Source organism: Leuciscus leuciscus (assembly GCF_965113295.1).
Source record: "Leuciscus leuciscus genome assembly, chromosome: 5".
Lineage (NCBI taxonomy): Eukaryota > Metazoa > Chordata > Actinopteri > Cypriniformes > Leuciscidae > Leuciscus > Leuciscus leuciscus.
This window is the reverse complement of record NC_138729.1, coordinates 7,294,010-7,366,098: the sequence shown is the minus strand read 5'-3', so window position 1 is coordinate 7,366,098 and position 72,089 is coordinate 7,294,010. Positions and strand designations below refer to the sequence as shown.

Genomic DNA, 72,089 nt, shown 5'->3' with positions numbered 1-72,089 from the left:
GCATGCAAAGTGGAAAATCTTTCGCAGCGCAGAAAATAGCGTCTTCTCGACATGTCCACAACATGAACCAAACTCTTCCAGACGTCAGCTACAACTACAGTGTTTGACAACGAGGTGTCAGAAGTGCCAAACACTACAACTGTCCTTGATTTTACCTAGTTGCTTGGCATGAGTAAGAAAGTATGACAGAGTTAAAGAGAGAGCTCTGGCAGTATTAGACTATTTAAGTGATTAACCTACTTTATTGTTTACAACAGAAAACAACCTGGGTAACAAATCAGTAAGCAGTTGTAAAGTACACATGTAAAGTTCCATGCTCAAATTACAACCCATTAAACACAAGTACATGTTACTGTTATGTCTGTGAAAGAAAATATCATCTGAAAAATCCTGAATATGTCGGTATGAATAGTAGGCCTATGTTATTATTGTTGAAGATTGTCTTGTTTGCTAAAAAGACTTTTGTACAATGTAATGGATTATAAGATAATAAACAGATAAGATTTTAAAAACGGTTTCTTCTCAAATCGATAATTATGTCCCCTTAATTATTTATGTGGTGAAAAGTTGTGTAATAATTAAGCGTAGTTCTGGCAGGTCAGTTAGTCAAGCTCGCATCAGCTGACTCTCAGCTGATCCACATCTACCTATAGGAATACAACACCTATCACTGTATACATATATAAGCTCCTTCAGTATTATCAGCAGCTATTGCGTTTCTCTGGAGCTAATTACCCTCCTCCCTCCCCAGCTCCTCCTCTCGTCAGTCAGTATTTGGCATTCTGATTCCCCTTGAATCAGAATAAATTCTCGAATTATGTTGTACTTTAAAATCTTGAATTAATGAGATCTGCAATACATTCATATTGGTTCTATTCTGTTCTCCCTGCTCTTATCCATGCTAGGCTGCATGGATGCGCAGGGAGTTCTTGCTCAGAACAGAACCATACCGCCAATCCAAACTGTATGCTAATTGTGAATCGTATTTGACAATGGTGGTCCTGACAGAAACTGGTACGATTGTACATTAAATGTCTGTCTTATTTGACCGTGTTCATTTGTGCTAGAAACAGTTTTTCCCAGTGGAAGATTTGTAAAGTAAACTCAAATCAATATTTTGTGTTTAATTAATTACTTATGTGGCAAGTAGTTGTGTAATAAGCATAGACAGTATATAAACTGGATTGGATTGGATTCAACGGAGACAAGTGAAGTCAATTAGAAGCACTAACTTCCTGATGGTCGAGCGTACTGCGCAGACTCAAACTGAGCTTGACGACGTAGATGTGACGTGAGCAACCCGTCTATCTACTAGTAGCTGTACCAAGAGAAATCTGAATCATTCCCTTCCGAAACTTGCAGAGACGGAGATCGTGAGTAGGAGGTGTCCATGAGCTAGAAGCAGGAGAAACTTTTGCTAAGTATTCTGATTAATTACTTTGTCATTTTGCCTCCACGTCCCCCCGATTGGGCGCGAGCTTCTCCTCCTGTCCATACGGTAATCTCTCTACTGTGCGACAAAGAGTCGCGTGTTATGACGCAATCGTTAGCCTATTTTTACAAAAACTGCTTCTACGGGGCCATAACGTAAGGTACAAGGTAATGGAGCCTTTTATACATTTTCGTGTTTCTTTAGAAATAAATAATGGACAAATGGAGTCTTTAAACGCCTCAGATGTAAAGTTATTCGCTGTCAAAGTGACGCCAAAATGAATGGGAGTCAATGGGATGCTAACAGCAGGTGATGGTCCGCTAGCCAATGGCGGCGCCCGGGGAAACTTCAAAATAATATGAAACCCTGCCCCCCTGGTAATAAGCGGGATAATGTACATCCAGGTAGTTGTTATCGCGAAATAAATCCCTTCAGGGTAATACAAGACCCCCCCACTTTAACCAGCAGGATGTACATTATCCCTTACATAATAACCAGCATTAAATTACTGTTAACCAATGACAAGATTTTAGAAAGGCTGCATTACTACAACAGTACTCTAAAATAGTGCCAAGCTAATCACCATTAATCAGTTGTGTCCACTGACTAGGTGACATTAGCCAAAAAGCCTTTTTCAGTTTTACATTCCGATGAAAAATTACAAAACATTTGTTTCCCCTTTGTAATGACATATATGAATCATTCACAGGAATTTGTTTCAAGAAAGTCAATAGGGTCCATTTTGATTACATGTTGACTTCAGTGAGGGAAACACTACAAAATAAAAAAAATGCTCAGCGCCTGAGATGAGGCTTAGAAATCGATACTCATCCATAACGGTGTTGACACACAGCAAGCAGAGAGCATGCTTTATTAATCTAAGGCTTGATATGAAATTACAAATCCATTTCAGCATTTAAGAAGAGGCATTAACAGTTGACTAAAAATAATCTAAATATTAGAAGGCTTCTCTTTCAAATCTCAGGAAAATTCTCATGTTATGTTTCATTTAACTAGGATTGTTGTCCCAGGTATTTCTCCTAAAAATCCTTTAATAAAAAAAATACTTGCATTAAAATTAATGTGCATAACAAAGCTCCGATAATTATATTCCTGACATCTTGATAAATCTGAGCATTGTAGGCATTGCTGAGTTGGCTTTTGAAGCTTTAGAGGAGATAAGCGACATCACTGGGGTGGGTGGGGGGTTGAGGTGGTCTCAAATGATAAAAACTAAGGAGCAAGAGGCAAAAGCAAACATCTCCATTTAATCTTTATATGTAATCTCATTAGTATTTGGGGAAAATGATTCAGATATTTGTCATGTGTTATTATATTCATAGCACAGATTCACAGTACTTTCAGACCTCCACTGTATTCAAATCCTTTAGGACTTGTCAAATGCCTAAGGTGCTTCCATCTCTATTGACTTAGTTAGAGGAATCCTATAAACGCTTGTCAGTGCTACCTAGCTTGACGACACTTCAATTAGCTCCTTAATCAGCACCCACAGCCTGACCTCCACTATCTTTAGCCTGTAATGATGGGATTTCTGAGAGCTATAGGTTGCTACAAGTCAGCTTATTTGACTTCCTCACACCCAATCCAAAATCAAAACACGGCACTACAGAGAGAGAGAAGGAAAGAGTTCATCCTGCACATTCTCAAAAGGCCATCACATAGCAGACTACATTTTTACATTTTCTGAGGTTTTAACCACATAGGACCTTGATGGGGATCCATCCACTTTGATATCTAGATTAGTAGTCAATATGGGTTTTTCAGTGACCAATTCTTTAAACTTTACCTTAGGTATTCTGAGTGGTTGTTATGCTGTTGCTAGGTTCTGGGTGGCTGCTAAAGGGTGTTCTGAGTGGTCAACATAGCATTGTTAAGTGGTTCCTATGGTGTTCTAATAGGAAATTTCTTGAACAAGCTAAAAGGCATAATTAACCCCAAAATGGGTGAATTACTCATCCTCGTGTCATTACAAATGACATTCGTTCATCTTCGGAACACAAATGAAGATATATTTCTAAATCACGATTTACGATCGATTTTTTTTATCGTTTAAAAATCGTTAAATCGTTAAAGTGGTCGTTGCGTACTGTAGCTGTCAATGGAAGGACAGAAAGCTCTCAGATTTCATCAAAAATATCTTCATTTGTGTTCTGAAGATGAACGAAAGTCTTATAGGTTTGGAATGATTTGAGAGTGAGTAATGACAGAATTTTCATTTTTGGGTGAACTATCCCTTTAAGCCACACAATTTGAGGTATCAGATTTGAGGTATGCATGAGCAAGATTTCTGCAATTGGATTTAAAAATATCATTAACATTAGCAATTTCTAGTGGCTAACTGTTATTATGCATTTGTGGTAATTAGTTATCACAAATGGTATGGGGGGGGGTTTCTTGCCAATAGGGCGGTCTGTGGCATTTAGACATGGGCTTGTGTCCAGTGTGACTGCCAGAAGGGATTGCAGCAGCTTTTCCAATTAAAGCCTGGCTACTACCCCTCTCGCCTCACCTTGGATTACACACAAAATAATGCTGAGAAATCTGCAAACGAAAGACACACAGGACACAGTAAACGTAGAAAGCGAGAGAATTTGAAAACGACAAGCACACTCAGATGTGACATTGAAGAACAATCCAAGGTTTGATTACAAAAGCCTGTGTAAAATGTTGAGGCGACGCCCATGACTGAGGTGGCCCACAGATATTCCCCTCCCTGTTGTGCATTAGTGCTGATTTATGGGTCTGTGATTTATCTAATCCTGTGGACAGTGTCCCTCTGTACCAGTAAAAAAAAAAGAGGGATTACATCCTTATTGTGGTCACACAAACACACTACACACCTCGAGTGCTTTTATACGGCCATCACTGGTGCAGAGGGGAATTGGGCCTGGTCCACAGCTGACACAAGGGCTCCAACACATCCCCCAACCACCCATGATGGGCAGAGATGACTCAAATGCACAGTCATGACACGCTATAAAGGTGTACCAGAAGAGGATAGACTATGTGTTTTGTGTGATTTAAGGGTCGTTGAGGATGAATGGCATTTTTTGTTTTTCTGTCCTGTATATCATGATTTAAGAATGGGTATGTTTGAGAGAATTCAATATAAAAAGCCTGATTTGTTTTGGATGACGGATGGGGATATGTTGAGCTGGCTCTTTGAAAATGAAATTTATAGTTTGGCTAGATATGTGGAAAAGGCGTGGAAACTTAGGCAAAGGAATTTATATCCTGGCCTAAATTGACAGTGTTTCTTTTTGTTTGTTTATATTGTGAAAATGATGGTAATGTACTCTGTATGATGGTCATCTTCCTATGTACTTTGTGTGATGGTCATCTTTCTATGTTATGTCTGTTTTATGTTAATAGTGTCTTTTAAGCCTAATTGGGCTGGGCACGTAAGTGCAAGACACTTTAATAAAAATCAATTCATTCATTCATTCATTCATACACCAGAACCCAGCAACTGAGATGCACTGAATCAGCAAGATTCCTAGTGTCATCCAGACATTCCAGTTCATGACAGTATTAGAGACAGCTCCACCACTGCTTTTATTAAATGAAAATTCTGAAATCATTTACTCACACTCATCTCATTAACAATCAACCCAAGTTCTTCTATCCAAGGAAAACAAAATGAGATGTTTAGCAGAATGTCCAAACAAAAGCATATATTTCAGTCTGTTCTTCACACAAAGCTATCGTCTGGCTTCAGGAGATTCAGAATATAGCGTATTATGGTGATTTCTGCCTTTTTGGAGCCTGAAAGCCCCAGTCCCTAATCATGTTCATTTTCTGCTCGGGCATATTTCTGTCTAACATTTAATTTCTCAATTTATTTTTTAAAAGACTTTAGATAAACTATTACTTTATAAAGAAAGCATTTTTTGTCAACAAAACCATGGTGGTTGTACCATGTAAGACCATCACTGCACTATGGTACTGCCCTGGTACTTCTTTTGTAAGGTAAAGACCTCCAGTAAAGGTAGTCATATCCAAATGTCTCTTTGCCGTTTATGACATACTGCTTTTTCACAATGACAGGTTCAAACTTTTCCCATTGAGTTTTTTGTTGGTTAATAAATTCTGATGTCACACCGTGCTGCAGTGTATAGAGTCCAGTAACACATCACACACTCACACACAATGAGAAGGATAAAATTGGTCATAGTGAAAGCAAATGGTCTCCAGGGGCAAGTCCGTATACCCCACTCCCCCGCCCAGAGTGCTCTGCGAGCCTGTTTCATTGTGTCTCTTTGGCACATGCTGCACTACAGCAAATTCAGGATGGGTCTTATACTTCACACTCACACACACTGCAACCTCCTGAGTATTAGAGAAGAGTACCCTGCAGTTTGAATCTCCCAGAGACAATAAAGTTCCGCTCACATTTGCTACCAATTCGCATATGAATAATTTTAAAATAGACAATTTGGAACTAACCCAAAATTACCCTAATAGGAATTTTCTTGTAAGATTATACAATATTTTTCAGATCATTTAGAACACTTACTGTAGCTCCCAATAGCTCCCTACTTACTGTAGGATTCCCAATAGGACAAAATATCTCTTGTTAAATTATTATTTATTTTTTTTTTTTTTTTTGAGTTTGTGATTTCTCTTAACTGTCCAGTAACAAGACATTATTCCATTACAGTTGTAATAACAAATACACAACATCAACCAGGACATAATATCTTAATTGATTTTTAGAGGATTCTTATTTTGATCCCATTAGTATGGGTTTCAGATTAGAAATCCTGTAGGCGACACATTCCTTTAGCATTTTTTGACAAGGGCAAATTGTTCCTGGTAAGAGATAGCCTATTACTACATTTAGCTTTATTATCACTTATGTTGATGTATTACATGTAGATATATGCATATGGTTCATTATATACGCATGCTGCCTCGAACCTTGAACCACCTGACTGTTCACCCACTAACATTCCCCAAAATATGTCTTTATACTTCTGACATTAAAGTAACTCACTAGACATTAGCATAACTACACGAAATACGTTTCGATCAACACGTTTTTCACAAGTAAAAAGTGTACCGGCGTTTGACTTACCAGTGGTACAGTGCTCTGCTGCTGCTGTGTGAGTGTGTGTGGGTGGGCGTGGATGCTGCAGGATCGCGCTGCTCTCCGTGTCTTTGTCTGCCGCTTCAGCTGCTCTGCCTGCGATGCCTCTCTACCGGCACACCGCGCGGTCCTAGCGCCGCCTCGCACACGCCCACTGAGCACAGTCAACACCCACTGCAGGCTGCGTCCAGAAACATCTGCATTCATGTGTTAATACACCGTTAACGAGTCATTAACTCAACTTGAAGCTGAATGTGCTGCAGTTAAAGATGTTATTGACTGCTGACTACACAATTATTATCCATAGGCTACTTAATACTTCTTACTATTTTCAATCAATAGTTTGTGAAAAAAGTATATGAAAACCTTTCACAAGAATTCTACATTGTGTGTTTAAATAAAAAAAATCCAGTTATCATCCTAATTGCTATTTAGACTAATTCACCTAAATTGTTTGAAATGACATGAGGGTGAGTAAATAATTACCTCTTTTTTGTCTATCACTTTAATAAAACTGCTAATGAGTCAAAAGAACCTAACCTTATAGTGGAACGCACTGCAATCAATGTTCAGAATAGAATATCTTACCGTGTACTGAAAGTTAGCACATTGCGTGCCTATATGTTTGATTTTTCCTCTTGTGTTGTGTGTACAAGAAATCGCTAGCAAAGCGACTTCAGTGACAAAAGAACTGACATCTTTTATATGCCTATATATTTGAAAGACCGCTGGAGCATATATAAACATTTACATCATTACATAATTTCCTGTCTGCAACAATGGAAGAAAGTGGAAGAAAATAAGGGCAGTTGTGGCCTAATGGTTAGAGAGTCAGACCCTGTCTCAAATAGCACACTTCATATGCCCTTACAGACTTGTGGACTTACAATGTCTGCCGCGTGCGCATGTCCGTTAACTCCATGAGACCGTAGGGTGTCCCATTTGTCATTTTAAGTTTCGGAAGGGTGCTCGCAAGTGCCCTCTTTGCAGTTGAGATGTGCCCTTGATGCGCACTTTTGCCGAGCCCCTACTGAAGCTCCGCAGTAGACTTCTTCCCGACAGTCAAAGCGGCATTATGTCCAGAAAGTGGGGACTCGTAGGAAAACCGAAAGTGTTTAGGGTGCCATTTGGGACAGGGCCTCAGACTGGTAACCCGAATGTTGCGGGTTCGATTCTCAATACCGGCAGGAAATGATTGGGGTGCCTTTGAGCAAGGCTCCAAACCCCCAATCGTTCCACTGCTCCGGGTTTGTGTTCACTACTCACTACTCTCCTAATGTGAGAGCACTAACTTGGATGGGTAAAATGCAGAGGACGATTTCTGAGTATGGGTTACCATACTTGGCCTTCACGTCACTTTCACTTTAAGAAACAAAGGGAGATTGTGGGGAAAACAGATTTTTTAATTTTTTTATTCCTTGATCTACTTTAATCCCATGTTTGCATATCGGTGGCTATTTACATGAGCAATTCTGACCAAATTTGAATTCCTTGATCTAGTTTAGACCTATGTTTGCATATTGGCCACATGAATTTGAGCAATACAATGTTCCATGATTTTTTTACCAAGCAAATTTCCTAATTATTTTCAACACAGGTAGAATGTGCACAGATTTTAGTCCAGATGAAACTGTATTCATCATCATCCAGGACCAGAACTTGTATATTTGATGTTTGTCAGTGACACTAATGCCACTGCTTACTAGAGTGTTTTTTTTAAAAATAGATATACATTACTTTGAATTGATAAACTTACAAATAACAATTTTACAGAAAAAAATAAAACAAAACGAATCACTTTGTACATATTTTCAACCACATTAAACAGCATATAATGTAACATCTGGCACAGGAGAGTGGCATGAAAATAATAATGATTTCAGCTTTCTGAATGTTTTCATTATTATATCTAGTTTTAACAAAATTTCATTATGTAAAAATACAATAAACTGTTGGTTTGTAACTTTGGCATTACCTTGATATTAATGTCATTATAATTTTTTTTTTTATTTAATTTTAAAAAATCATTTAGTAACACACATGCACTTGCAAACATTTTTTGTTGTTGTTGTTGCTTTGAAGAGTCTGTAACTGTAAAACCTACTGCATATGGGTTAAGGGATACAGTCATTCATTGCTCATTGTACAGATCTTTGACCTCTTCGCTTCAAAGATTCAAAGATTTGGACCAAATCATTGAGCAAACACATGCCCTGTGATGTGTCATATCGATGATAAAAGAAGATTAACTGTGCGACATTATAACCTTTTACGTCTCACACACACTCACGCTCAACCCTTTTAGTGGCAACAACAGTCTGTGAGCACAATATTTGGATTCATGCCAAGGTTAGCGCAGTTGCCAATAGAAACCACAGTTGGATGACACACTCATTACTCATTATTTATGTCTACTGACAACACAGAAACTATATGTTACATCAATGAGTTTGAGTATGATGGGAATTTAGAATTTAGTGTGTGTGTTTGGAATGAGAAAGACCATTCGCATCACTTCCTGACCTACCTGTGGTAAGGTATTTTGTCATACTGAAACACACCTCAGTGAAAATAATAGCCATAAGAAGAGGCTTTGCCTATTCCAGCCATGTCATTCTGACACATGAAAGCTTGTTATCCCCGTCCCTTCTAATGAGGTTTAATTGGCCTTAACTTCTCTTGATTTGTCTGTAATGGCAGAATGAAACAATGAAGACAAACACACAATAGTGCACTCACACTCACTGGACATATTTAAACATTTAAGATTGCTAATTATTTTGTGGCATGTCTACCCCATGTCTTTTGTATCGGTGTTAAGATACAATTGTTTGAAATTGGTGGTTCACATAAAATCATTCTCTCTTTTTCTCTTAATTCCAGAGTAGTTCCTTTAGGCTTGAAATGGATTGCATTTAACACCACTTTTAGACATACACTCACAAACTTCCCCAAGCACTTCCCCTTGGTGGAATCCCTGCCACCATTTTGAAGGGGATTAAACTTCTTCAAGTAGACAAGGGAAGTTTTTTTGTACAGACCCTTGAACCATTGATTTTGACAGAGGGAGCAAGTCTACTCATACAGTATGTACACTTCAGGCAGCTCCATAGACCACAATACAACACGATTGTGACGTCCCAGCAGCAACTCTTACTTAATTTTCCCACAAGTGATCAAGGGCATACTGTAGGGCATTCCATTTAAGCCCATTGCATGAGTTCTGGCACTCATGCAACGTAAGCAATGACTTACATCCAAGTGAACGAGAAGGAGAGAAGTTAGCAAGGGAAGGGCATATTAAAGTGTATAAATTAGCTCAAATTAGCAGAAATCATTTACTCCACCCTCATGACATTCCAAACCTATATGGCTTTCTTGCATAACAAAAAAGAAAAAAGAAATAAAAGCAGTTTCCATACAATGAAAGTCAAAGAGGGTCCAAAACAACTATATGAGTCAGATTTATTTTTTACAAAAGTAACCTGTCTGATAACAGGAGCAGTGGAGTGGTGAGTAAGAATAGTGGATTTTGACGTGACTGATTGAGACTGATTTTGCAATCCCATTCTTCTCCATTTTCCCATCAGTTTCCCATGAGTCAACTGGATGGGCTGGCACATTGATATTACCACGCTTTAAACCATGGCTCCCTTCCTGGACCTTCAAGAACACCTGATTACCAATGTTTTACACCTGTCAATCTTTGTGTTCATCTTGTATTTAATGATACAAGATGATACCCGGATGGGTGGATGCTCCGGTCCTATCCGGAAATCTTCCTTCTCCGATGTTCTCACCCAATTTCCTCGCCCCATCTCCTCCGCTGGTTTCATCCAGTTCCCTGGATCTGTCGGTGCCACTGGTGTCGCTCAGCTCCTCGGCTATGCTCCCGCCGCTTGCTCCGAGTGGCTCTCCAGCTCCATCTCATGCTCCCCGTCCACCAGCTTGTCTTGAGGTTGAGCCCCCAGCTTCACATCACATGCCTTCAAGCCTAAGTCTGCACAACTTGGTCTGTCAGCCTTTCGACTTAGCCCCGGCTCTGCGCTCCCTCAACTCCACTGTGGTCTGCCAGCCCTAGGACTTCTCCCGGCTCCCTCGTCCCTCCGAATCAGCCTCAGTTCGCTCAGCATCCACCACGGACTTCTGGGTCTACAGCTGCGCAGTCAGCTCCACCATGGTGTCTGTCTTCAACTTCTCCTGGTCCCTGTCCTTTGCCAGCTCCACGCCCACCTCCAAAACCCCCTCCCTCCTTCCTCAGTTGGACATTTTATTATGGCACGAGGATGCACCTTTTCGGGCTGACACCTGCCAGTCATTGAGTTCATCTTGTTTTTGAGCTCTCTGTTTTGTTCAGTCCCCTGTCGGTTCTCTTCAATGTAGTACAATGTATTTCCCTTGTTTATTATTAAATTCTGCTTTAATCATCGTGTCGTCGTCATGCGCTTTAATACTGCCACAGACTGTTACACATGTTATATGTTGTAGGTGTTCATGCAATTAAATGAACACAGGCAACAACAAAATTGGATGATAATCTGTAAACCGAATGAACAAACTATTAACAGCATCAACCCTCTTAAAAGGCAAACGCCCTTAGAACAGGCTACTTAACATTCTTAAAAATATGGTTCCTCAGCTGGAAAAACATTGTTCTGAAAATAATTCCAATGATATCATTCCTCTGTGTTGTTATCGTTATATGTGTAGTGTGGACCTCCCTATTCTCAAAGAATTACAAAGATTATTAAAACTGTATAGTTACATGAATGAGCCTTAAGACTAAAAACAACAAAAGCGAGCCACCCAAAGGTGTTTCAATATAATATTATCTCTTTTCATAAACTACCACTCGTTTCTAGTTGCTCCAAAAGGTCTCTGTTGGTTCTTCCGGGTGGGGCGATACTTTTTTGGATGCCTCTCTCTGCCTCTTCAGTCTTCAGCTGTCTCTGCATTCTCAGCCTCTTGAACCCAGCTCATATCACACATTACTCTGATTCAAGCTGACCACAATCTCTATCACACTTCCACACAGCTGCTGCCCTCTCAAAAAAAGAGAGAGAAAATGCTGAAATTTCTTCCTGCAGCAAGGTACAAAATATTAAATGAATATTAAAATGTAGCTTTTTCTGAAGACAATGCGAGTGGTTCTTGGATTTTGTGGGTAGCTACCAGGTTGTTGTTATGCCGTTGCTAAGGTGTTCAGAGTAGGTGCTCACATGTGGCTATTTGATTGCTAGGGTGTTCTTGTGAACTTTTGATATCCAAGTTCCCGAGATGGGCGGGCCATAAACTTTAAACATGGCAGAGGCGAGAACGATTGCTGCTGTGACTGCAATTCTTTATGACTTTTTTTCCACAACAGCTACACTGCCTTGTCTTGTCTTTAAAGTACTGCATATTTACAAATCTGAATAATCATTTGAAGCATATTGTATGATTTATATACAGCGAAAATAGCCTGTATTTGACCCGAAATTCTTGAATCGTCAGCAAGCTGACTATCTAGATAGAGCAATGAATGTTTATAGAGTTGTCTATGATTGGAGCGCTAAATATTATTTGGGCTTTACTAAGATTTTCCCAATAAATAGGCAAGAAGAAATCTGGTGTCCTGCATGATTCCTGTTCTTTCTGACAACAAAGCACTTGAATGCAGCAAGCTCATAATCACGACTTCAGGAGTGGGAAGTAGGAAATTTCCATTAGCTCATTAAGGTAGCATTAGCATATTCCTATCAGTGCTATCATTGTTCTCGTTATGACACAAGGAATTTATCAAGACACGTTTCATTAAAGGGATACTCCACCGAAAAATGAAAATTCTGTCATCATATACTCACCCTCATGTTGTTTCAAACCTGTATGAATTTCTTTCTTTTGCTGAACAGAAAGGAAGATATCTAGAAGAATGTGAGTAACCAGACAGTTTTAGATACCATTGACTTCCATAGTATATTTTTTTCCTACTATGGAAGTCAATGGTATCTAAAACTGTCTGGTTACTCACATTCTTCTAGATATCTTCCTTTCTGTTCAGCAGAAGAAAGAAATTCATACAGGTTTGAAACAACATGAGGGTGAGTATATGATGACAGAATTTTCATTTTTCGGCGGAGTATCCCTTTAAATTAGACAAAATTAATCAAAAGCTATTAGCATTTTCAAAAATGTTTATTATACATTTTGACGAGAAGGTAGCGCTGTTCTGAAACTTTTTGGGTACCTTCAGTGCATAGTCCCAATAACACATACCGGGTTTCGTAAGGATACGTTGATGAGTTAGCAAAATACAGCATTTTACAACAAAATTTTAAATGTCCTACACCCAAAATGGCCAATTTTGTTTCTAGACCATACGGTTCAATAGTTCAAGAGCATAAACATGAGAGCAACTTGCAGACAGTTGGTACCACTTTGTTGAGAGTATAGGACATGATAGTACAATCCCTTAGAAAAATCTGCACTTTCTTGACATCTTGAGTGGGGGTAGGGGTAATTACTTCATTGGGGTCATCAGGTGGGCACCCTCCTTCCTTGGTGTTTCGTTGATAGGCCCACGACATCTCCAAAGAAATCTACAGTGGCACCTGGCATCCCAGATGCGCTCCCTTCCGCTTTTACCCCTCTTCGTCATTTTGCAGCCCATTTGGGAAATTAAGAGATAAATGGTCTGAATAAATGCATTAACCATAACATTTTGTGTGATTTATAGCTGCAAACAACTAACATTTAACAAACTCATTAAAAACATGGTGGACTGAGCAAATCTCACTTATGTTTGTTTTTTTAAACATAAATATGACCATGATAATAAAGATGCTTTCACCACACATGGACACGAGAGGAACGGTTGGGGGGTAAAGGATTTAACCAGAAGAAGAAGGACAGGGATTGTGGATTTAAATACTTTGTAAAATGAACAAAGGCGATGGGTTGGGGGGTTGAATAGAGGAAAAGAGGGGCAGATTTGGATCTAAGGGTCTCAGCAGGCAGTCAGGACATCTCACTGTTTGTCCTAAACGCAACACGTGCCACGCTTTCATAACCTCTGTTTCTAGACTACAGCCGTTACCCATCTCACTCCACAGTCTGTTGCCATTAGCATCAGTCTCACCGCTTAGCCCGATTCAACATGACAACTATGAGCTTTAAACACCATGCACTTCCTATGAACCATTGTGTTAAAACTAAAGCGAGATGTGTTGCATTTAAGTTGCCTGGATTTTTTGTAGTGTTTTTTTCCCCCCTTGTGATGAACCATAGGAAGGAATATAATGACAAATCAGGTATCTTTAAAAGCTCAATTGTTTCTCCTAGATAGAAATGAGATTAAAAAGAGATCACAAATTAGCACTTTAGTCTCAACAATGCCTCAAACTGTGCTAAGATGTGTTACCGCAGTCTGCAATCAAAAGTCAAGATCTCATGAGACATTTCTCATCAAACTCTTAAACAGTCTGAGCTAAATTATTCATTTTTATTTCTCCTAATGAATTTTGGGACAACCATTTGAGATAAATCTCTTGAGCTTTGAAAGAGCAACCAAACAATACAATTTTCCTTCTGGGGATTTCTCATAAGAACAGTCTTTAAAGGGGGAAAGAACTACATTTTCTTTTTTGATCATATAATGTTAGCAAGATTTTGAGATCATAATTCAGAATCTACCCTGATATTTACCCTCCTGATTTTAATGCTCCGTTTAAATGGGCGTGTCTCCTTTAAAACTTCAATGTAAACGCCCACTGCTGTGATTGGGTAACATCTTTGCATTTGATATATACATATGGAACTCTTTTGACAACTTTTAACTATTACAGCTGTCAAGATTATTTAATCGTGAAAAGTTTTGTTTAAAGCATTATATTTACTGTAGATCTACTCCCATTGCATTAAAGGTTGCGGCACTGAGCATTATAGCCGATCACAGTCTGCTGAGTGCACAAATGCAAAAAGTATATCTGGCTGTACAAGAGTCCCTACTTATGAAAAAGCACTGATCACAGATTAGGCATTAGAATTAACACGGCTATCTACATGTAACAGCATTACTGTCAGGTCCATATCTTTTTATGAAAAGTTTCTGCAAAGCCTGCATGGTTTACCAAAGAAACCACAGTGAAATTAACCAAATAAACACATAATCCTCCATGACACATTTAGATAGTTGAAAATAAACTGCAACTTTTTGAACATTAGGATCCTAAGGAAGGTAATGCTTTTTAAAGTTATGTCATTCTGTGCAGGCAGTCTTATGTATTCATCTCTATTACGTAAACTAGTCATTTTGCCAGCTTAGTTTCAATAAAAGCTGTTTTTGGACTGTCTTAAGTTCTGAAAATTACAATATATTATAATTATAGTACAATAACCTCTTATAAAAACCTCAATTCATGAGTTTAAATGGAAATGTTTTGCTTACATTTCCTGTTTCCCCACTTTTTTTCTGAGAAAAACACATTCTCACTTGTAATCTCGCATATCCAAATCAATTGTATAAGGTCACTGTGATTTTGCCAAGTAGGACATGTTCCTGGATCAAACATATTTTGTTGATCCTAGAACAACATTCCTGTCCAAAAATTTAGTACTAAACCTACCCCTAATCCTAAGACTATACCCAAAATTACCCCTGAAATCAGAGGGAAATGATAGGTGAATAAGAATGGTGCAGAAGCCCCTAACACTTGACATAAACTGTAAATGTGTCCCTCAAATCTGATCGGAATGTTGTTCCAGGATCATGTTGTACTTGGTGAAATCACATTCACCAATTAGGTCACACTACTCTCACCAAAGCTGATACTTAAATGAGCCTCACTCTTTAAAATAGCAACTCAAGTCAAGTCATTTGTCTTCATGGTTCAGAACAATATATAATATTAATTAAAGTTCTACCAAACCATGTGGAGGAAAGATGACTTTAAGGGACAGACATACAGCTGGTGTTTTTGTAAACATAGGGAACCAGTATGTTGACTGGTAGTGTATGTGCATGTGTGTTACTGTGGCGTCTGGTTAAGGAAGATATAAACAGATGATAGGAGGTGGCAGCAGATGTCTGGGCGGTGGGGTGTGGGCGACAGGAAAGAGAGAGAGAGAAAGAAAGAGAGAGAATAAGAGCTGAACCGGGAGGGGCAAACGAGAAACAGGAGGACATCCAGAGCGACAGAGCACCAGCGTGAAGCAGCTGACCCAGACGCAGTGGCGCTCAGTCAGGTGTGCACAGTGTCACTGCAGGAGCTGTGGAGCCCCCATATGGCAGACAGGACACGTAATGCCACTTAAAATCAATTTCATACTCCATCCGCATGTGACATTACAAAAATATCATACAAAATACATGGTACACTTTTCACTTGGTACAGATTTCCTTCATAATTAAATTGCAGATTCGAGAATACGGGTGGCAAGATCCTACTACAAAGTTACAAGGACATTTCACAGCCCACATGGTGCAAAGGGAAGTGATTTCTAATGTGAAGTGTCAGTTTGAACAAATGCAGACTGTCATTTTTGGCAAGCACAGAACTAAGTCAGACTATACTGCTATTATCAACTTGCACCGATTCAAAATGAGATTAGATAGATAGATAGATAGATAGATAGATAGATAGATAGATAGATAGATAGATAGATAGATAGATAGATAGATAGATAGATAGATAGATAGATAGATAGATAGATAGATAGATAGATAGATTTGACACATTTGTGCACATACAAATAAGCACACATTTGAGGATGCTGAGTCATATTTCCTGGAAAGGATGATCAGCTCATATAGATGGGATAAGGGGGAAAATACCAACCAGTCCGAGACTCTTACCGGAAAACAGCTGTGTCTACTCTGTTTATATGTGCTTGAGTTAGATCGAGTGTAATAAAGTCTCATCACATATTATTGTGTGAACTCTCTGCATGAACACACACCCTTTGCTGTTTTATATAAAGCCCTGTAGACTTTAAACAGAATATATATATTTTATCAGGTCACTATCAGATGGTAAAACCATGCTAGTATCCATATAGTAGATCCAATACTAGTATACTTCAAAACATACAATGGTTTTACCACGGTAAGCCAAGTCAAACAGTATTTTTTAATGCTTTCTGTTAGTGATTATAAATAATAATCTTTCTTATTATTGCATTTAGTCAGTACATTAATCAAATAATAATCATAAATCATATATATATATATATATATAATTTTTTTAATTTGTTCTATTAGTGATTATAAATAATAATCTTTATTATTTCATTTAGTCAGTAGATTAATCAAATAATAATCATAAATCATATACATTTATATATATATATATATATATAATTATAAATGTATATGATATATATATATATATATATATATATATATTTATATATATATATATATATATATATATATGATTTATGATTATTATTTGATTATATATAGTCAAATATATATATATATATATATATATATATATATATATATATATATATATATATATATATATATATATGTTTCAATTCCACAGGTATATTTATTTAGAGATTTATTTTAAGTAAACAATTTCGTATCTGTCTGGAGTTAATTGAATCGTGAATAGTGGTCTCATTTGTGGCAGTTGTTTGGTGATGAGACTAAGTGATGTCAAATGAAAAGGAAGGTAATTTCAGAGGCGAAACAAGTTAATATATTTTGGTCAAAGATTATGAAAGCTGATGAATATCCATGAACTATTAACTAATGAAAGGGTGTGGTGGGCAACTTCACTGGGAGACAGGCAGGGAATAATGACAAATGAGAACAGGAACGAGTTGAAGGCAGGGAGGGGGAGGTTAACTGAAAGACATGACCTGGATTTCTTTTATCTGCTGTTCCATTGTCATGGTTACGGGACGCAGAGCGTCTTTTGTGTGGATCGGAATGAAGGTTTGCAGGAGAGAGCAACCGTTTAATGAGAGATCTCTGGAAAACCATGACAAAACACAAAGCATAGGTTCAATGTGCATGTTATGAAATTATCAGCCGTTTTTCTCCTTTCCTCTTTTCCATTTACATGATACACTAATGTACTTAAATATCATGATATGTGTCCAAAAACATGCTATAACCATGGTATTATTTCCAAAAATCGTAGCATTAACTATAACCATGGTGCTTGTTTGTTACTTGATTTCTTTTTCCAGAGTCCTTGATATGTTATAATCAGTGATGGCATTGAAGGGAGGAGTACTCGACCCACCCTGTGCTGTGCCCATGCTGTGTGTCTGGCATTACCACAGGCTTAACTAGTGTGTGAGTGTGTGTGTGTGTGTCCTCCTTCTTGAAGCATGTCAGGTCTGTCTGAGAGACTCTAATTTAGCCAAGAATAAAAGCGTCTCTCTGAGATTAAAGGCAATTAACACAGCAAAGGAAACTGTCCCTCATTTAAACACTCATTGCCATTGTTAAAGCAGGTGTTTACCAGATTCACTAGTCATGCATGGCTTTTAGCTCTCCTTTTACTTGATGCTGAACATGCTTGGAAATTTTTTATAAAAGTATAAGAGGTTGTAAATGGATAAAAGTAGGTTGGTTGGAGAAGGACAATGACAGAAACCAGACCCCATGAAATTGGGTTTTGTGGCTTTTAGTCCATGTCTGTTTGTTCTAAGGCCTCTTATGCTAAAGTACTACGATGTGGAAATATGGGTCACACTTTATTTCGATGGTCAACTTTAGACATTTAACAAGTTACAGTTAACAACTTTGCAACATGTCAGCTAGCAGTCATTAGAGTATTAGTAGTCTATAGTAAACTATAGTAGGGTTCGGGTTAGTAGAGTAAGTTGACATGTTGTTGCAAAGTTACTTATAGTCAGTAGAATGTCTGTTGAGGAGCATCAAAATAAAGTGTTAGCAGATATTTAGCAGACAGTAAGAATATTATTTTAATACTCTAATTAGTTGACATGTAGTTGCAAAGTTAGGCTACTTATAGTTAGTAGAAGGTCTAAAGTAGACCATCAAAATAAAGTTTTACCAAAATATACAATTATGTTCAAATCAGTCATTGTAATTTAGCCTGTGAGTGATATCACCTCTAATTGACCAGTTACGTGCCTGGCTCGCCTTCATCATTGCCCTTTATGGCAATTACTGTTAATTGTTTTTATATAGTATTTATTTTTAAGTATTCATATGCTATAATATTAATAATAACATGTGCTCTGTTGTTGCCTAATCCCTCTCTTGTACAAGAACATGTGCCATAATACCATAAGCCTACCTCACTACTGTATTTGCTCATGTGCAACCTGCACTATATAATATACACTATACAGAGTAAGATGCCAGTCACGCTAATAGTTAATTGTATTAACTTATATTATACTTATATTATATTTCTCATTATTGTAAATGGTATGAATGTCATCTACTGTTTTCCTGTCTTTCATGTACAGTATGTCATTGATAACAATGGTGTTTTGGTTGAGACGTCACAAGGGGTTGGAAAGGGCGCTTGAGGCAAAGTTGCCACCTGAATAAAAAATGCCCTCAGAATTCAAGATATGGATGAGCTGTAATATTGCCAGTAAATTATTGGCATGATGCTGCGTGTGAGTGAACAAAGAATAGGATTATCGGTTTGAGCTTTGGACCAATCATCAGCTCTGTCAGAACTCTGAACTCAGAATACTGTTTATTTTGGTAAGCTCCACTGCTTCTAATAAACGTGTGCTAGACAGACGTCTGACGGTTGCGCCGCATCTCGCTCTCAGTAAACGTTTACTTTTTACTTTTACAGTAAAATACTGTTAAGTACCATTTTTGAAAGTAAAAAGAACAAATAAGCCTATAATTTGCAGTAAAAAGTCATGCTATTCCCAGAATTCCCTGTGTGACACTTAACATTTAATAGTTTTTCATTTAATAATAATGTTTCTTGTTGTCAGTTATGTACATTAGGGTTTTATGTTACATTTTATGTTGTTAAATTAATGTTAATTGCATTATTTTAGTGTCATGATTGGTTGCAGAGAGTCGCATGAATACAAGGAGAAACAAAACTTTCTTTAATGTGCAGAATCCTCAAGAGAACACGTAGGAGATAACTATGAAATAACTGACAACTAAATAAAACACTGATGACACGAAACAATGAACTGAATGAACTGAGATCTTAAATACAATCAGAGAGTAATCAACAGAAAACAGAACAGGTGTGTAAATGTATCAACAACCAACAAAACTAGCGATGACTGGGAACTAAGGCAAAACGAGCAAAGCAGTGAAAAAGAAACCAAAACAGACGGTTGTATTTGTGTGTATGACATTGCGTGCACCTTATATATTTAACCTTATGTGTAACATTGTACCAATATAATTTATTTAAGCTCGATCAGTGTGACTGGTCATCACGCATGTACACACACAGAGAGAACAAGAACAGATTGTGAAATATCTGTGAGATCAGCACATTTCAGAACATATTTTGGGGCTAATGCTAATGCACAGTTCAGCTACACACAGACATTATAAACACACGATCTTGGGGAATCTAGGGCAGTTCATCTCAACTTACATCCACAAATATTAGTGCAATAAGAGTTCAACCATCAGGGATTTAGCATGCAAAAATAAATGGCTCAGACAGAAGATGGGAAAACATAGTAGACCTATGCAGAATGTGAGTAGGGAAAAACATGGTGTGTGTTTAAAACTTCATGCTAGGTAGTTATTAGTGCTCTATAGTGTTTAAACCATTACTGTCATTTTCTCTAATAAAACCAAGATGTATTCCAAGCTCTAGTGCAGACAGTGGAGAAAGAAAGACAGAGAAAGAAAGAAAAACTAGATCTTTATATTTTCCGAAGTAAATGTGAGTTGGGTGTTTACCAGTGTAAAAGAGCTAAAGTATTGTGTGGTTGTTAACCCAGCTAACAGGGAACGTTCTCAGAGCTTTGACTAAAATTCTGGCAAGGTTCCCTCAAAGTTATTATGAGCAAACATTCTTCCAGTAATGTTACAGTAATAAAACGTTTGTTCAGAGTTGTCTGTTCTTCTCAAAAGGTTAGAACAAAAACATTATTTATACATCATTCATGGAATTATTTTCTGAAACATTTTAGTTGCAAATTCATCAATTCATCAAAAATTATAAAATGGAATTTTCCCATAACATTTGCATAATCCAATTTTTTTTGAAAACCTTTAAAAAAAAAAAGATATTTTGAACATTTAAAGAACGTTCAGAAATAATGTTTTCATAATTGAATGGGAATTTTAACAAAACATTCTTAGACCATATTTTTGTTTGCTGGGTAGGGTGTTACTGTAATGGGCAATTAGTTGCTCAAGTGAAACTCAAGTTTAATATTTAGGGAAAGGGGTTTGTTCAAATATCTAAGAATTACTAGTGCTGCTAGTCTAGATTTTTTATTTTATTTGGGAATAAAATATCTGGATCCCTCTACATTTGTGTGTGTGTGTGTGTGTGTGTGTGTGTGTGTGTGTGTGTGTGTGTGTGTGTGTGTGTGTGTGTGTGTGTGTGTGTGTGTGTGTGTGTGTGTGTGTGTGTGTGTGTGTGTGTGTGTGTGTGTGTGTGTGTGTGTGTGTGTGTGTGTGTGTGTGCGTACAGACTGTTGTTTTTTTTATTTAAAAGAAAGTCATTCAAAAAAATACTTCAAAGTGCTCTGAAAAAAAGAATGCTCTTTTCAGACAATTCCCATTTTCAGTGTAAAGTCAGGTAAATACACACAGACACAAATACATACGTCATACAGAATGCATGAGAGAGCACTTACAAAACCTTCAGAATCTGACTTGATCATACACAAACATGCGTTGTGCTATCTACAGTTACTTTGAACTCAAGAACAAAAGTTGGCATAGATGGCTTAAACAGAGTATAGCAAAGTGTCGTTGGTCCGTGGCATCGTTTAAGCATTCGAGATCAAAAAGACCACATGGTAATTGTACTAGACTTCTTGTGCTCATTCATTTATGTGTTCAAACATAACCTGTACACATTATGTTTGCCTTGTATCAAAGTCCTTTTGACTATCATATAATTTGGGACAATCAAGCATTTCCTGAGGTAGTGGGAAACTTGTGGTATCTGCCTCAGTGTCTCTATGGTGCAAATGTTTCCTGGTAGAATGAAGGCCCTAAAGGAATATTTTTAGTGGATTTTACATTTCTACTGGAATTTCTATTAATGCTGAAAGGATCCCTATTGAGATCAAATTGAATGCCCTAAAAATCAAATAAGATCTTACTGGATAAAACTTGGATATTGTTTAAGGTTTATCAGAATGCTGCCTGTATTGTATTGTATTGTATTGTATTGTATTGTATTGCATTAGAGATGCCAGAGTTTTAAAATTCAGAAATATATGCTTTCTTTTGATGTCCTACAAGAGCATTTATCCTATTGGGAATCACAGTAGTCCTATTGGAAACTTCTAAATAATATCTATTATATAGGATTTCTATTTTATGTGTCGTGTAGAAATCCTTAAAGAAAAACCCCATTATGATTCTTAAGGACTGTTACGTTGTAAATTGTTACGTTGTTAAATTAGTATGTTGTTAACATGAGACACAATGGAGAAGATGTCATCCTGTGGGAAACTCCCTATTTCACTCCACAACTGTGAATCACACATGACCCCCTGTGGACAGAATTGGTATGGACTTTTAGGGCTTGAATTTCTGCCACAATCAGAGCTCTAGTGCACTATAATATTCTTGATATTGCAATATCATGAAGAAAGGGCATTATAAAATGAACAACAACAGTTATAATTAAACTTATTGCAAGACCTTATTGCAGGATAAATGTGCATTGTGAACTTTCCTTTAGAACTTCAATTAAGCTAAAATCCTTTAAAACTGCAGGTTTGAATCCTTGTTTGGCAGATTCTTCCCTCTATTCTCTGAGTAAACGAAGGGCTAAAGCTGTGGTCGCAGAAGACTTTGAGCGTGCAAAATTTATTCGGATGCCACAGCCAACAGGATATGATGAAACACTCAATCAATTTTGTTTTGTAAAGATAATAGATATAGAATAGAAGATAAAGTGTTAGTATTAATGGATCGAGTGTTGCTGAAAAAGATGTGTCTTCAGCTGTTTCTTGAAAATGGCTACGGACTCAGCAGCTCTGGTTGAGTTTGGCAGATCATTCCACCTGCAGGGAAGTTTCTGCATGGCACCACACGTATGTCTGGAGTAACCAGTTAAGGTAACTGAGTTTAAAGGGTTAGTTCACCCAAAAATGAAAATTCTGTCAGTAATTACTCACCCTCATGTTGTTCCAACCGCGTAAGACCTTCGTTCATCTTCGGAACACAAATTAAGATATTTTTGATGAAATCTGAGTGCTGGGTCCCTCTCCATAGGCTGCTAGGTGGCCCAAACTTGCTGGCCCAGAAAAGTTATTAAAGAGATCGTTAATATAGTGGTCAATCTTAAGTATATCAAGCGACGAGAATACTTTTTGTGCGCAAAAACAAACAAAAATAACAACTTTATTCCACTATTCATTTCCTTCTCTCTGGGCCTTGTAGTGTTTTTGCGCAGCGCGTCTGTGTTACACGTCTGTGTTACACGCAAAAACACTACGCGAACCAACTAGAGGCCCAGAGAGAAGGAAATGAATAGTGGAATAAAGTTGTTATTTTTGTTTGTTTTTGCGCACAAAAAGTATTCTCGTCGCTTGATATACTTAAGATTGAGCCACTGCAGTCACTTGGACTATATTAACGATCTCTTTAATAACTTTTCTGGGCCAGCAAGTTTGGGCCACCTAGCGGCCTATGGAGAGTGACCCATGATCAAAAATATCTTAATTTGTGTTCCGAAGATGAACGAAGGTCTTACGCGGTTGGAACAACATGAGGGTGAGTAATTACTGACAGAATTTTCATTTTTGGGTGAACTAACCCTTTAAGTAAAAGGGAGCAGAGCCAGTGGTTGTTCTGTAGGCAAACATCAGTGCCTTGAATTTGATGCGAGCGGCAACTGGCAACCAGTGCAATTTTGTGAGTAGAGGAGTGACGTGTGCTCTCTTCGGCTCGTTAAAGACCACTTATCTTGGTCACACATCGTTTCATTATACGAATTTGCCATTTTGAATTCTCAAAACTTGAATTAACAGAAAATGTCTCAGGTTATGACTGTAACCCTAGTTCCCTGAGAAGGGAATGAGACGCTGCGTTGATGACGCCTTGGGAACGCCTCCGCATGATTACGTCTGAAGCACGTATGTCAACTAGTCCAATGGAAAGAGTGAACGTCACGGGCGGGTGACGTCATGACCAGGAAAGGATAAAAGCACATCTGGTGCAACCGGCGTTAGCTTTGAGAGCCGAAGCAAAGTTGACCACAGAGATGCAGGAAGTATGGCAGGGCGAAGCAGCATCTCATTCCCTTCTCATGGAACTAGAGTTACAGTCGTAACCTGAGACTTTCCCTTTCGAGGGAACTCGCACTGCGTCGATGACGCCTTGGGAACGAGAACACCCAATACACCATACTTACAATTGCCTCTATGTGAAACTGTCAGCAATCTAAGTAAAAAGCACCTAAGACCCTGGGGAAGCGTCCAGGTCCAGGCTATAAAACCTCACAAATGTAAGCGGAGAGGACCACCCTGCCACATCACAAACCTCTTGAAGGGAAAAACCTGATAATAAGGCTTTAGAGGCCGCCATACTCCTAGTAGAATGAGCTCTAACCACCAAAGGGCACGGCTGGCCAGAGGACTCATAGGCAAGAGAGATAGCCACAGCTATCCACTTGCTGATTGTCCAAAGCAGACAAACAACTGATCTGATTTTCTCCACGGGGCAGCCCTGTGGACATAAGTATCCAGTGTTTGCACTGGACACAAGAGATTCAGTTTTTCCTGGTCCGAAGAAGCAAACGAAGGAGGACAGACAGCCTGCAGCACAATAGGCCTCGGAATATTGGTCGGCACCTTAGGGACGCGTATCCCTGTTTAGGGTATAAGGATGCCTTGAAGGGCCTGAAGGTCTCCGACTCTTTTGAGGGACGAAATAGCTAGAAGAAAGATGGTCTTGAATGTCAGAAATTTTTCTGAGACCGACTTTAGGGGATCGAAAGGAGCCTCTGACAGGCCTTCCAAAACTATTGCCAGGTCCCAGGCCGGCACCCTAGTGCGAGTTGCAGGCCTCAGCTTCAAGGTGCCACAAAGGATATGTATGATCAGGGGGTCTCAAGCCAATGATGTACTACCCACTGGGGCGTGGAAAGCCGTAATGGCTGCCACGTAGACTTTTAAGGTAGATGGGCATAAACCTGATGCAAAGTGATCTTGTAGAAACTTGAGTAAACTTGGAACACTCTGAAATATTGTGCCCCCTGCCAGAGATAGAAGGTCTCTCCTGATCGGGATCTCCAAGGGAGGGCCGTCGAGGAGATGACTTAGGTCCGCAAACCAAATTATTCCGTCCTGGTGGACTCTCTCCAGAACTCCTGGGAGCAGAGCAACAGGGGGAAATGCATACAGACGTAGCCTTGGCCACGTCTGCACCATAGCGTCCAGCCCCATGGACCACAAGAGGATCTGATGCACCAGTTTGCAGAGTGGACGCAAACGCAGACCCCCCTGACGATTTATGTAAGAGACCACCGATGTGTTGTCTGTACGGATAAGCACATGATGGCCCCTCAGGTCTGGGAGGAAATGTCTCAACGCATTGAAGACTGCCATCATCTCCAGGCAGTTTATGTGCCAAGAAAGATGATGACTCCTCCACAGACCCTGAGCTGAGCGGCATTTCATTACCACTCCCCAGCTGGTGAGGGAAGCATCTGTCGAGATAGCAACTCGATGGCAAATAGCTCCCAACACCGGACCCTGGGAGAGAAACCAATGTTTCCTCCATATAACCAAGGCGCGGAGACACCGCCGCGTGACCTTGATCGTACGAAGTGGATTTCGCCTTGTGGAGAACCCTCTGGTCCTTAGCCACCACTGCAAGGGTCTCATGTACAGTAAGTCAAAGGGTATCACATTGGATGCTGCTGCCATGAGACCCAACAGTTTCTCAAACTGTTTCACGGTGCGTGACTGGCCTAGCTTCAACTCTTTTGTGGCTGTGAGGATAGCAGCTACACGAACAGGCGATAGTGTGGCTCGCATCGTGACTGAATCCCATACCACACCAAGGAAAGTGGTTCTCTGTAGTGGAGAAAGCACACTCTTTTTGGCATTGAGTCTCAACTCAATTCCGCCAGAATCAGCCAGTCATCGATGTAGTCCAGAATGCATATGCCCTGCAGCCTGAGCGGGGCCAGAGCTTCATCTACGCACTTAGTGAATGTGCGGGGTGATAGAGCTAGACCGAATGGAAGCACCTGATATTGGTATTCTTTGCCCCCGAAAGAAAACCTCAGGAATCTCCTGTGTTGAGGGAGGATGGAGACATGTAAGTAAGCGTCTTTTAGATCTATCATGACAAACCAGCCCTCGGATCTGATTTGAGTTACAATCTGTTTGAGTGTGACCATCTTGAACTTGAGTTTCTTGACTGCACGATTCAACAGACGAAGATCTAAAATGGGACGCAACCCCCCATCCTTTTTCGGAACAATAAAGTAGCGGCTGTAAAACCCTGATTCTCTGTCGGATGAGTACACCTGCTCTATAGCTCCCTTCGCTAATAGAGACTCTACTTTTTGCTCCATTACCAGAGCCTGCTTGGGATATACTAGTGTGAGTAGCACCCTGTTGTAACGAGGTGGAGGAGAACCAAACTGTATTCTGTAACCTTTCTCTATTATCTGCAGGACCCATGGAGATATATTCGGCAGATTCTTCCACTCTGTTAGAAAATCTACTAAGGTTTCCAGTCTCTCGAGACTGGCCTCTGGTGTTACTGTAACAGCCACTTCGGTGACCTGATGGCAGGAAACAACCGAACTGACTTTTTTTGAACCCCCCTCAGAGGGCGCGAGTTTGACGCAACGCTGAGCAAAGAGCTCGCTGGAGACCGCTGCGCATCAAGGCTGAGGTGAACACCGCTCTACCCCGTTGGGGCTTTCCTTTCTGTTGTGCACGGTTGGGGATGCCATTTCTTGAAAGCCTCTGATTGTTTTTTAGTTTCTTGAAATCTCTCAACAACTGAATTTACTGAGTCGCCAAAGAGACCAGTAGGAGAGATTGGAGCATCTAACAGAAACGCCCGATCTTTCTCTTTTATTTCTGCTAAATTCAATCAGAGGTGCCTCTAAGTAGCTACAAGGGCTGCCGCAGGGCGGCCTTCCGGCACCGGCAAGAGAGCACTGGATCCCCCGGGTAAGGGAGGAGATAAGGCAGAGCCCGTCTCCAACACCGCCGAGAGATCCATTTGCGAACCCCAGGTATGCATTCTCGGTCCTGCACCCTGAGGTTCACGAGCCTGGCCACTTTCATTGAACAGTGACAGGCGGGAGCGGAGAATGCGAAGCGAAAGCCGCTCACAATGCTGACAGTCAGCCCCCTCAAAGGCTGACATAGCATGCTCCACTACCAAACAGATTACACAAAGTTTGTGTGTATCCCCACCCGTAAGGAAACGAGGGCAGGGAGAAGCACACGACTTGAATAACTGTTTCGCCATAATGATAAGAATGTGACAGACAAATGATAAATAGTACAGACAGTTTGACACAGAGCGCTTTGCTGAGGCACAAAAGCTAACGCCAGTTGCACCGGATGTGCTTTTATCCTTTCCTGGTCATGACGTCACCCGCCCGTGGCATTCACTCTTTCCATTGGACTAGTTGAGATACGTGCTTCAGACGTAATCATGCGGAGACGTTCCCAAGGCGTCATCGACACTCGAAAGGGAACTCAAGCAGTCCATGGTCCACATTTATATGCTATAATGTAAATCAATTTGTACCATGGTTATTTCTTGGATTTTGTAACTTTTTGCCTTTTAACTACCTTTTTGCCTTCACTAAATCCATTTAAATAGTCCTGTGGTGTGAAAAATACTTTTTAAAAGGACAAATTTAAGTACTTTCACAAAAAAAAAAAAAAGTTGAGTACAGAGTCCCCGTGTGACATTTTCTTTTACAAACCTTTAACAATTATGAAAAAGTTAATGAAGGAGACACCATGCTACCCACTTATATATGTGGTATTTTATCTTATGTAATTATAGATTGCCAAAACTGCCATCTTTTTTGATGGCAGTTCATCCCTGGTTATGGAGTGAGCTGCAGAGTATTATAATGCTGGAAACACTCATGTCTTTAAATATATATATAAAAATCCTTTTACAGACCAACCTAAAGGAAACATTTGCATGTTTTAAGTTATTTTTGACCGGCACTCTCAGAAAAAAAAAAAAGGTACAAAAGCTATCACTGGGGATGTATTCAAAGAGTGCATATTAGTACCTCAAGGGTATATACTGATTCCAAAAGCGTACAAATCAGTACCTAAATGGTACATATTAGAACCTTTTTAAAGGGTATACCATCCTAGTGACAGCTTTTATACCTTTATTTCTGTGAATGTGTGGTCATATGCTGGATAAAATTGTATGTATATTATTGTTGTTATGTGTTTGTAAAATATTTTATGTGAAACTTTTTGTGCTGCCATTTTGGCCAGGACTCCCTGGAAGAAGAGATTTTATATCTCAATGGGACTATCCACGTAAAATAAAGGATAAATGTCGTCCAAACAATACATTTTAGTGTTGTTGTAATTGTGAGAGCCAGAAAGAATTTCAAAGTGGTGGAAATGTGCCCATCACATTATATAAAACATTCTCAGAAAGCAATTACATATTATACAGTAAATGGCAATAGAAAGTGCTTTTCAGCAGGTACAGTCAGAAACAGAGAAGGGCATGAAGTAGCGCAAAAAGTTTGCAGCAAATACACAGTAGCATCATAAGACAAGCAAAGAATCTCATACATTAATCCATCTGTGCCAGTATAGATAAGACAAAACAGTGATGTACGACAATGAAGAACGTAGTTACAGTACATGGTGAATTACTACAGTTTTAAAGACACTGACAAAATTGAGAAATGTCTCCAATCATTCAGGCATTTCATATAACCTGAGGAAAAGGCTATGGAGACACTGGAATAAATCTGAACAAACACTGCGTAATTGTTGTAAATCTGTGCAATAGTTCACACAAAAATTTATATTCTCACTATTTGCTCTTTAAAAATGTGTGAAAGAATGTTCACACTGCTATTTTCTATACCTTTAAAGTAACTGGGGATTGGGTTACATACCAAAAAGGGCAAAAAAGCACCAAAAGAACATAAATTATCCACATAACTGAAGTCATTCAATGGCTTTGTGTGAGGAACAGGCTGAAATTGGAATTGGAATTAACTGAAAATCTGCACATTGTTGCACTGAGTTTGACAACAGAAATAGCAAATATCATTGGTTCCTGCATGTTTTGCAGAATAAAAGTCATACAGGTTTAGAACAAATTAAAGGTGAGTAAATGATGACAGTTAATTTTTGGATGAAATGTTCACTGTGTGAAAAGATGGGAAGTTAAATAATACACTGAAGATTTCAATATTGCACACACACAGAGTTTAAAATCAAGAAAAATCATTAAATATTACTAAATGAATATAAACGTAACAACATAAAAAACTTGAAAAAATAAACAGGAAGAGATCTAAGGCCAGAAACATACTGCAAGTTCACAAAACACATTGAAAGTGTGCAGTGTACATACTTAAGGACCGTTCAGACGGAACGCTTTTTTCCATTCCACTGCTCTACTTTTCCATTGTTTTCTATATAAACACGAGCTAGACGGACAAGTTTGCTGTTGAGGAAAAGGTCTTCTCTCTTTGCCAAATAATCTCTGAAGTCAAGAAGTTTCAGATGCCAAAGATCAGAATTTATTGGTCCAGTCAACAAAGCCAAGATACCAGCTGATCATCTACCAATCTCAATGCCTTTAACAAGCATTTTTTCATTACTGTGGTGGTAGCAAACCTCATCAAATGGGTGGCCGTTCAAACGCCTGTGCCACATGTGTTATTATTCAGATAACTAGCTGTCAACATGTAAGCAGCTGACAATGTGCTATTGTGTTTACTAAATCAGCAAGAGTAGAGAAGATATCAAAGACCGTGGTATCATATGTGTGGCGGCTGATTCTACACATTTCACAGAACTGTTGTTCTGCCATGACAGTAGCTGACCTGAATGAACAACTCACTGTAAATATTTACAGGCCAAAGCTGTAGCAGATGGTAGTACATTGCTCTGATAAATGAACTGTTCTGCTTGAATTTAGTTCTTCGATTTCCGAAAGCTTGCTCAGCGAGAAGCAGCGTTGGAGCTCACAGGCATACAGTATGTTTCAGCTCTAAATCTTTTAAGGCTCTTTCACAGCAGTCACACTGGATATATTTCCTCAGTACAGCTTTTTTTACAGAGCATAGATCAGACAACACCATATTTTGTATTTCAAAAGCTTTTTAAACATATTACAGATTAAGATAAAATATTTATCTGCAAATGAATATATATAAATAAATAAAAATATACATCATCATTGGTACATCAATGATAAAAGAACATTTAATTTACAGTAAAGTATATTAGAATCTATCTCTCTCTCTTGTTTGTCAGTTTATGTCTTTGTCTTTGTGTCCTTGTAGCTTCAGCGGCATTTAAAGCATTATAATATTAAAACTTCCCCCACAACCATCCTCAAACTGAAGCTACAAGACCTTAGAGAGATAGAGAGCTCTGTCATCCTTGTTTGATCTCTTTTTCCTCATATACTGTATATGCAACACCTACGCACATTCACAGTCTTTATCACTTTTTTTTTTTACAAAGCAAAACGGCAAAGACATATTGCATGCATACATGGATGAATCTCACTGAGTAATATACTGTCAGAAAATGTTCAAGCTATATTTCACCCTAAGGGAAAAATATAGTGAATTTATTATATGTCAATTATTTGCAAATTATGACATAATTGTAATTTTTGGGTGAACTATCCCTTTAAGGCCCATTCACACCAATGACGATAACATAACAATAAAGATATAGTTCTAAAATCATTCTAAATGTAGAATAGCAGAGTCCACACCACAAACAACTATAACGATAACGACTAAGGAATCTTTCAAAGCTTCTTTTTTTTTTTTTTTAGCTGATGAAAGATAAAAACATTGACAGCCAATCAGAATCCATCCTGTTTTAAAGAGCTTGAGCATTTAAAGTGACAACAATAATATAGTTATTGTTATAGTTATCGTTCTTGGTGTGAATGGGACTTTAAAGTATACAGGTCTTTATTGCTACCTTTCTGCCAGTGATGGTGAGCTGAATTTACATGTGGGATAGCAAACAAAAACCATCTCTCTGTGGAGCAAGTGGTGGTTTGAGTTGGGTTAGGGTTCTGCTCTCCTATTGGTTTTTGATTTGACGGTTGTCGTAGGAGAAGACAGACTGCAGAATTCCGTCAAATTTGGTCAAATTTGATTGCAATGGTCATTAATCGGATGTCATGTCAAACTAGCGATCAAAGACTACAGATTTAAGGTTTTATAAAATTTGTCTCAGATGGCTAAATTGTGGCCAACATCGTACAGTGTGCATCCGGCTTTAGTCAGTTTTGTTCTCAGGGACAGCTAACAATTCTAAAAAAGCATGAATGAAAATATGATTATATGTCACAAATAAAAGGACATCTGCTATGACGGACAAAGAAGAAGAAAAGGTTTGTGTTCTGCTGCTCTGTGCTGCTAAAATTAATGTAATTAATTCAAATGTTGCTAAAATTTATTTTTCTTTTGCTACATTGAAAATGATTCCCCCCCCCCCCTCTTGTTCAGTTTTTTTTTTTTTTGAATTAAAATGAGCTAACACAATTGAACTTAATTGAATTGTGTTCAATCCATCTAATATATTTAAAAGTGAATTTTGCATAATTAATTTGTGTTAAAACGACATGAATCATTTTTGTTGACATAACTAACTGGGCTGCGTTTCTCAATAAGACTATTGATCGAAGAACAATTCCCACCAATGGTCTCTACGATCAACTTTTGAGAAACGCAGCCCTGGGCAGTGGATAGTTCCCACTTCCCGGCATGCTTTGCAAGGGACTGCATTAGGAGAGTAAATATAAGGATACATGTTATTTTATGTGTTTATCAGTAAAGGGAAAGATGTAGGTAGTTTATGTTTAATGTTTAGTTATGTTGGACATTTAGAGGAGTTTCTGTTATTAAATCTTCTGGTTACCGTTGTGCTGAAGAGTAGTGTTTGTTCTTAGTCTGTGGGCACTCGCTGTTCTCATAACAGAACTGATACCTGTCTTATCTCAATGGTTCATTATATACACTGTGATGATTCTTGTTTGGTATTGAGCCTCAGTAACTTAATTAATATATGAGGTTGCATGGACCAACATAAAAAAACCCTCTAGTTTGACTAATGTGTTGAAGTTAAGTTAAACTTACTAGAGTAAATTAATTTGACCTAAAACAACTAAATTGAATTGACCCAACTAAACTGATTAATTTTGAATGAACTAAATAAAATTGTGTGTGAAAATGTCTTAATACATTTGATATGTTTTGTTTTTGTTTTAAATGATTAAGATAAATCTGGTTATACTGTATCTTCTGACAGTAATGCTTCACTATAACCTTGTTTTTTTAGGTTGGTTGAATTCAGTTATAATCAGTAATCTTCATTTTTTTCATTGCAACAAAACCAGTTATTTTAGATGTTACCACATAAAGTACATTTTCTAAGTTGAACTGACAAAAAAAAAATCAGTGTACAACAGGGGAGCCAGTTCTCTTCAAACAATGTCAACAAACATTAACAACAAAAAACGTTTACGCTTACTGATGTGGTGGACCTAGACTGTGTTTATTGTAAGGAAAAGAACAAAGAACAGATTGTGTCATGATAACAGTGAAATACATTTGCCAAGTACAAGAGCAATTGGCAGTGGCAGTGTTTGTTTGAACTGAATTTAATTCATGCTAATTTAACGAAAAATGCTTGTATCAGCATAGGATGGCTTTAACTATTGTACAGTAAAAATATATTTTTCCATATGAGATGAGATTCATCCATATACACACTCATATTCACATACTCTACTCATAACTGGACAAATAGAACAGAATTACAATATTACATTTGAGATAATAAATTAATATACTCCAATAGCATTTGTTTTGCAATCATATATTTTGTCAAACACACACCAAAAACAGACCTTCCACACACGTAACTGGCAAATGAGGGTTGGATGAGATCAGTCAGCAGAATATATGGATACTTCGCTCCCATCCTGAGAAAGGGAAAGAGAAAGAGGGATGCTAAACCAGGCACACTCTCAGTCAATTAGCTTTCATGCGCTGGAGAGAACCAAGGGCAGTTCCATTAGCTCAGAAGCACTTATATCCCCAACAAACACATGCCACCCACTCTCCTATAACAACACGCTGGTTTGAATATTCAATTCACACAGGCTCACCTTAATTAAGCATTTCATTAGCACATAAGACGCTGAGTGATTCAGTATGATACAGGGGTACACCTGTGTTCCTAATGCCTGTCAGATTAAGAATGCTGCGTAATAACAAACCAGAGTATCATGTTTTGCACGGTTTGCTTCAAACCTTATTAGTGATTGGTTTAATACTTGTTGTTCATATAATGCCACCTGTGAAATATACAATTGTTTCTCTAAAGAGCTATTTTTCTGATCACTTTCAATGATGTAACCTAGTCAGGTTGACATGATTCATACTGATGAATATCATTTTACTTGAATAAAAAAAGTTCATGCATCTATGATTTAAGAATGAGTGCTTAATCTGTACTAAAAAGATTTGTGTTTAGTAGAAAAGACAGAAATAACACAAAGTATTCTGTTGCGCTGAGAGTTTGTTAATACAAATAATTAAAAAAGCACAAAACCACAAATTGCGTTTGAACACAAGAGGTTCATTCAGACATTATTTCCAACACCACAGAGTGCTTCCTTGCACATATTCTGGATAATGTTCAGGTTCTCAAAATGATTTTGGACTCCCAAGAGTATGCTTGCATTGAACAGAGAAAATGCAACAGTCATCTCAGATCAGCATACAATCATCTAATATTAGTGACTCAATATCGGACCAAAAAGCCCCAGGAGGTCAGACTCGGCTTTTGACTTGCTTAGGTGGGGACATTTAATATTCAACAATATTATTGATCTGCCTGCATTTGACACCATTATATGAGAACTGAACTGAGCTAGACGATGACATCACTGTTTTCTCTCTCTCTCTCTCTCTCTCTCTCTCTCTCTCTCTCTCTCTCTCTCTATATATATATATATATAAAAATGAACAACTAATTTATTTATTTTCTTACAACAAAAATGAACCAACACTGAACTATGACGCTATTTTTGTTGCATTATTTTCCTGTTATCACTGTAAAGCGGCTTTGAAACTATCTGTATGTAAAAAGAGCTATATAAATAAAGGTGACTTGACTTATAGCCATGAGCATTATTTGGTCTGTTTCGGGGACATTTGAACTCATTTAACTGGTCTGTCCTGTCCTATAGCATACATCTCTGGATGGGCACTAGTTTGACCCTGTGGATTTGTTTTTGACGTATCTCTCTTATGGAGCATGACCAATAGGCTCTATGCCCGATCACTTCCGCGTTTTGTCTCAGCCCGCCCAGTTACATCCGGTGCTGCGTCGGACGCCGTTTTTGCATTAGGTGGAGATAATGGCAAATTACACTCTCTGTTTACAAGAACTTCCAGCGATTAACGTGAATGATGTTAACAATATTGTGAGGCAGTTAGCTGTCACACCTATGAGTAAGAAAGAAAAGGGCTTTAAATTATATATTTCGAGCTACATCGACAACTTTGAGGGTGAGTATTCTCTCATATCATGCAAAATCCGACTAGCGAATCGGTTTCTAAAATCATTGTCTCCGTTTCTCAGAAAATGAATTTTATTAAAGTTTTGCCGCTAGTACACTTCGCTATAGAACGCGCTATGCGGAAGTAAAGACGCTGGCTGAGATTCTGCCGGAAATGCGTCAGCAGCATTCGTGCATAGAGCGTATTTCTCCTAAATGCAATTTGCATACTTCTTAGTGAGTTGGGGATTTTTTGAGATATTATTTTTGAAACCATAAAATCTTTACATTTCATACTTGCAAATTATGTAATGCCAAAAAAAGTGCAAATCCTGCAGCCGATTCAAAAGATTGCATGGATCACAGTGCTGATACAAAACACTGAAACAAACACTAACCCCTGACCCTACCTTAGTATAGCATTGGTAGCATATCCTAATAGATAGCATTATGGTTTGTGTATCGATCAGATGCATCCATGATTTTGATATGAGCTATTTTGACAGGTGACTGAGTTGACTGATAAATCCTCTCACTGGAAGTATAAGTCATCCGGGTACGTTTTGCCTACTGATACTGTGAATACTCTTTTTACATATTGTTTTACATAAAAAAACTGTAGACAGAAAGTCCCTAGATGACCTATTACTTCCGCCGAGATTCTGGAGTACGCATTCGATGGACACTTTATTATCCCATGAGGCAAGGAGAGGAGTCGTGAATGCAAATGTAAGAGATGCAACTGACGCCGTAGGTCACATGACAAAGCCAACATGTAGTAGGCTACATCTGGATTGCATTCATACTACACACATTCATACTGTGATGGGCAACATCGAAACTATGATTGTATGCTTGAGCATTCTGTGCTTTTTAGGGTCACATCTTGTGACATCATGTCCTGTTTTTGGTTAGTTTACATGTATTTGGTCCGTGTTGTTCCCTGTTTCCTGTGCTTTTGGATTCTGTTCTTGTTTTTCCCCTAAAAAGCTGTGTTTAGATAGCCTATCATTAGTTGATGTTACACTAGTCTGCATTTAAAACATACTTTTGTAATAGTCGCAAAGCAAGTTCATAATTAAATGTAGGCCTAAAGTCCTACTCAGAGAGTATGCAAATTTGTGATCATATATCTGGTCAATCTTTTAGAACATCTTTTCTAGATTTCACCCAGAATTTATTTTTAGTTTTGTCACCCTCTTTGTAAAGACATTGCGTTAACTGAACTAACCACAGCAGAAGTTAAAAAAAATTACAACTCTTTGAATGTGTCCCTCTCAGCCAATAGAAAAAAAGAATAGGCAAATAATTACATAGCCTACTGAAATCTATCTTTAAGAAGATGCATTAAAATAGGCATCGGTTTTTGAAAACCTGAGTTTCTGCTTTTTAAATATCAATGTAAAAAAAATATGTTTACCATCAAACACTCGATATAGCTACTGTACATCTCATTGGTTCTCACTAAATCAGTTCATGTAGCCTACATTAAAGTATATGCAACGATCAAAACAATTTCACAGCAATGCATTAGTAGGAGGATATACCAATCGTTGTTAAAATTACATATTAACAAGTTAAAGAAATGTCAAAAATCGGTGTCAGTTAAATTATCGGTTATTTAAAACGATAACGAGGCGTCTGGATCCACATCATCAGACAGCGCGTAACTCTACCTCAGGAAACATCTCCGTTTGCCCCGCGCTCTCCACGTCTGACGGTAACGGGGCGATTGTGTGTTTCATCCGGTAAAGCATCACAATCATTAAGGCCAGAAGAAACAGCAGCAAACACACAAAAAGTCCAAGATATGTGGAAAAACTCGGCAGTCTGGGGTCCGGACGTCCTATGTGCGCCACGGTGGTGGTCCAAATGGGTTCCTCGGTTGACCCATTTTGCAAAAGTCTAGGCAAATCGTCAGGTGTAGGCGTGAAAAAGTTCCTCCAAATGATTCGCTCGTCTATCATGTTGAAAGAAAAAATATAGTCCGTTTAGGGTTGCTATAAACGTATAGCCTACTGAAATCAATTCGGAACTATTTCCAGTTACTGCCTTCCCATGTTGGTGTAGCAAAAATGCAATTCAGCATAACTTGCAGATGTCGATAGCATCATCCGAGTATCCAGGAAGAAAAGACAGATGTGTGTGTGGTCGCGTCGTGAGTGAAAGAAGCGTCTGTTTGTCGCGAGAGAGTGGCAGCGCCTATCTTCACAGCAAACGCGATTTATAAGCACAAAAACATGATCGCTTCCACGCAATTTCAGTTTGCTTCCCCTTAACCATGACAAGTAAATCAACTGTCGTTTTTAAACCGCGCCTTTCTCTGGTTGTCTCACAAACGTTTAACAGTTATGAAGACACGACACCGTTTGATGTAAATGCCAGTAATGACCTTGCGCCTGTTGGTGATACCGCAGGCTTGTTAAAGGCTATGCATCTTAAATAAAGACAGCCTATGTCTCTCATCTGTCAAATCCTCAAATCGACTGAATCACACCGATACATACGGCTAAATATCAACGTCTTCAAGCTGTCCTTGACCCTCGGCTGTTTAGCGATCTATTAATAAAAGAGTGTGCTCATACACTAATGTGAATCCCTCGAGACTGTTGCTTTCTAATAGCAATCGTCTCCTAAATCGCTTTCCATCCTATGACATGTTTCATGCACAGTTCCAACTTTTAATTATAAATCTTTAAACAATGAATTATTTAATCCAACACAACATTATCGAAGAGGATCAATAAACACAACAATAAGTTTTCGTGGTGATTTTATGGATGGATGATCTAGATGCAATGTAGATGTCAGCTTACATTCGAAATTCCCTTCTGGGTTTCTTTTATGGCATTTCTTTCAAACTCATAACATAGAGGATTTAATCAAATCCACTGTAGGCTTGCATGGTGAGTGTAGGCAGAAGAGAATATTTCTTTAAGAAAATATGACTGGTTTCTTATTATTGCCTCCCCAGAAAAAAGCACCTGCTATCAATTATACCCCCAAATGCAATCGTTTTCCATCAACTGTGAACATCAACTTTTATATCCATAAAAAAAATGTAAAAAAATTATGAAATGTCCTGTCCACCTTGTTCAGCTCAAGCAAAAATGTCATTTTGTATGATGGCATACAATTCCAATTGAAAAGCGATGCATGATTAGATTGTGTAGTGTAATATTAAATGTTGGTTTTGTTTCCCTAAAATAACCATCTTTATATGTTTTTTAGGTTACACGATGGTGTATATTGTAACGGTACTGTGAATGGATGATGCAAGGGATATTTGAAAGGGTGATCTTTTCTAGCGGGTTTATTCCACAAAACACCAGATTCCAAAAGGCGACACAAACATATTGTTAACAGTTTGTGTTAAAACAAAGACAATAACTAACCAACTGAGACATTTTATATAGCCTACTACTTTTAAACTATGCTATATATATATATATGCATACTCTCTCTGTGTGTGTGTGTGTGTGTGTGTGTGTGTGTGTGTGTGTGTGTGTGTGTGTGTGTGTGTGTGTGTGTGTGTGTGTGTGTGTGTGTGTGTGTGTGTTCTGGGTGGTTGCTAGGGTACTGCAAATTGATTTGTATTGTGTTTTAGGTGATTAATAGGTGTTTGCTTCCACATGGGTCTGGTCAATATAGCAGTAGCCTATATGAAACATTTTACTCATTTATTTATACTCAATTCTGGTTAGCCAACTTGCTCTAGACCCTTTATTACCTCTGGAATAATAAGGCCATCCCCCCAACCAACATGCACATACAGTAAATATGCACCTCTTGGATCATTTCCAATTTTTACCCCTATAACTACAACCCTGACGTGCATAGCACAACATTTATTGCCTTAGCAAGCACCATTAATTACAGTATATACAGACACATATGTGACAGACTTGTATGAGAGTAGATAGATGAACTGTGAAAGACTGTGGAATGGCAATTATGCTAACAAGTCAGACCTGGAGACAGGATGAGGAACAGGGATGCGGATAGGCAGATGGCAGGGCAAGCAAGGACTGTCCAGTTCAGACATGAATGCAGCATCTATTTGCATATATATGTGTGTTTGTGTGCATGCATGCTGATATATATGTACAAGTGTTGTTATTTAAACGTGTGTGTGTGTTTGTGTGTGTGTGTGTGTGTGTGTGTGTGTGTGTGTGTGTGTGTGTGTGTGTGTGTGTGTGTGTGTGTGTGTGTGTGTGTGTGTGTGTGTGTGTGTGTGTGTGTTTGCACTTCTTATGATGCTCTGTTCCGGTGCTCAGCATGGGATCTTAAAAAGGCTCATTCTGTCTCTCTTTATAAATCATATGCTATGATTTCCTCCTCCAAAAGCTTTTCCTATCTCTTTCTTTTTTCTTCTTACCAGACACTCCCATATCTCTTTCTGACATGCCATGGTATCAGCAAAGGGCAGAGCTAATTAAGGCTGGATGAAGTTCACATGGTTTGTATCATTCATGACTGAAGATTTCTGAAGACGCTGACCTATTTTGCACCATGCACTATTTTATGTGGATGATCAATCTTTGTTTTAAACCAAATATTCATGTTACAAACCTATTCAATTTTAGAAAAATGCAGGTCCACAGGAACATTGGTAACACGCTTTAAGGTCAGAAGAGAATCTACAGTATGTGTAATTCTGCCGCAGTGCACTTACAAGTCTGACACCAGTGTTGTATTTTTAGCACCTACATAAGAGTCACTTGGAGACCCAGAGACACATAAAAAGCTCTTTCTTGGGAGAAGGGTTTGGTTAATTCATAGCTCTCAAAATTGCGTTTTACCCATTTTTAAATATGGCACCTAACTAACGGTTACGAGACATGCAAGACCCAATGATGTTTGACTTCGAACCTTCATGCACAAAGTTTGCTGTTGAAGTGCTACTGAGATTTTTATTTCTAATGCTATCTTTGAATGTCCATTTTCATATAGACAATTCCTCACAAGGATGGTACACAGAAAAATGTAAATACTGTCATCATTTATTCCCCCTCATGTTGTTCCAAAACTTTTTTCCCTCTGCAAAACATAGCAAACACTTTATAATACTGCTAAGGTCATGGCAATCATGTACTGAATTAATACTATAATTAAACATAAAAGACAAGAAACAAATCATGAAGCAATCAAGGGCTAACCTTAACTACCACTTTTAATCACAATTAAATTATGTTTAGTCCTGTTTTGTCATTAGTTTTGGTTTTACCTGTCTGCTCACCTGTTACCTTGCTTGTTAGTCTCTTTGGTTACAGATTAAGTTCAGCTGTTAATCATTATGTTTCCCTGTGTATTTATGCTCCCTGTTCATTTCAGTTAATTTGTTCGTATTCGTCAATATTTGCGTGGTTGTATCTCCTGGGTTCTCCTGTTACCTCTGAAGTGTATTATTAAAGACTGTTTAATTTGATATTCCTCATTGTGCGATTTGTCTACCACACCCATGAGTGACAGAACTATGCACTCTCAGAACGAGTAAAATTTAAAAGAAATGGACTTGCCGGCAATTCAGCTGATTTTTAATGGAGCAGGAGCAGCAGAGCCTTGAGGACAACACCCCTGGATTCCTTCATCTGGCAAGGCTCACAAACTTTCTGGATCGCTCCCTGTGCACCTTCTATTATACAAGCCTGAACGAACACACAAAGGGTAGCCTGCCCGTTAACGGTCCTCAGGGATCTTTCATAGAATACGTGTAGTGGGTGCTGGTGAACTGCGATTTTTGCCACTTACCATCAGTCTCGTAGAGGGCGAAGTCACCAGCCAGGCTCCTAATCCAGAGCCCAGCCTGCCATCAGCAAGCTGCATGGAGCATTTGCCAGAGCCCACCGCAGATGGAGGAATGGAGCCTGTCGTGAGGAACGAGCCGGAGCCTGCTTGCTTGACATCACCCAGAGCCAGAGCCAGAGCCTCAACGATCGTCTGACCAAGGGCCGGTTGCATAAACTGCTAAGACTAGTTTTACAAGTAAAAAAAATATATCTTTAAGACTGTTCACTGTTTTACATAAAAACGTAGATTAGCGTAATTTGATACCGAAAAGTAAGTCTGACTGCCCCTGACTAACTGCTAGTGGGTCACACTAGAACTTAAGACACTATCTTAACATAATAGCTATGTTTATGCAACTGGCCCCAGGTGTGTGAGCCGGCAACACTGTGCGAGCCGGCAACACTGTGCACCATTGTGGGAGTCCTCCTAGAGTTCAAGGGTATTGAGTGGAGCCCCGCCCACACTCCCACCACAGAGTGTAAGCTATCGCTGGATTCTGTAGACTTTGGACTGTTGTCAGGTCGATGAGGATGTTTTTTAAGAGGATGTTCCCCGTGGCCGGTTGCATAAACTGCTTAGACTAGTCTTAAAAGTTAGTCATTTAATTTTATTCTTCAAGACTAGTCCTATAACTTTTTAAAGACAATTACATAAAAAGGTAGATTGGTCTAATTTGAACTGTAAAAGTAAGACTGATAACCGCTTATATAACTGCTAGTTGGTCAAACTATTTCTTAAAGTTTATGCAACTGGCCCCCGCCGGTCTCTCCCGTCTCCGCTGGTCCCTCCCAGCTTCAAGCCTCCTGTGTCTCCTAAGATCTCTCTCAGCCTCCCTCCCACATCCTCTTCAAATACAGCTAGTTCCTCTGCCCAGTCGCCGTTGTCTCCCGTCGACCCCTTGATTCCTCCTGTACCTCCCCTCTGTGACATGGATCAACGTCTGGGTGTCCGGCATCCAGCTTCTCCTGGACGAATGCATCCCTTGTCTCGCCTCCAACTGCTGATCTTGTCACTCCACCTCGGCCCATCATCTAGGCTCCTCCGCCTTGGCCCCTCTGCCTTGGCTCCACCTTGAACCATTGGGCTTACGGCTCCACCAGGCTCCCTCGACCCACCGGCTCCACCTCGGTTGGACGTCGCCTAACCTACACCATGACATTGTGACACCACTGGAGTCATATGGATTCAACTTTACATGTTAGTACAATATTTAGGGCTAATCTAAATCAAACAGGCTCTATAAGAATGAGAAATGTTTGACTTTGAATTAGATTGAAATAAATTAATAGAGTCATAATTTAAACTTTTGCAATCTGCTCATCCAAATAAATATCATTGACTGAGGATTAGATTGCCATTATTTACCTGTCACAACACAGAAGGAGACAGATAGGTGTTAAGGTGCAAACAGTGTTTATTAAAGCAGAGTGGTGGTGAAACAGCGGGAACCAGACGATGTTGAGAGGATGGTGACTCGCTGAATGATGGTGGTGACTTAGCTGGCGATGACTGAATACTCTGTGCAGATGACGAGTGAACATGGAGACAGGAGATCGAGATCAGGATCAGGATCAGGATCAGGATCAGGATCAGGATCAGGATCAGGATCAGGATCAGGATCAGGATCAGGATCAGGATCAGGATCAGGATCAGGATGACGGACTGAAGACTTGATGAGACGATCACAGGTAAGTAGAATAGTAAGGAGTCTGACGGTAACTGCGACGGGACCAGACAATGAGTGGAAGGTGAACTGTGAATATATAGGCTGTGTTGATGAGGGAGTGCAGGTGCAGCGAGTCAGTAATCTGGTGATTGTGAATGAGTGGGCAGGTCCTGGTGATTGGGTGATGATCGGGGCTGTGACGGTGTGGCTGACTTTGTGACATTACCCTCATTATTAACCATATAAATACTATATAATAAACAAATAACTGCCACCAGCAATTTAATCTCTACCTATGTTGTGTGATTATCTTTCTCTTCAAACTTACCCTACTGTGGCTTATACCTGTCACGGTTATGGAATTTTATTTTCTGTTTTATTTATCTACATCACAGATTATTTCTATGGTTACGTATAATTATCACCTGTCAGTCATTATGTTCGTATTGTATTTATACTCACTGTTATGTTCACCTTTGTCGGTTCTAGTTTCAGTTTATGTGGTTTGCATTTTCTCCTACTGTTCGATATCTCTTGTGTGTTTGTTATTCTAAATAAAGACTGAGTTTTTGATCTCTATCGCTGTGCGCACTGCAGACCACCGTTACAATCCCCTGCTAAAAATTGTAAATTTAAATTTAAATCTAAAAACAATGTTCAATGTTCTGTGTATCATTACAGTTTACTGCAAGACAAAGGTTCCTTAATAGCCTATTTTATTTTTTAATTTATATAATTATGGACATACTTGTAAAGACACACATAAGGCATGTTTGCATGTAAAATATGACCTTTTCTCTAGATATCAAATGAGAAATCCTAATTAGCTAATGCTAATCGAAAAATTAAAAATACAGTTAATTGCTGTACATAACATCGTACAAATTCCCATTAGTATGAACATATAAACATGTCTTTAATTAATCATTTAGTAAAGCAAAAACACCTAACATTTAAAGAAAGAAAAGTAGCTATAGCTAAACATTATAAATGAACAATAAAAATCACAAAAGGTTTTAGATCAAATTATAGGTAATTATTGGTCTTTTTTTTAGACAGATCTATAATGGCAAATTATAAAGCCAATAGTTTCGGTCATTAATTATGATTGGCCACGTTTTATATACTCTATAAACACACCTCATGACATCTGTAAAACGGGTTGTTCCGTTCCTTGATTCTGATTGGTTGAGCCTTGTTCAAAGCTGTTGTAAATTACTCTACAAACAACAACTGTTATAAATATTAAAATAAATATTTTTATGGACTAACTGTTTTATAAAATCAATAAACCCCTTGATGCTGGTTTACCAATGCCCCTAAAAATGCCCCTTAAATTTGCTCTTCTAAATTCACTGTAAACCACGGCTATAAGGGGTTTATTCCTTTATTACTGCGCCTCTGGGTCTGTTATGTGTTGCTTGGCAACCATTCTGCTAAAAATTGCTGAAGAATTGTTGAGTGGTAGAACTTTTGCTTGGTAGAAATACTATTATTTATCAACAAATGATGTATGCTTATTTATGTAGTAACCATTTTATAAAATCAATAAGCCCAGTGAAGCCGTACAGTGATTTTAGAACAGAACAGCTAAGCTTAATCTTTGATTGACTGAATGTCTGTGATTTCAAACTCTAAATATCAAGCATATAGGCCTTTACTGCTCCCTACCTAATGTCTGTCTGTACAGCTTGTATAATAACCTTCAAACTCAAAGCTTTTTTAACTTTTTTTTTTTTTGTACTTTCTGGCGAGGCTTTGTCAAGCAGCATTCAAGGTTGAAAAACTATTCAGTGTCAACTAGAAATGGAAAAATGTTTTCTAGTTGACACTGATTTGATATGTAATGTTTTTGACATTTCTATCAAAAAAGGCATCTTATATAATGTATCTTAATTATAGTCTTTTTTTTAAGGAATTATTGAAAGTCGGCGTGAAACTGAAATTGTGATGAATTGGAGCTGTCTGCTCTCTAATCTCTAATCTCTAACATTGATCGGACGGAGCAGCAGCGAGTCAAGATGAACACATCTGGCTGTCTGAAATCACCCCCTATAGCCTTAAACAGGGCACTATTTGAGAGTACGGCCATTTGTAGTTGTGTCCGAAACATAGTGGACGTTATTGAGTGCACTCATTGAATCCTGTAATGCACCACAATAAAGAGTGTATAACTGATGTTGTCCATCCATTTTCCTATCTGCTGGTAGAACGTAATATCATACAGGAATAAATTCCTTTTAAATTGTTTGATTAAGGTTTATACAAGCTAGTTTCCATGACAGAGTTCAAGATAAATCTTTGATTTATTACTGGAGCTGCCAGTTTGCTAAGTTTCAAATGATTGTTAAACAGCAAGCACAAACTATGCAAAAGCGGCAGCCCTTCCGGCACAGTGTCCAAATTCACTCGTTTTTATTCACTCCTTCAACTGGAGTAGGCCTAATGTAGGGAATAGTGAATAGGGTATAGGGCGGTTTCAAACAAAGCTCTCATGATTTTGCTTACCAGGACACATTCATTAAAATAATTCTAATAAAAATGCAACCATATTAATGTATAGGCTAATAAACAATGCAATATTCCATAAAAAAATATATAAATTGATGATTTGCATGTATACTTATAAAATTACATAAATTGTCCATTGTGAAACAGTAAAAATACAAAACAATTTATAAAGTTACAAAAATATCAAACTGTTGTTGGCTAACTGAAATGGTAAATTACAAATTACATAAAATTATAACATACAACATACAACATATAATGATCAAACTCAGAAACGAGGGAGAGCAGGATCCAAAAGAAGGGTGTAGGCTATTTAACAAAGATAAAGGTATAATCTAAACTGAAAACATCGGGAAATCACAGAACATTAGGAACAGAACTGAGATCAGCAATGCATAGACATGAAGAAGACCTGACAATGAACACAGGAAGCACAGGGTAATAGACTAACAAGACACACCTGGACACAATCAGGGAACTAATCAAGAACAAAACTACAGAGGGACTACAAAATGTGGCACAGGAAACAGGACAGGGCAGAACGCAATATAAAAGTCAAAATAACAAAAACACAAGGTAGTCTACACAAAACAGTCAACATAAAACATTTCTGAAAATGTTGTGAGAAAAAGTTCAGCAAAAGAGGGACAAAAAAGTTGTATGATCAATTGTCCTTTAAATGTTAGTAGACATTTTATTTGTTTGACATCATCAGTGGATGCGGTCAAGCATCAACATGTACTGTAATTGAAAAAAAAAAAGAAGCTTATCTTAAACAAGTAAGGCTATGTAATCACACAATTTTACTGTGGGTTTTAAATGATCAAATAGACAGTTACAAAAGATACTGTTAAATATACTAAATATTTCCTAAAATCACTGTCCCACTTCAAGTTCAAGTGAAAAGCAGTGTTTGACTAATTAAAAACCTAACAGAAATTGCATAAAATATTGCTTCAAAACATTTTCAGGGTATGTCTGGGGGAAGATGTAAGTCGGGGGAAGGAGAATTGTTTGACTATAGATGACACAATACCTCATCTCAGCACTTTTGATGCATGGCTATACTACTTTTAATTTATATATATATACATTAATATTAATTTAAAAAAATTGTGAAGTAAAAGTTATATTTTTTTATTTTGAAGTAAAGATAAAATTAGACCCTTGGGTTAAGATGACTTATCCCACCCACCCCCCAGAATTGGCACAGAAGGCCCCGAGTGGCATACTAGTGGTTACTAGTGTTATTACTTTTTAAATGTAATAATTATTGTGGGGTTATTATTCAGTAATTCCATGATTTAGATGTACATTTCAGACATCTTTGTTTTCATGAAAACCTATAGATTAGTTGAGTGAAATCATTCAATTTGCATTAGTGTTGCTATTATGACATATCTCCAATTAAAATATGGGCAATTAAATATGTAAATATCCATATGCCTGTATAAGTGATAGAATAATTTTACCTTTCAGATGAATCTCTTTTACTAGGATTCAATTTAAGGAAATGCACATTGTTCTTAAGGGGGCATCTTCCCCCAGTGTTACCCTATTTATTGTGTTCACTTGCACTCACATTTTTTATTATAGTTATGGTACTTGATTCTGGTTGGGTGGGGAAACAGACTTCGTGTATTTGGACTTTTAACGTTGTTCTGTAGTTTCTGAGATAGCCTGGCCTTTGCCCCATATAGTCCTGGTCTCCAATATGACGCTGCATGACAAAAACTATAATGTTTGAAGATTGCTTGCATTATACATAGCCTAAACGGATATTTATCTATATAAACGTTTCCCTTGACTTCATTTCCATCTCCTCAGTATGTTTGGTGTTTTATCTCGATTGGTCGTTGGGTGGCGCGTTGCTCTGTGTGCGCAGAGCGTTTCGGGTGTTCGGGAAAGTGTCATCGGCACGCACAGCTCAACTCTTTACAGACCGACAAACTTTCACTGCTGATACGAGCGCTCACCGCTGCTGCCTCTCGGTACTCCATATCCCGACGCGAGTGAGCGAGACCCGCGACAGTCTGCTATGAGAAAATGTCCGTGAATGATGTATACGTGTTCCGGCCGTTCAAACTCATCGCTCTTCTCTGCGTGTTTCTCGCACTTTGCCTGGACATTGTCGCGCTACTGAGCCCCGCGTGGGTGACGGCGGATGGATACGCGCTGTCGCTATGGGAGTCATGCAGGGAGATAGACACCGACTGGAACTGCATCTCCACCCTCAAGTCTGGTCAGTGCCCTTACCAATGTTTTCAAGGAGAGGAATGCATGCTGTTATAAATAAATATGGAGTTGTGCATAGCCCCATTATAACTATTATTATAGTTATTCTAACTATACAATTGCTGTTGATGTGATCAAGCTGTAAACATTGTAGACGATTTTACGCCCACGGAAGAGTCCGTTGTCAAACAAACAAAAAATAAATAAATAGACAAACTTCGAATGTAACAATTATTGATTGATTGTTACATCAGTGGCAATTGACGTCATACATCGCATTTTATAACCATGATTTGCTTTGTTTGTCTGCACGTGAACACTTAACCACATAGACTAGAATGGTTAAAATTAGCGGAGAAAACACCAAAGTCTCCAAATGTGTCCTTGTTATACTTGAAAATAACAACACTGTCGCAATTTGATATGAGAAATGTGCGGAATTTACGGTGGTGCGCGTCACAGATGACTTGATCAAACAATGGGTCATTGTTAGTCGACTCAGTTTGTCTATGTTAAACACCTAGCGGCAGTAGGTTAGTTCATTTGCTTTTTTAATCTCTTGAGCCCAAAAATCAAATCCTAACCGAACTCAACAATAATCTGGAAAAGGCAGATGTTCAGGCATCCCTTTACACCCTTCTGTTGCTCGAGTTTATCCTCATGTTGATAAGCAATTATAGGCTATTCACCATCTGGGAGGTTTCGCGTCGACTCTCGTGGGCTTTGTAATGGGGTGGGCGTGTTCCTCACCATTGTTGTCTAGCTGGCAGGAATGTCTTTGTTTTCATGCTTTTTGGGGGGACGTTTTTTTGTAAACCAAATACAGCATGATGTGCTAGCGTACAATAATGCATTAGTCCACTGAAGTATAAAAAAGGAATGGGATTTTCTGATCATTCCCCCTAATGCGGTTTCAGTCTATGACCTTTTTGGTCACCGTGATTTTTCCAAGTAGGCTAAGACATGTTCCTGTACCAACATATTTTGTTGATCCTGGGACAACATTCCTGTCTGAAACTTTAGTCCTAACCATATCCCTCCCTACCCCATATCCCTCCCATACCCCATATCCCTCCCTACCCCGTTATCCCTACAATCAGAGGGAACTGATAGATGAATAACACTGATGTAGAAGCACCTAACCCTGGGTATAAGCCTAAACTTGACAAACTTTAAACTTGTCCCTCAGATCTGATTGGTTGATTGGAATGTTGTTCCCGGATCATCAAAGATGTTGATCCAGGAACATGTGGTATTTATAACACAAAGGGAGAATTTTTGAAGACTGCTGGTATGCCTATCTCTTTTCCATGTATTTATAATGAATGGAATACAAGAACACCACAAAAGTGTTTATTTTGACTTCTGTGGTATATTTTAAGTCTTTTGAAGACCAGGCCATTATTTACTGAAGACCTTTACATTCTCCTTAGCAAGTTAATGAGAAAAGTAGTGCATGATTCGTGAAGGAAGTGTTCTTTTGAGTTCATTCCATTGTATCATTTTGTCCAGTTCATAAACCCGGTCTGAATAATTCATTCAGAAATCAGACTAATCTGGATCCCGTTCCTCGACTTAATAGTGGCTCACTGGAAGGGGATATAATCAGTTGGATAACGATGCAAATTTCAGCCTGTTCCTGTCTGGTCTTTAGGAAACTTTGCAGGAACTGCAAGCTGTACTGCTGCTGCATCCTTAATTCAAAGTTTTAATGTTCCCCATTCACTGGAATTGCAAAGAAATTGCACAGTCTTCAGAATTTTGAACTGCTCATTGAAGAACAAAGTCATACAGGTTTGGAATGACATCAGGATGAGTAAATGACAGAATTTTCTTATTTCAGACCTACTCACGTCACATGAAGTGACAATTTCCAGTGAACCAGATCTTAAATTGAATCCCATTCCCGACCACATCAGTGTTGAGAATATATTTGCATGCCTTATAGAAAAAGACTTTAAGACAGGGTTTCTTCTTGTTTTCTGTGCCGCTTTGCTGCAGTTTGGTCCCTGGCATGTCTTGAAACAGTTCTTTGGTGCATTCCCTCTCTTATGTTCTCTCTGTCTGGCTCTCTTGTTGTCCTTCTGGCATACACTGCTGAGAAAGATGGCAATCTCTGAAGAATCCCAGGGCAGTTTCTGATGTTAATGAGCCTACAGCAGGCTCCTCACAGGGAATGGAGTCTGGAAGAGAACCCTAGAGATGCTTTCTGTGGGATTATGGCTATATTGATGTATAGTCCGTATTTCTCTCTGTCTTCGTCATCTTTTATCATAGCCTATCTCTCTGTACAGATCTGTCCTAAGGGGAAGCTTGAGGAGACACTCTTAAACTTAGACTGGAAGGGGTTTTTGCGTGCTTTGTGGGACAGAGATAAGAGGATTTCTTGCGAGAAAGACACACACACATAGTTGATGCTTTTGTAAGGATTGTCTTTAACGTCAGACCCGTTTGCAACCCATTTTAGTTTTGCAATGTTGTATTTGTGATTTGAATCTTTATATTTGAAGGGTGAATAAAATGAATGCAGACAAGATTTTAATTCATCAGAAATTGTTGGATTGTGAAATGTAACCATCACACACCAGAATAGAGCCAGAATAAGCCACATAAATGCCGATTTGCTTTAACAATGCAGTGACTAAATAGCTTATTATGTGGATGTTGATGAACTGAATTGTGCCTAATTCGAGGATACACACCTGTTTCTTACTTTGTCTCCGTTGAGATTCATTCATGTAGGTCAGTTCATGTTCTCTTTAACTTAGTGTGGTGACCCCTACCACTCAGACCCATGGGCACATTCACGAAACAGAATGCTCTGGAAAAAACTTGAATAGAAATAGAACAGATGGGCAGTGGGTCCAAAAGCCTGAGACCACTACAAATGCTTCTAGTCTCAATTGTGGACAGTGACTTAAATACATCTCTTTTATGATAAGCATGTTTTAATGTCTTGACTGTCAGGATATAATTTTTATTTTATTTTATTAAAACATGAAAAGTAGTTTAGCATAATCCTCATAAAAAAATTGTTTAACTGTTTCACTGCTTATTAATTTTTGAAAAACTTTGTCCACCTACTAGGGTTTGTAATCTAAAATCGGAATTGCTAAAACTCAGACGATAACCAACCCTACCAGCAACGTTTGTATGCTAAATCAGTCATGTCATACAAACAAAATCATGTGGTACAAACAAACATGCATAAAAAAAAACATAAAATGGGAAATTATATCATTGAGAGCACCCCTGGAGATGGTCAAGATGACTAAATATCAAATAATCAGATAATTTGACCTTTGTATGACAAAGCAAGTTTTGTTTGTAAAATGTCATAAATAGTGCCTCATGATCATGAATTTTTTGCTGACGATTAGTTTCAATATAAATAATTGTTCCTAATGATTTAATTTTTTTTTTTTAGGGCTGTCAAAAATAATGTTTTTTCTTCTTTTTTTTTCAGTTTAACATCTTAAATTTTTTATTCAAATAACGCAGCATCCAACTATTTTTCCCGGTATCCTTTGGCTAATGTAACAGTATCAGTATCTGGATGGTCCAGAAAGGGAATGGTCCAAATATAATTATAATCCTTCGGATGAGACGTAAAACCGAGGTCCTGACTCTCTCTGGTCATTAAAAATCCCATGGCATTTCTCGTAAAGAGTAGGGGTGTAACCCCGGTGTCCTGGCCACATTCCACCCATTAGCCCTTACCAATCATGGCCTCCTAATAATCCCCTTACATTGAATTGGCTCTATCACTCTCTCTCCTCTCTCCACCTATAGCTGGTGTGTGGTGAGCGCACTGGCGCCGTTGTACTGTGGCTGCTGTCGCATCATCCAAGTGGATGCTGCACACTGGAGGTGGTTGAGGAGAGATCCCCTGATATGATTGTAAAGCACTTTGGGTGTACAGTAGTACATATGAAAGCGCTATATAAATGTCTCATTCTATTCTATTCTATTCTATAAGACATAAAAGAGAACTCAATTCGGTCTTTGTGTACACGCACCCGAAACGTCCACGCAGAAAGACACTTCTCAGAAAGCGTGCCAGTACACATTATATCGTTGCAAAGGTTTTTCAAACTTCTTTTTACCCCTAAACGAAGAACGAAAAATTACTTTGTGAATCTAGGTTTTTAAATTTCCTATATTCAATTTTTTTTAAAACTTTTATTACAATTATTGCATTTATATGTCAAAAAATAGGGATTAAATCAAATTACAGTGATCAGACAATAATTGCAACTGGCCTATCGGCTTTTCAAAAACCTAGATTCTGTATATTAATGGATTAATAATTCATAATTTTTATTCAAAATACTTTTTTGTAATAAAAAAAAAAAATAGTTTTTTAAAATAATTATCAAGATTTGTACACTGACATTTAATGTGTAGGAAAAGGTACGAAATCAAGGTGAATGGAATCAGAGACACTCCCCTCTAAATCTGATCACAAGTGGTCACAGGAGATTCATATAAGGCATATGATGTAATGTGCAGGTGTAAACCTGACTCCCCTTGACCACTTCCTATGATACGTTAATACCAGGTGTAAACAGGGTCCTTGTGTGTCAATGAAAGCAAGGAAATCTGATCTTTTGTAGAAAGAGGTTCACATGTTCAGTCACACATTTGGTTACATCTGATGAGTGATGAAAGTACTGCAGAATCATATTACTTTACGTAATAACTTTTCTTTGTTTAACAATTTGTTTAAAATAATTTATTTACTTACGCTTTATTTTTAAATCCCAGATTTTTAGTCTCATTTTTAGATTTTTGGATCCCTCTGTATGTGATTTAATTTTGAAGTGTGTGATTTTACTAAATTAATATGAGCTCATGCAGGGGTAAGTGAAAGAGGCAATCCTGCATTATACTCGAACAATCGTGAGGATTTGATTGGGGTATGACTTGCTCTGAGTCTTTGCGAACAGGATTAGGTTTAGTCACAGTGTAGTTTAGTTCTGGATCAGACTTTGTGGACTGAACTTAATCTGTGGAAACTGTAACAAACTAACACAGTCTGATAATAATACAATTATGAAAGCTGGTATATCAGTCCTCCACAGATATAATTGATAGTCCAGTTTCTGAAAATGTCTAACTACATAGTAAGGTTTTATTTTAATAGTTACACCCCATTCTTTGTCATCATATACTTGCCTTTGTCAACTTCAGTTCCATAAGACTTTCTCTCTTCCATGAAACTGATGACCAGGTATGAATATGCTATTTGAGAGCTACAGTGACCTATTGATTTTTTTCCCCCACTAAGTAATAGATCAGTATCAATAACACAAAGTCATTAAACAAACATGATCACATAATGCTTAAAATATCTGAATTTGTTTTGTAGAAAAGTGCAGCATGAACGTTCTTCAAAATATCTGTTTTCATGTTCCACTAAAGAAAAACATATGGTTTGGAATCATATGTGGTGTGTAAATAATTATTTGGTGGAACTTTTTCCTTAATTTATTGTTACTCAACTGCTCACTATTCTGCATCAAACTCACACTCATCTCAATTAAATGAAGAGACTCCAAAGCCAGACACTGATTTTTACTTCCTGAATATAAATGATAAACTACTTTATATAAAGATCTAATATAAAGACCAAAGTAAAGTTTTGTTGTAAGGTTGATCTGTTACTTGTCCACCAGTAAGAAGAGCTGGGTGGAGCTCATGTAGAAGGCATTTCAAAACTTGCTTTCTCTCTGGTTATTTTCCATTTTACATGTTGTTTTTAGAGAACAGGGCGCAATGCATAATCAATGACATAGATACCCTGGGAAAACCCTTGTGTCTTTTCTGTCTCACACACTCATGCTGATGATTGGCTGTTGTGACTGATGGTGCTTGTGTAACGGGTTATATTGAGCTCACTGCTCTTTTTTGGCACAACTCATTAAAAAAACAACACCCAGGAGGACACAAATGAATAAAGTGCTTAGAGGTATCAGAGAGTGTGTGTGTTTGAGGTAAAGTGTAGAGAGTGTGTGTGTTTGAGGTAAAGTGTATGTAGGTGCATGTGTTTGTGTGTGAGTGAGTGAGACACACACAATCCTTGAACCCCTGGGAGATTATTGTAAAAGGATCAAATTAAGGGCTAATTTACTCTGAGTGCCTTTCTTGTCTTATTTGGGGCAAGAGAAGTGGGATTAGACTTGAGAGGAATTATGAAAAAAACTATTGAATAGAATGTGTGTGAGAACGGTGGCATAAGCTTTATGCCTAGTGATAAAACATTTCACCAGTGTATTATACCAAATCAGAAATCCAGCATTCTCACAGTAACTGTCCAGCACACTAAAAACAACTAGTGCTTAACAGCAGAAAGCAGTTTGTTGCATGTATTAGTTTGTGCTGTCTGTTCAGTAAAAAAAAAAAATTCTCTGAATTTCAACCCGCTTTGTTAGTGTTACAATGTCAGTACGGTAGTATATCTAAATTAACATTGTTTACTTTTTCTTTGTTACCTGGACCGGGAAATTCCAGTTTATTTGTCAGCAAAAGTCCACCGGATGATGCGAAATGTGACAACTATGTGTTTTCACGAAATCTCTAAAGCAATCTAGTTTAAAATGGAAACTACAAACACAGAGGTTTTTATTTATTTTCCGTTGCAGTGTTCTCTTCATGTTTCCTATACTTTGCTGCCGTTAGCCCAACGCGGTGGATCCTTCACTAGAAAACAAGTCGACACCATTGTGACTAAAAGTTTGATAAGAAGTATTTCCTACTCCTTCAATGTATATGACTCTGGTCAAGCTTATCCAATAGGAGCAGACTGGGAGTGGCCTTCGACGGCAACATACCCAGTGCATTATGGGTGTTGGAAGTTTTTCTGTTTTCTCTAGTCAGATTGTAACGATAAAAAAAAAAGCCTTTCTATCGCATAAGCAGCCACGTTTTATTGAAAAATGCTATTTTTCCAGCCGTTTAAGAAGTTAAAATACAGATTGCTCATATTAATCCAATTTAATCACATTTTTGTATTTATATTTGCAGAGATTATGACAGACCAAGTAAGGTAGGATCTGGAGCTACTTTACCTGTTCACATGAGCATTTCATCTTGATCATTAACCTTTTAACCAATTAGTGTGACGTCTTGAGTGGAGCTTGTCAGCCGTTGTTAACTTTCTTTGTATAAGTAAGTCAGTATGGAGATGTTTTCTTAAAATGTTCATGCCTTGTGTTGTATACCCTGAAGAAGGCCCTCAATCCGAAATGCGTTGGTAATTTTTAGACTTGATTATGACAGACCAAAGCTTTAAGTAGACATTATAAAGAGTGACTTTAGAATTCAGCATACTGTTTTATTTCCATACTTATCTACAGTACACAACACTCCATTTTGCACACAAGATGCATTCTTAAATTCTGTCTGCAATGCATTTTAATTGCTTTCTTGCTAGTCTATATGCAGACATCTTTGGCATGTGAGTTTAAAAGGCATGTTAAAAACGTGACCTCTGCATTCTGTTCTAATTCCATTGCACTAGCGAACTCATGAGACTGTCATGGATAGATTATAGCCTTATGACTGAGGTTCAAGGCACCAGCCCTCCTCTTATTGCCCCATACATGGATTTTGTGAGTAAAAAAGAAAGCAAAAGAAATCTTATACCTTATGATTGTAATCTCAAAACCTGAATAAGAACTTCAGTGTTTCACAATTGCAAATAATTTCAACTTTATTTTGCAAATGTAAATTAAGTGGTTAATTAAAATCTGTGTAGGTCTGCAGTGCCTTAAATGTGAAAAAATAACAAAACATAAATACATTTGCACATATAACAAATATGGTCACAATTACAAAAATGAATCTAATTGCATCACTAACAAAATGCGTTCAGAAGCCACATTCGTGTAGAGGAAGTGCCTTGGACAAGTAACATTTATCATTTTGTCAGTGCAGTTACTGGCACACATTCAGTGCACCGTTTGTCTATCATTATCAGTTTTACTTTCGCAGTAATTTTTCTTTGGCTGTCGCCTGTCGGGTTACTCCAGGGCTCACTTCTTCAGGCCCCTGGCAGTCATCGGCCCCGGGGCACTGGCCCCATTAATCCATTTTTGGTACTATGGCAAAATGTAACAACATAGCAGCTTGGCATTAATTTTAAATGTGCGGTCACGGGTATTTGTTGCATTTATCTTGGTTTTACAGTGCTAAAATCAATTGAACTCTCACTTTAAATGGACTTTAAATGGGATCTGTAAGCTTTAGTGAAAAAGCTGCCTAAATGTGAAATTGCCTTTGTCCAGCAATGTCAACATATTTAATTAGTTATAATGCTTTTCCTACACCTACGAAGGTGAAGAACATTTTCAGTGCCTCTTCGTTCACATGGGTGTTAAATGAGTGTTTAGGGGGGAAGGATGGAACGTTACCATTTGGCAGATAGAAGCTAGTGTAAATATAATGTCATTTCCTCCCATCTGTTTGCTTAATGGCCTCTGTGGGGTTAGAGATGTTTAGATTGTTTGACTCTGCTTAGTGTCAAACTCATTCACTCCAAGACAAAGTGTTGCAAACGACCGACACATTTTCACCTTAAAACTATTCACATCAAATCTGAATAATGGTAAATCATACTTCGGTCTGTCACATACAATATGATTCAGTGGTTAATCACCAAGCAAATGTTCACAGTCAATCCAGAAGAGTCCTTTGCTTCCATTTAATGGATTTTTGCTTTGAAAATTTGCACTCAGTGTAAATATGCTCACACTCGTCCATAATGACAGTGAACAGCGACCTTCTTCATGTGTTTATGATGTTCATTAAAGAGTGCGTAAGAGCAACAGTAGGCCATTACGCACTATTTTGAGAAATCAAAATTAAGAAAAATGTGCTTAATACTAAATTAAATTTCAGGTTTGCCCTCAAAACACTTGGAATGTATTGCATATTGAGACTGGGTGCAAGTGCAAACAGGACATTTTTAGTTTTTTGTGTTACATTTCTCCATTTGTAGTTCGAATAAATGTTTATGTTTGGATGATGAAATATCTCTTTAACTCTTATAATAGATAGTTATGACTTTGTCAGTTGTAAATGATTTCTTAACCAGTGATTTTCTGTGTCCCTCTCTTTCAGACTGGCAAATAGCGACGCTGATATTGTTGTTAGCTGGGGCATCTGTGACATTAGTGGCATTTCTTATCGCTCTGATCTCTTTGTGTAAAGGCACACACAGAAGGCACTATCGTATGGTTGCAGTGTTCCTCTTCTCAGCAGGTAAGACACTCACGTTAACATCTTGCTGGAAAACAATGACTTTGGTAACAAGCCTTTAGCAGGAGAACTCTGGGAATGTGACCCTTGACCTCTAATCCCACGTTGACACCTGGCATAACATCCAATGAGCAAGTGGATAGTGCTAAGCGCAAGCAGAATACAAAACATTTATAGTGTAAATACCATTGGGTCCTGATGGTCACACCTGAGGATTTTAGATAACTTTAGTCAGAAATTTCCTCAGCTTGTTTGTCTCTCTCTTGCCCACACATCAGAGGTGAGAGCAGTTCACACATGTAAGTCACGAGTAAGTCTCAAGTCTCTGCCATCAAGTCTCGAGTCAAGTCTAAATCCGCAGTGCACATTAAGCATATCAAGTCAGTGGCTCAAACCAAGAAAGTCAAGTCACAGTACCAAATAACAGAAACATATAGTTTATATTTACCTATATTTGACCTACTTATTTTCCCTCAGAAATTAACTTTTTTAATTATACACTTATAAAATTTAAATTCTGAATTAAAAAAAAAATATAAGAAGAAAAATGTTGAAGGTAAAAACAGTTTTTTGCACAAGTGTGATGCATAAACATTAATTATATTAGTGTAACAAAGTTCGTTATTGTGGGAGGGAGGAGGCGGGAACCGGTGAGCATTCACACATATTTTAATTAAATAAATAAATAAACAAATACAAAAACGAAAGTAAAGACAGCAGTCCCTCACGGTCGACTGCCGCCACACATAATAAAACAAAACATTAAATAAAATAGTCCAGGCCTGGCCTCTCTCGATCTCCACTGTCGTCGCTCCTCCTTTATGCTTCCGCTCCTCCGTGAGAGATACGAGACCGGTGCGTCTCACAGGTATCGCTCATTAGCAGTCACACCACCGGCCTCGCGCCGTTCTCCCACGGCCCTCGGCCTCGTCCTGCTCGCCACAATTAGTTTTATAGTAAGTCGATGTTGGACGGACACCTTGTATCTCCAGATTTATTTATTTTTTCCTTCATAAAGCATTACTATTGGTCGCCCTTTTCGTCTGTCTGTGGGTTTTGCAAATATTTAACCAATGAAAAGTATTAAAAAGAACATGTAACTGAACCTTGTTACTGCATTGGCTCCTCAAACTGTTGGTCAAACCTCATAACTCCACACACCTCTATCGTGAATGAAGTGCCGCACGCATTTTGTAGCGTCTCTGCTTGTTTGCAATGCAAGAGTAAATGAACTGTTTCTTTGAATAAGAACAGCATTTTCTTTATTTAAGAAACTCTCTCTCTCTCTCTCTCTCTCTCTCTCTCTCTCTCTCTCTCTCTCTCTCTCTCTCTCTCTATATATATATATATATATATATATATATATATATATATATATATATATATATATATATATATATATATATTTATATATATATATATATATATATATATCTACAAAGTACTTCATCATTAATAACATGAAATTTTGGCTAAATGACAGAAAAAAACGAGTGCCCACATAGCTACAATAAACTTCATAATATGACCTGTAATTTTATGAAAACATATTTGTCTAATAACAAAATGCATATGTTCGACTTTTGCTGGTCAGAAACCTCTTAACTCCATTTGAGCTTGATTTTGGTGGAATGTTAATAATATAATGACACATGCAGGTGTCTGACCATATATAAAGCCACAATATCAACTTTTACACCAGAGTGTTTAATTATAAATAAAAAAAATACCTGAATTTCCTGAAAAGTTGTGGTTTTGGACATACAAGGTTTTCCGCCGGACAGCAGCGATTTGTTTAACTTTACATATTTATTTTCTGTGATTTATCACATACATGAGAAACAGAAATTAACTTTCCCATTAAGGGCCGATATTTGCTCTCTTAAATTGAATACCAGGGTCTTTTTTTTCTAACCATATTGAATGTATGCATCATCTTGGTGACATGAATGCATTTACATTGCAATTACAACTGCATAAATAATGTTATGAGATTGTTTTAAATATAATTTTTTTTAATATAGAAATATTAAATGATGTAAAAAATGAAATGATACTTTAAAAAAAGCAGTTTATCTACTTGGAATTGGTCTTCCAAGTGAAAAAAATTAAATAAAAATGTTGCCATATACCGATTGCAGAAGACTAATCTAAATGCAATTGATGCCAAACTAATCAACTAAATCAATTTAACAATTTTTTTTGTATTTTTGTGCTTTTCCTCAAACAAAACAGTTTTTGAAAATCCACAGGAAACATGTTCTCATACAAACTATAAATGCTACATTTTATATTTGCGTCCAGTTGGGTTCCAGAATAATTGCTGTCAGGTCACACTCGGATCTCATTTTATTGGGTCTGTCTTGGGTTGGGTTTTTCTTTAAAAAAAATTGTTTCGGTAAGTGGTTTGGGTACAGACTAAATCACAATCCAATTTCACTGTCTGGAAAACGACAGCATGAACATTCTGCACAATATATCCTTGGAATATATGTTCCATGGAAGAAAGTTCTGTCAGAGTAAATGATGACAGGATGTTCATTTGTTTGATGAATTATTCATTTAAGCATGCATTTTAGCAATTAAAAGGGCAGTACAGAATCTGACGGTTAAAGAAAGGTAGGATGTGAGAGAAATTCCTTCCTCTCTCTGTTTTTCCCACCAACCATTGTTTAACGCATGAAAAACTGTGTTCCCTCACCAAAAGCCACCCTCTCCCCTCCTCTCTTTTCCCAGACTCTGCCGTTCTCTCAGTTAGCTCTGGGTGGAATCTGGCAGTGAGAGGATTATCCTTATATGAGAGTGCAGGGAAAAGATAGAGAGAGAATAGGGAGGTTAAGGATTTTAAAAGCTGCTTCTGATGTGCCTTGAGCAACGTCTCCAGTGGCTTTGACTTCTAATGCCAGAAAATTACCTTCAGAAACAGCCGACTACATCAAATAAAATATGCTCTAAATGAGAGCGCCAGCTCCCATGAAACCCTCACTAGCTATTATATCAATGTGTGTGTGTGTGTGTGTGTGTGTGTGGATCTGAATTTGCACTTCAGGAATGCATGTTCCATGTGAGGAATCACATGCTGTTCCAGAACCTCTGTTAGTTTAATCGTAACAATGGGGTAATGGCACAGGGGCAGAGGACATAGGCAATCTGATCTGAGGTCAGCACCCTGTTATACTCGCTAGAGCACCAACAGAGTACAAAATTATTTTTTTGCCCCACAAAAACCTTCAAGGTCATTAATACTTCATACCATGCTATGAAATTAAGTATTTCATTAAAAATATTTTTACCCAAGGTTACACTGTATTTTGATGGTCGACTTAGGCATTCTAACTAACTACAAGTAACTTTGCAACTACATGTCAACTAACTACATGTCACACTAACACTTTTCGTTACATTGACTTCCATTCATACGCATGCAAATGCGTCAGACCACAAACGCAAGCTCATGCGAAAAGTTTCGTATTTCTCTGCGTTCCAAAGTTTAAGTTTGGTAAAGACTCAGCAGAGAGTGACGTCATATCACGATCGTTGCAGTGTCTGAAGACATTTTGCATGCTCAAAGTCCAGAGTGATCACGGCTTTAGGCATTAGGGTTCAGATTAGTAGAATAAGTTGACATGTAGTTGTAAAGTTACTTATAGTCAATATAATGTCTTTTGGGGAGCATCAAAGTAAAGTATTAGCAGATATTAAGCAGACATTTTACTAACACTCTAATGAGAGTTAGTTGACATGTAGTTGCAAAGTTACTTATAGTTAGTAGAATATCTAAAGTGGATCATCGAAAGAAAGTGTTACAGGAAAAAAATAATGTAACTAATAGTTTCAGTAGCGCTTTATTTCCATGGTCCAACCTGAACTAACCTGTCGTCTCTAACTGAGGTCCCAAATTTGGATTCTCTGCTTGCTAAATATTGCTCTAATGATTATTTGCATCATCTCATAGTTGTACTTTTTAAATTTGTTCTCCCTTAAAATGGCTTTAGTGTAGTAGCATAGCTAAAAGCTTGACTGTAAGTTTTCAGTAGTAGCTTGAGAAAATAAAGTTTTAAAGTAGCCTATATTACTCAACACTGGTTTTTAGCATGGCTGATAATGCAATTGCTGAAAATGTTATCCACATTGTATGTACTCGCTGTTTTATTTACTCTCATTTGGAAGTTCTCATTTCACTCTTGGCAAGTATTCATTTTGGACCAGGAGTACAGCTGTTCTCAGTGGTACCACACTCAGTTTACACATGCATTAGTGTTTGAAACGGCTGAGGAAAAAAATCTGCTTTCTACTTGCCAACAGTCTTTTGACATTATGTAAGACATATTTCCTCTTATGTAAGACAGTTCTCCTCATTGGTGTACGTAACGCTGTCTAGGAAAACAGATTTTATGAAGGCATAGAGAGAATAGATGGAAAGATGAATTTAGTTATTTCAGTCCGACGAGAATAGAGTATACTCTTAAAAATAAAAGTTCCAAAAGAGGGTTTTTGCACCAATGCCATAGAACCATTTTTGGTTCCCCAAAGAACCTTTCAGTGAACAGCTCTTAAAAGAACTGTTTTTCTTAATGTTAAGAAAATGTAAAAAAATCTAAAAGAACCCTTTTCCACCATAAAGAACATTTTTTGGAATGGAAAAGTTTCATGGATGTTTAAGGTTCTTCATGGAACCATCAATGCCATTAAAGAACTTTATTTTTAAGAGTGAAGAATGAATCTGCCTGTATGGCGATTTGATACATTGTTTACTCCTGCTGTCCTGTCAACTTTTCCATGTTTCTCTCTCATACTCCCCATCTCCTAACTTGTTGAAGCCGTAGACTAGTGCAGTGGTTTTCAATCCTGGTCCTGGCGACCCACCTCTCTGCACATTCTGTCAACCTTAAAGGGTTAGTTCACCCAAAAATGAAAATTAGCCCATAATTTACCCACCCTCAAGTCATCCTAGGTGTACAAGACATTCTTCTTTCAGACAAATACAATCGGAGTTATATTAAAAAATGTCCTGGCTCTTCCAAGCTTTATAATGGGAGTGAATGGCTGGAGAAAATTTGAAGCCCAAAAAAATGCATCCATCCATGATAACAGTTTTGTAAGAAATGTTATAACTTTTTATTCTAAAATAACTAGCTTCGGCCAGACGACCGTATGCATACTAGGCAAGTCGACTTGCGCCACAAGAGTAATCCGTGACTCATGTATGATGTAGGATGTAGGAGAATTGTATAAGCTTAGACGCCTCTTAGACGCCTTTAAACAAATAGGGCTGTGCAACAAACTGAAGCTCCTCTTCTATTACATAGAAATCCTCCAACATTTCTCTTGAAAATTGCCAATTCGCGACCGGTGTTTTGTTTTGCTCTTTCCCCTGAGCTTCCCCGTTCGTCATTGCGTTGTGCGTCGGGTCAGGGGTTAATCTTACACCGTAAATCGATGCGTATGGCCGTCTGTCGGAAGCTAGTGACTAGTTTATTGAGTTTTAAATATGGATATTTTTCTTACACAAATGCATGGCTTCACTTCAGAAGGTCTTTATTAACCTCCTGGAAGCCATATGGATTACTTTCATAATGGATGGATGCACTTTTTTGGGCTTTTCAAATTTTCTCCATCCATTCACTCTCAATATAAAGCTTGGAAGAGCCAGGACATTTTTTAACATAACTCCGATTGTATTCGTCTGAAAGAAGAATTTCATATACACCTATGGCTTCAGGGTGAGTAAATCTCATGGGCTAATTTTCATTTTTGGGTGAACCATCCCTTTAAAGGGATAGTTAACCCAAAACTGAACGCGTCAGAACCGTGTCTCCTTGCAGCAGATTTGTGTTTGTGTGCGTGACGGAGGGATTCCTTCGACTGTTTTAACTCTTTTGCACATTTTAGAAGCTCTTCTTGAGTTCTCATCTGGTAAAAAAAACCCCATCATTTATACACGCATACATTGAGCATGTTTAGCCTATCACACAGCATTGTTTTGGATGATCGGTAAGCTTATCGCGTTGCTCAGGAGCTAATTACCCTGCTCCCCTGCATTTTTAATTTAAATAATTTCCCCCCCCAATTTTTGTGCCATGACTGTGGGGGTGAAAACATTTACTACACCGCCTCATTCTAGAGTTTAATGCGGAAGAGGGCACTAGCCTACAAGCCTCAGAAGGACTGGTATAGGAAGGACTTTTAACCTTAAATGTGCAGAGCGATGGACCTAGGACCAGGGTTGAAAACCACGGGTCTTGTAGCCAGTGCACATGCTCAGACAGGATGAACAGTGATGCCTATATGGAAAACGTGTAATCCCCATCTCAATGGTTTTCTGTATAAAGGCCAATTCACACTGCACCGGCAGACAGCAACAGACACTTCGTCAGGTTTGGTTGGATCAGTGTGTTACCCCCGTCAGCATCTGTCGGCTCTCTTTTTTGCAAATCAAACGTGTTGAATCACCGTTTGTTGGTCTTTGAATGTCTGAGAAGTGACATACTGTAATCTGGTGACTGTCGGCATTGGTCTGCGTCTGTCGGTGCAGTGTAAATTGTCCTTTATACTGTAAATATAAAATGCTTAAAGGCCAAAAAAAGATATGTATCTGCCTTTATTAATTTTGTATAATTGTTTTTTAATATATTATGAATGTAATTTATCCTGCTTGTCTAAAATTCAAGTTTAAATACACTACAGTGAAAAAATGAGACATTCGGTTGGTATGTTGTGACTGTGAATGTTGTTACGGCTGCATTTTCTTCACCAGCTGTAATTGCTTTCCGGCCTTATGTGGATAAAAGTCTACTTATGGAGCCAAGCAGGGAGGGTCTTTAAAGGTGTGTGTGTGTGTGTGTGTTGATTGTGTACCCATGGGCCTGAGATTGTTATATGTGCAAAAAAGCAAGGAAGCTTAATTTTTGTAACAGTCTTGGAAATGTACACGCTCACAGACAAACAGATTAATTTGTTTGGTAGGAAGAAAACGGATGTATCTTTGGTGAAAACAACTTCTTACTTGGAAGAGTGCAGTGAATGCCAACTTGTTTTCTAACTTGGAAACTCGGAAGACTTTGCAAAGATGCAGATGTATGATGTCACATGAACATGGAACAGCCAGGAAGATGTACACAGTTGAAATAAAAATGTACTGTTTAAACTCTTAAAATGCATCAGAAAGTCAACATTTCCAGATGCGTTAAATATTTTACGCCTAGACAAGAAGTGTTTTCATTTGTCTCATTTCTGCTGTTTTTCATTCATGACTGTTCAGCACATTGTGTCCTTTACTTTATTCTCTCCACCCACACACTCATTAACTTACTACATGCCTAATTTACTTTCTCTTACACACAAAAGTATATCTGCTCTAGAGTAGCTTAAATACACACATGCACGCACACACACACACACACACCAATGGGACCATACTGTAAGGTGTTACTGGCAAGGTTTTAGTATGCCTTCATGTGCTGTTCTGAATCTGAACGGGATAGATTTAGTTGTATCTGACCCAGACAAACGTAACCATGATGCTTGTGTAAACAAATATTTATTGTTATACTTTCGTCTTGTTTATTTCTGTAAACTCTATTGGTGGGTCTACTGGTGAATTGAGCTGAATCATGGTCAGCTCCACATCTTTTCACAGCATTTATTTTAGTTGGTGGTGTGCAATGACTTGTACATAAATTTCCTCTTCATTCATTGTGTAATCTCCCTTAAGATGAAGTCACAAGGCACTGTTGTTGAATAGAACATATCCCAGAACATTTTAGTCAGAACATTTGACTCACAAACCTTATCCCTTCCCTTTTTAGAAAAACAGGATGCTAATGAAACTGCGTATATTTCTGGAGGAACAACATCACACATAGAGGAATGTGTCCCATAACAGTTTTGGCATTCCATGCATTGATGGGGGAAGTGAAGTTGGGCTTTAATATCCTGTTCTGATATAAAATGTGAGGTAAATATCCTCAAAAGCATGATACTGATCTCTCTTGTTCCTTTTCCTGTGGGAGTGCGTCAGTGGGTGGGAATGATATCCATTTAGATAACTGACATCCATGAATGAATTGAAACATACTGTTCTCTACAGGTCTTTTTTTAAAGTTCACCCTTGTTATGAACAGGTTATGACCATATGATTTTAAATAGTAATATAAGTACCATAGATTATGATGGTTTTTATTTGATTTGGGTTAACGTTTTCGTCAGACACTAAAATGAGTCTTACTAATTTTATTTGCAATTCAAATTCCTCCCAACCTTGAAATTGTTTTACTTTCCCTTAACTGCTTTTCAAATGTTTTAACTGTATGTGACAACTGTTCCGTGGCATGTATTTATTACAATCTCATTTATGTTCTATTAACTGTCTCCAACAAAACGTCAACCTTACAAATGTTGGAAAATCCATTAACTAGTTCTTCATTCTTATACTGCCTGGGGACTTATTAAAAACCTGCGCACCCTGATTGCTGGAAATGTCATAAAGCCAGACAGTCGGATTGGAACTTGAAGTTTTGTGTGTAGTATGTATCAGACAATGAATAAATTAGTCTGAGACCAAGACCTTTGGAATAGGATAGTTCCAGTTTGTTTGGCTTGGAATGTTGGAATGTCCACTCAACCCCTTCAAAGAATGTCAACGTAATTTCTTATTAGAAACATGAAGACTAGGGTGGTCCTTATTTTTAAAGTCTCCAATTGTCATGCTCTTAACCCTTCAAATTGTTTCTTTATATAAGAAAATACAGCATGCCAATTTTTATGGCAGTAACATAATAATTACTGGTAGCTCAATAGCTTTAATCTTTCTGAGATTTTGATGATTTTCGTAAAAACAGAGCATTTGAATTGGTATTGTACCTGGCTAGTAAAATTCCCCCAAAATCTCCATAAAAGCATCTAATGCACCATATATTCCTAAATATGTATTTTAGATACATATCTCAGTTTACTTATTGTAGAAACTAATTCCAAATTAATCCATCCATGACCCGGTTTAGCAGATTTACCTTTCCTGGTGGAATCAATACATATTTCTATTGATGATCACCTTTGTTATTGTTTGGGTTTAGAGCACATTTTTTGGTTTAAAGAATTACATTACGTTCCTTGAAATTGACCCGGAACTTTGGCCGAAACAAGCAGATTATCAGGAGGCACAGGCAACCATACATTCAATGATCACGCCGAGAGAGGAGTGGCTCTGATTCAAGAATACAATGGCTATCTCACACACTCTGAAGAACAATTGCAGTTTCTCCTTCATGTGGTGGAAGATCACCGACGGATCTATCCAGACTGCAAAAAGTCAACACTGGCTGCTGAGCATCAGAAATGAAACCTCTAAATATCATTTTTTTTGTCAACATTTTTGCATATTTCTAATTTTGAAGTTAAAAGGAACAGTTTAAGAGGTTAAGACACTAACATTTTGCACACACAAAAAAAATTGGACTTGATAAGCACCACCCTAATGAAGACCATGTGTTTTTTTTTGTTACATTACAGTCTCCTATCTCAGCTTAATATGCAGAGACTTGAGTCTTTAAGTGAGCCAATTGCAGATTGATTCACTGAGTTTCTGTGGCGCTTTCAAGACATTGCTCTAGGATGCATCTCCTGTTCAACAACGTAACTCACTGCTTAACCATCATAGTATGATTCATTTGTGGAGAAGTGCTAGTCAATATTTTCCAAAACCGTTGTTTGAACCACATTGGTGATGTGGTCATTAATGATGTTGCGCTGGTGCTGATGTAATAACTTCGGATACACTTTATATTAAATGCCTTTTACTACTATGCACTTACATTTAAAGTAATCATTTGATACAATGACTAATTGTGTACATATATGTACAGTGGAAAAAAAATGGTGTAGGATTTACTTTAAAACAATTTTCACTCAGAATTTTCTAGTCAATTTCACAAGTAATTACAAAGAAACCGCAAATAATACATTGAATTAAATGTGAAATTTTGAAGTAGAAAGATTGAAACGGAAATTTCTTGTGAAACGTACTCCAATAATCTTATAAATCTTATGATCAATATAGGCTAGTTTTATTTACAATAAAAAAAAAAAAAAATTTCACAATGCACTATATATTTAAGAATTCCTGCATGTAATTACAAATTGTACACCTAATATAAAGTGGGAACTGCTAATTCATTATTAATTTCAGATTATTATAACTCATTTATAGCAGAAAGCTGTTAATTTGGAGAAATTTACACAAGAAAAAAATATGAGAACTTCCCATTTACGTGCACATTGTATGAGCTGTGTATGTACTCAGAGATGGACATTTTACTGTTTATGGATGTTTGTTGGAACTATGATTTTGGGGAAAAACTGAATCATTGACCTCTGTTGGCAATGCTGTAACTTGTGACCATAGTTGGCTAATTATGCTTTTTGGGAATGCAGCCCGAGACAACAAACATTGGCTCAATCTATAAATTTGGTTGAAGGGCGTCCTGTTTGGTCATGCAGCGCAGATGTGTGCAGATGTATCAAGCTATCTTACTTGTTGATTTTGAAAGCTGTGTGATTGGGTTTTGTTATAGTCTGTGGTTTTATTAGCATATTTATATGAAACAAATTCATAGGCGCTCAACGGTATATTACTCAGCAGCACCAAGAAGCTGTTTCAGTCTCGCACAGAGAAGCAGAGGAATGTGAGGAGACCCTGAGGGAATGAGCCCCTCTCTCTCTCTCTCTCTCTCTCTCTCTCTCTCTGTGTGTGTGTGTGTGTGTGTGTGTGTGTGTCAAGCTGGCAGGTCTTCTACACACACTGTGCCAGACCCTGCAGCATGGTAGCATGCACAATTTCTCTCATTAATTTGTTGTTTACAGAGGGGGACTTGCTAACTCAAACAGGATTGCTTTGAGTTCTGTCCTCTGTTTATTTGATTGACATGATCTTCTCCAGTTGTAACTTTTCTGGCTGATTGCTTATTAGTGCTTCTATCTCTATCATTATTGCACATACTTAGGCATAGGCATTACACAAACCTCCAATTTTTTCAAACCCCAAGACATTTTTTAACCAAAGCACCTTGCATTGCAATAATTAAAGGTATTAATTAATAAATTAATTAAAATATGCATTCATATATTTGAGAATACATTAAAATCTGATTTACGGTTCATACAGACAGGAATTTGAATACACCTGTTTTATGATTATCATGTTTTTAATTTCTGACCTGAAAATTTTTATTATTATTTGTTTTGTGGCATAAAGTAAAAAATGGCTGGGTGATAAAATCAAAATGGAGAGAAAAATCTCTCTTTTTTAATTTTTTTTAATCATGTTGTCAAACTGCTTGAATGCCTAAATTCTTTTGAAAAACAGTAAATCAGTAATCTGGTACAATAAATATGTAGTATGTGCAGAAAATAGAGTAGAATACAGAGCCCCCTGCTCACCCTGAAGGTCAATAAGTCTCTTAAAGTATTGGATAATTAGACATTTTTTATGACAAGGCAAGGTAATTTCAGGTTGTACAATGTCATGTGGTGGGTATTTGTGGAGAAAACTTTTTCCTTTAAATTACGTGCAGATGACTCACAACTCTATCTCTCACTTGCACCAGATGCCCAAAAACTAATTAGCACCTCATACTTGCATTTGTTATAGAACAGAACTTTGGCTGACTTAACAAAAAACTCTATCAAACACTTACAAATAATTTAGAATGCAACTGCAACAATGTTGCCGCATACTAGGCTGAGGAATCATATCACCTCACTTAAATTACCCCACACACTACTTGTTTCTTACAGAATTGATTTAAAAAAATTATATTGATTTTTAAATGTCTTCATGGTACTGCTTCTGCATACCTTAGCAATATGATTACTAAATATAATCGTGCTAGATCACTCGGGTCATCGAACGGCAACTTGCTTGTACCGAAAGCGGGATCTCAGCTCTGCTGTTAGGCATTTTGGCTAAGTAACTGCATTATTTGGCAAAATAATTGTTCATTGTGATTTTATCATTAATGAATTAAAATATTAAGGAGGATCTATTATGCTTTTTTTTTATTTTCATCTTTCTTTAGTGTGTAATGTCGCTGTTTAAGGATGAAAAAAGTCTGCAAAGTCACAAAGCACTCCAAAGAAAGTTATTCTAACTCCCTGAAACGCCTCCATTGTAGTCTTGAGTTTTCTTTCTGGAACGTACGTGTCACAATATCCCTCCTTTAAATAATTCCAGCCCAAGGCATACGCGAAAAAAGGGCAAGGCCTGGTTGAGTTGTGTTAGTAGTTTGTTGAAACTCGCGGTTATGGTAAGGGCCGTGACAAAGCGGATGGCCAATCACAACCCACCGGTCCAGTCGACCAATCAGAGCACACTGCGCTTTTCAGAAGGAGGTTCTTCATAGATACAGGAGCTAAACCGTTACTGACGGACTGGGATGAGAGGTGCTGCAACAATCAACTATGTTAAAATCACTGTTACACATAACTTCTTGTTACTTATCGCTGTGTTAAGTTGCGGTCACACTAGACTAATAACAAAGAATAAATCCATAATGTAAAAATATACAATCTACTCCACTTACTGCAAAATCTTTTAATTCAGCCGAGAGGTCGTGCCGTCACTTATTGATCTTCTATTAGTCACACAACTTCCCGTAAAATGATTTTCCAGGTCAGGGTTCACCAAACTTAAATTTTGGATTGCGCTGTAATGCAGAACTTCTTTGCATGAGCTTGCGTTCCCTATCTGCAAAATTTACATGCGTATGACTGGAAGTCAATGGAATGAAAAAAGTAGTGTGACCACCCCTTTATGTATTTATTCTGATATGTTGTCTCTTTCTCTTGCAGTGGTCCTCCAGGCGTGTGCTCTGGTTCTCTACCCGATCAAATTCATTGATGGCAAAGTCTTGCAAACGTATCACGAGTTCAACTGGGGCTACGGGCTGGGCTGGGGCGCCACCATCTTCATGCTGGGAGGAGGAATCTTATTATGCCTTAGAACAGACATATATGAAGATGCCATGTACTAAGAGCTCCAATACATGATCATGCTCACTCAGTAGACTCAAACACTATATCTGTCAAAGCAAGCAAGTAACCAATCTCTATTACATTTAGAACAGGATACCTATATGCAGGACACTCACAACACATACAAACGTTACAACTCAATGTCATGAGAATTCATAAACATCAAAACATCACCATGAATCTCCACTCCCTACACTTAACCCTTAGAGGGAAGAGACCGTGCAAATTCATATGAATTTTCTACCAAATACTTGTCATGGGACTGTGTTGGCTGCTTCCCAATGCACATGCATATGCTATGCGTTGTTTGCGTTTGTGTGCTCTTAAAAATAAAGCTTCTTTATTGGCATCTATAGTTCCATGAAGCGCATTCAACATCCATGGAACCTTTCCATTCCACAAAAGGTTCTTTATAGTTGAAAAGGGTTCTTTAGATTATTGAAGTATTCTTCACAAAAAAAAAAAAAAAAAGATGGGTACTGAAAGGTTCTTTTGGGGATCCCAAAATGGTTCTGCTATGGCATCACTTTTGGAACATTTATTTTTAAGAGTGCTAAATTCTTCTTTCCACTTAACCTGTATAATCATACATTTAAAAATGGCTATTGCTATTGCAACCTTGACAAATTTCTACAACTGAAACTCTGAAATGAGTCATCACAGTCGCCTCTGTTTCCATTGTGCAGTTGGCGCTAATGCAAACTTGGAAAATCCTTCACTCTTCAAAAGAAAGATTCTTTATTGGCATCTTTATTGGCATCACATTCATGGAACCTTTCCATTCCACAAAAGGTTCTTTATGATTCTTTTAAAATGATTCTTTTAAAAACTGTTCACTGAAAGGTTCTTTGGGAACCAAAAATGGTTCTTCTATGGCATCGCTATAAAATCTCTTTTGAAACCTATATATTTAAGATTGTTGGTGCTAATTTTATACTGTTTTTAATGTACTGGGTTTTGGGACATAGTAATCTAGGACAGATATGTGAATTGGGATGCAGCCATTTACAAGTACACACAATCTAGCATATTACATATACAAGTACGCACAATCAAACGTATTACTCAGTTGCTTATGTACAGTGTGAAGGCCTAAAATGAGCATTATGGGCTGTTGTTACAAGCTTCAGAATGGATGAAGTATGAAGAAAAATTGTAAACTGGACTGCAAGAATTCAGAGTGTTAACATTTAATGTCCTGATGGACATTTAAAGAAATGGGTTTGTGCCCTTTTGACCATTTCAGCAGCATATCCCATGGACCTCCTTCCATAAGGAAGGAAAAGTAATGGAGCAAGTTCTCGAGGAATTGTTTTCTTTATGAAAAAGTATACAGTATATAGTTGCTTTTACCATTTTGTATATTTCTTGTGTTGCGCTATCTGTTAGAGAACATATCATCTTGTTAATGTATTTATAGTATTCAGATGTTTGGATTTAAAGGATATATATTTTATGTCATGTTGTTTGATATTTGCATTTTTTTGGAAATATTAAATAGATTTTGGGGAGAAGACCTTTTACCTGGGCTTTACAGCTCAAACATATCAGTTTCTTTTCTCTGTTTTAAAATAGAACAATAAAACATGCTGTTGAAAAAAAAAGCAGACTCAACTCTCAATTGATCTTTTTTTTTTTCATGTTAACATGTTGCTAAGCTAAGAACGCAATACACAAATATTGATGTATTAGATTAAACTTTTTAATAATAATTTTCTGTATTGAATGAAATGTAAACAGATTTAGTATCAACATTCACTGTCACACAGATTGGTTAAATTTAACATGATTACAGCTATCCAAAATAAATCAATGACAAGTTACTTTTTGTAATAGTTTAACAGCAGAATAACAGTCTAAGGTCACAAATACTGACAGAATGTTCTTGATCCAGTTTCAGATTCAGATTAGACCAATCTACAGTTTAATGTAATTTAGTTCACATTTTCTGAAGAGACTCGATTGCATTTATATAGGACATCTGACATAAAAACCAGCAGTGCTTCAGAGCTCATTTCCATGCTAAATCAACTGTGATAAACAATTCCATGGCAACGGAAAGAAAAATGTATGGTAAATGTAGCATTATTAGTCACATGCAGTGCACCGTCAGGCCTGTGATGTTGATGTGTGACTGAGGTGGTGCTAGAGTTTTCTGAGATGGATTAAATGGCTCACTATGTTCAATGACAAATAGTTTAACTGCAGAATAACAGTCTGGTCACAAATATTGACAAAATGTTCTTGATTCCAGTTTCAGATTCAGATTTTATGTAACTGACTAGTTATAAAAAATATATATTTTCAACTAAAAGCGGGAAACTTTTTCAAGTGTTTACACAACAGCTGCATTTCGGGGGGCTCAAAACGCAAACTTTAAAAAAAAGTTTTTTCTGTCATCTCCGTGTAAAACCAATAATGCACATGCAAATTACATGTTAGGCATATTGTTACACGTAGTGTTTCTTTAAAGTGTTTCTTCATGGCCTGGCAGCAGTATATAGCGTTTTAAGTAGATTTCGTGGATCATTTTGACAATGGTGTCTTTGAAAAACTTTTCAGTTTTTAGTACATTGTTGTCTTGTAAACATACCCTAAGAATTGTATGCTAGTGGTCTTGTCAGTATATATATGGAAATCCCTCTTTCCGCCTCTCTTGAGTACCTGGTTAAGTAGTGAGTTATGCAGGTAGGTATCTTAATACATTTCAGTGTTTGATTTTAAGGACATTTTGTTATTGTTGTACAATAAACTACATGGTACAGTTTTGGGTCGTCTCTTATGGCCTTTTCAACGAAGCCGGTTTTAGTGGCTACCAATGTATTTTAGTATTTACCACACATATAAATACAAGCTTTAGCATATACAAACCTGTCCTGGAGTTCCCCCACCACTGCACATTTTGTATGTCTCCCTCATCGGACACAGTCACACCCAATTCAAGTCTTGCGATCTCTACTAATGAGATGATGACTTGACTCAAGCGTGTCAGATGAGGGAGACACACTAAATGTGCGGTGCTGGGGGTCGCTGGGACAGGTTTGAGAAGCACTGCTCTTGAAGGTCAGGCAGTCACTTTTGCCACTTCCCCCTCCACTGGTTCCCACATCCCGGAATAGCCACTGTTAAAGGAATGTAACACTCCAAATAT

The 72,089-nt window shown here is 37.9% G+C and overlaps 2 protein-coding genes and 1 long non-coding RNA gene across 3 annotated transcripts in view; 1 reads left to right on the top strand and 2 right to left on the bottom strand.

Moving 5' to 3' along the window:
• The window catches only part of LOC309499631 (neuronal migration protein doublecortin-like), a 52,580-nt gene extending 45,893 nt beyond the window's left edge, over window positions 1–6,687 (bottom strand). Inside the window, exon 1 of the mRNA XM_082170989.1 lies at window positions 6,531–6,687. The gene's annotated coding sequence lies outside the window, so the exon portion shown is untranslated. The remainder of the gene's footprint in view (window positions 1–6,530) is intronic.
• Window positions 6,688–28,098: 21,411 nt separating this feature from the next.
• LOC309498761 lies at window positions 28,099–40,708 on the bottom strand. Its single transcript, XR_014206033.1, has 3 exons — window positions 40,198–40,708; window positions 39,966–40,094; window positions 28,099–32,862 (listed from the first exon to the last, which is right to left on the bottom strand). It is a non-coding gene; the product is annotated as an uncharacterized lncRNA (long non-coding RNA).
• A 5,619-nt stretch (window positions 40,709–46,327) lies between these two features.
• LOC309499652 (transmembrane protein 47-like) lies at window positions 46,328–70,559 on the top strand. The gene is made up of 3 exons (XM_082171022.1): window positions 46,328–46,655; window positions 55,772–55,912; window positions 68,756–70,559. The coding sequence occupies exons 1-3, from the start codon at window positions 46,460–46,462 to the stop codon at window positions 68,935–68,937; spliced, it is 519 nt and encodes a 172-aa protein (XP_082027148.1). The 5' UTR covers window positions 46,328–46,459; the 3' UTR covers window positions 68,938–70,559.
• Window positions 70,560–72,089: the final 1,530 nt, after the last annotated feature.

Excerpts from the sequence above, each read along its gene's own strand:
- LOC309499652 (XM_082171022.1), top strand. The coding sequence starts at position 46,460 with ATGTCCGTGAATGATGTATACGTGTTCCGGCCGTTCAAACTCATCGCT. Across the intron at positions 46,656-55,771 it reads CATCTCCACCCTCAAGTCTG|ACTGGCAAATAGCGACGCTG; the intron begins GTCAGTGCCCTT and ends CCTCTCTTTCAG. Across the intron at positions 55,913-68,755 it reads AGTGTTCCTCTTCTCAGCAG|TGGTCCTCCAGGCGTGTGCT; the intron begins GTAAGACACTCA and ends TTTCTCTTGCAG.